This window comes from Hoplias malabaricus, chromosome 8, assembly GCF_029633855.1.
Source record: "Hoplias malabaricus isolate fHopMal1 chromosome 8, fHopMal1.hap1, whole genome shotgun sequence".
Classification (NCBI taxonomy): domain Eukaryota; kingdom Metazoa; phylum Chordata; class Actinopteri; order Characiformes; family Erythrinidae; genus Hoplias; species Hoplias malabaricus.
Genome location: NC_089807.1, coordinates 35,789,101 through 35,850,048, shown reverse-complemented (window position 1 = coordinate 35,850,048; position 60,948 = coordinate 35,789,101). Strand labels below are relative to the sequence as shown.

The 60,948-nt window shown below is 38.6% G+C and overlaps 1 protein-coding gene across 1 annotated transcript; it reads left to right on the top strand.

Moving 5' to 3' along the window:
• The first annotated feature begins 204 nt into the window (after positions 1-204).
• tspan15 (tetraspanin 15) lies at positions 205-35,007 on the top strand. Its single transcript, XM_066679928.1, has 8 exons — positions 205-360; positions 9,795-9,980; positions 11,640-11,714; positions 12,825-12,920; positions 16,868-16,981; positions 23,136-23,186; positions 23,872-23,988; positions 31,565-35,007. Exons 1-8 carry the CDS (start codon positions 277-279, stop codon positions 31,724-31,726), a joined length of 885 nt encoding a protein of 294 aa, XP_066536025.1. The 5' UTR covers positions 205-276; the 3' UTR covers positions 31,727-35,007.
• The last annotated feature ends 25,941 nt before the right edge of the window (positions 35,008-60,948 follow it).

Genomic DNA, 60,948 nt, shown 5'->3' with positions numbered 1-60,948 from the left:
TTAGAAATAAAGCCCCAGATTTCGATTAAACCTGGGGCTTATATCCATCTTCACCGCTGATAAACCCAACGTAGACTGAACAATTGTTTGACACAATACGAAAGCGAAATAAAGATGTACGCTCTGATTGGGCCATTCAGCCGTCAGTCATCTGTCCTCCAGCCCATGAAAGGACTTGGAGAGAAAAGGGGCTTTCCCACTGGGTTCCAGGTGCTCGACGCCAAGAAGGAAGCGTCCAGGAAAATTATGAAAAGAGCAAGTTAAGGGGTTTCAGATATGGCAGACGATACCCGCTATTGTGAGAGGTGCTCCTACGTCTTCCTCAAATTGACTTTAATCGTGTACGCCACGATTTTCTGGGTGAGTTTCCCTCTCTGTGTAAACACAGGTTCTTTTCTGGTGCGGCAGTATGAATAACCGTGTTGCAAATCAGGAATACGATGTCTATATGTGTAGAATCGTTGGGAAAGCGCTGGTTTCGGAGTTGGTTTTGTTGTTTTGGAGGGAATTTGGCGATTTTGTTTACTACACTATTTATTCACCTGCAATGGCGTCGTTGACCACACCTTTCAGAGTGTGTTTTTAACGCGTCCACCTCCTCCATACTACACACCTATTACACTGGCTCGTCCATTCAGTTTCCATTAAAGGTGCACCAGGTGTGTTTATTTCATCCTAGCTTGTAACCTTAAATTTCGAGAATCGCGACTGAAAATAATGATACTGAGCAGTAATATAAGCTCAAGTGTATTTTGTGGATGAGAAAACCTGTTTGAAATGTATGGAAATCCCAACCAGAATGGTTGTATTTGTTGTTGTGGATCACTTGCATGGCCACTGGAGACTAGGTTAAATAATAATACATTATATAGAGCATTAATACATTAATTAATTCAGATTCATTAAGGTCCAGTTAGAGACATGTCGTGTACATTTATAATCATCAACATTTGAATGTCAAATCAAATTACAGTTACACTAACAAGTCCATATATTTAATAATATTTGTCAGTTTTCACACAGAATTGGATGAATTGTAAAAAAAAAAAAAAAAAACTCAAAATGAAGTATTGCTTATCATTTCAAGTCAAATAAAAACATTTGCATATTGAGTGGACAGTGGCTGGACAAACTTTTTAAAAACTCTGTCTGCACTGCTGTGTCTCATCCACTAAAAAAACATTGTACCTGTTTTGTCAGTGCCTCTAAAATTTAATTATCCAGTCACTCCTCTGCATATTGTATTGCCTCCATCTTCCTGTTATAGGCTAATTGATTCTTAATTAACACAACTGGAAATCAGAGTTAGTTCTATAATAACACAGTATTTATGTACATACTCTGATTTCCAATATAAATATTTTATGCTACATGTAATGCACTATTGTTTAATCGAGCATGTTTACATGCATCTGATAAATCCAGGAAATCAATTTTTAATTAAATCTGAACCTATGTCCGAGTCACTCAGTAATTAGGCTCTTTCAGAATATAGGGGGTGCATCTTTAACGTTGCTTAGCAATCACCAGTATACCTCCTCATATCAGAGCCGTTTTCTATTTAACAATATCTGTGTCGCAAAGCCTGGCCTTCAGCCTCAGAAGGATCCTCAAAGCATAACATTATTGCATAAGACTAACTGAAACTAATCTGGAGACAATTGTTTCCAGAGAGTATAGTGTGATTTCCCTCTGTGAGATATGTACACAATTAATTGTCATAAACGTATATCGAGAGCATCCTTAAAACCTCTCATATAGAAGGCTGCATTGCTTGGTGCTGTTTACAAAGGATCCTTCACCTTAGAGCAGCCTTGAGTGACGTAACAGACGAAAATTGCTGCCTTCTAAGGCTGCAGCCTAGACTTTGGAAGGCAGTGATAGGAGTCCCTTTACTCCTAAATATTTATTTAGGTGTTTATATTGCGCAAAACGGAGTCAGTAATCACTGTTTCCTAGTTGTAGGCTGAAATATGTATTTAGAGTATGTTTCTGAGAAGCTTGTGTTATAATCAGCAGTAAGGATGTACATGTGGTGAAAAGCCAGATTAATGAGTTAAAAGTTGAGGCTGATCTAAGAAATGAGTGTTCATTCTTTAGGACAATTTAAAAAAATCAGATAACTGACAAAATTCAAAATCCGTTCAAAAACATAACAGCAATCGGCAATCTACATTAATAATAATAATAAAAAAAGATGCTGATCCTAGATGTTGTCAGCTGTTTAAAGGTTATTTTGAGAAATTTTAATGTCAAGTTAATTCAGTTTGTTTTTTTACAGGAATTTTGCCCTAACATGTTCCTGGTTGAAAGGTTTCTGTTCCTCCATCTAGCTGTGTAATATTTGTTTCTGCCCCATGTAACCTGAAAATATAATAGAATATTTACTTCATTGATCACTTGTTTCTCTGCCTCATTCTTATCTAGATTATGTTTTGATTACTTCTGACTTTCATAATGGCTTCATGTTTATGTTTGCAACTTTGCACAATAGAGAGTGTGATGGGGATGGTTTCTTTAACTTTCTGGGAAGCAGAATACTTTTTTGTAAGTATATTTGTGACTGTGCATACAGTTAGCCATTATCAAGGGCTTAGGATCCAAAATTCGACTGCCAGGTGGTTTGGGGCTTTCTCCGGCCCAAACATCCACGGCTGGGGTGACCTTACATAAGGCATTTAACCTGCGACTGCTCTCTGGGCACAGAGTTGGCTGCCTGCTGTTCTGTGTGTGTGCTCACTGCCAGAGTGTGTGTATTCACTGGTTAAATGCAGAGTCACAGTTTTATTGTACATAAACGCAGGTTCACATTGAATTGGTTTCATTTTCAGATCCTCACTGCAAAAGTGCATAAGATTTGTGGTTGTTGAGTGTTCGTTTGAAAATTGGCTATGAGCTGACAGTTCCTAATGACAAATCTGGACATGCCTAACCATTCCAGTCCTGGGAGTTAGTTAAGTCCTGGGACTTTTCAGCTGGAGAATGTCCAAACTTTTGTACTGACCACAGTTAATATCATCATCTTTGCCACTTAATCCATTTCAGGGTTACAGTATAAATATATGTATATTATTGTATAATTTGTTTTCTTTTATTGCTATATTCATAAACATAGCTTTCCAGGTAGGACTTCTCCAAGTATTTCTTGTTAGGGGTAAAGATGGTAGCGCCTCTTCCGCTAAATCTCATCATCTTCACTTACGTACAAATGCAAATAGCCCTCCTTGCACCAGCTGGTGAGGGACTGGAAAGTTCACACACTCCACGCTTGCTTAGGGACACTCTTACAACTGGCTTGTCACCAAGGCCACTTTGCTTGCAAAATGAATTAGTGAGAGGCTAGAAATATTATATTTCATTTTGGGGTTAAGTAGCCAAGGAAGTGAAAAGGCGACAAGGTCCAGCTTGGAGTCACAGTAATAAAATATAACCCCAGCATGTTTTTCTCTAGAAGATGTTTTGGCCTGATGTAGCAGAGGCATAGCAGAATGTGTGTGTAGTGCTAAATACTCAACCTCTGCCACTGGGCAAATTGTAATAAGCAAGATACTTTCACACTTCTCATGTAAACATTCAGTATATATCTTAAATATATACTGAATGCCATATAGTGAGACTACTAAAAGTAGTAGATAAATAAGTAATGGATTTAAAAGCATGGGTAGATGAAGTAACCAGCATTAATGATACAATGGGATATTGATTCATTAGCTACAGTTACAACATTTATCTTGTGACTTACATCCCCTGTCAAACTGGTAATAGCATGACTTGAGACCTGTTTGAGAAAGAGAACTTAGCGGAGTACTGGATGAAATCCTCAATTAGAAATCTGGAGAAAAAAAATGTGTGTAGGAAAATGAACTGTTTGATATAGACTTGAAAAAGAAAAACAAAGAAAAGCTGCTGGGCCACTCAGCCACACAATCAAACATGGCTTGAATAAGCTTGAAAAACCCAGAAACAGTCCAAAAAAAAAAAACCAGACTCATAAAGATGTAAACCTTTCATCAGTATGAACACTAGAAAGGCATTGCTTTCTCCAAAGTTGTGGGAGAAAGAGGTACATTAATGTCTTTGAAAGAAGTAATATTTAAGACCATTTTAAAGGTATTTTTAATTTATTGACATGACAGTGTACTGTGTTTTATACACCTATAAAATCTATCATGCATAAAATAAGGAGTCAACATTTTGGCTTTGACAAATGTCTCAAATTGGGGAATATAAACAGCCAGAGTTTATTACGTCATAAACCTATGAAAACAATCCCCTTAAGCTGCAGGGTGGGACTTTTTAAGTCCCTGGTGAGCAGCTGAGGGTTAAGTGCAGACAGAAGCTGGGACTATTAGCAGATTTATAGATGTATGCATACTGCACAAACTGAATAACTACAATGTATGCAATTCTGATCAACAGAGATGAGTTTGTAGCAGTTTAATGCCTATAATACAAGGCAACGACATCATCTCTGAAACCTGAACTGCATTGAGGTAATATGATGACATGTAGAATATCTCATGTGCCCATAAAAGGGAATGCTTTCAGACACCTTGGGTATGACTTCACCATGCAGCACAACAATGACCCAAAACATGAGTTCATCAGCTCAAAAAAGTAGAAGGTTAAGAACTAGTAGAGTTTCCTTCAACTTTTATTCTATCAATCAATACATACCACTTGAAGTCAAGAGTCATCAAGGGCAAATGAGTGTGAAGATAAGGTCTTCAAAAACATCTCTAGAACCAATAAATAAAAACTTAATTAAGGAGCCTTAGGGGGCCCTTCTAATGATCTTTTTAATGGATGGTTCTTAACGAAATCAGTCTATAAATAAGATGAGCTGGAAGAATCTTCAAAGTAAAAGAATTTCCACATAATTTAGAACTCAACAAATAACACTTTGAGTAAAAAAAAAAAAAGGTTGGCTTCAAACACTTTGTGGACACTTTTTAAAAAAAGATGCTAATATGATGTTCATATCTTTACGTTTCAGGTTATTTGTAAGATTTGAAAAATGTGAATGATTTTAAATCTGAATGTTGCATAAAATATAAACAATTGTTGCAAGAATAAACAATAAATGAAATTCAGTATATTTCATATTTGAGAAGCAGTGACTATATCTTAGTAATCAGAAAGCTTTCCATAGTAGTTTTATTTTAGGAAATGGCTATGAATAAGTATAATGGCAATTAATTATGTTTTCTTTTTAGCTTAAACACTGAAAATTAAATGTTAACCTATCAGACATTTGCTTTCTCGTCATTTTCTCTATAAATGCCCTCGTAAATTTTATAAGTTCTATGGTCTGTGGAAATCAAATGTAGGAGTTTGTGTTCAAGGTTTTTTTCTCTCTCCTTATCTTTAAATATTCTGATGCATTTTGGAGCTGTGGGTAATTAAAGGTCAGTGTCTGCGAAAGAGCAAATACAAATGAGTGTCACAGCCTTTAACCTGATCTGTTCTCTGGCACTGTTTTTCAGGTAAACATCTTTTGCTCTTGTACCTACTATCAGTCCAGCACTGTTAGCCTGTAGAGTTTAGCCCACTCGCTGTATGAAATACAATTTAGGTTACACCCCAGGACTCTGTGATGCTTGTTTATTTTACTGGCTCAAAGCTCTCCATTTAAAGATAAAAATAATTCCAAATACATTTTTTTTTTCTTTTTCTTTAAATGGACCTCCTATATAATCTGCATTACTGTTTACACTAGTACTATAACAATCTTATGCAGACCGTGAAACAGAAATTTAGTAGTTTGTTAAATTCATTTGAAAGGCAATGGTTTGTTTTGGTTCATTTATATAAATTCTGTGTACAAGTGTTGGTGGCATTCTTAGAATTTAAAATAGACTGTACCACCAATGAAGAAACTCTACAACAAAATGTGAGGTTTTTTTTAACAATGTTATTGACAGTGACAACTCCCATGTTCACTGGCCGTCAGTAACCTGTTTTTCCTCTTAGCACAGCATACATTACCAAACTGATCACTGTGTTTGTAATTCGAATGTTATTTTGAAAATATACTTGATGTTGGTGGGGAATATTGATCAATTGAAAAGAATTTAGAATTTACTTATGTAAATACTTCTTTTAGAGTTTAGCTCATTGTTGTGTTCTTTTCATGAGGGTGCAATTTATGCAAAACATTATTCAAAAGATGAGAACAGGTTATTTCCAAGTAAGTGTTCCTCTTCATTTGCAGGCTTCATTTGTAAAATGAATTTCTTTGTGCATACATAAAGCATACAGACAAGACTTTACATTAATTTGATGTCAACGTTTTCAGGTAGAGAGGGGGCCTTTGTTGAATCTTTGCTGAAGTGGTGTCGCAGGAGTTCAAAGCGTTTGTCAGAGGTACCCAGTAATTTGGAATAGTAGTGGAGTAGAATTAGAATTTTCCCCTGTCTGGTTTGTGGCAGATATGCTTTGGTGTTTGTAAATACAGAGTATCGTCTCTATGCAGGAGGTTATAGTTCTCTAAACTGGTACATAAATTTGCTATGTTTGTGTTATGTATATATTCCACTTCAATGTTACTGGATCCTTTGAATTATAAGAGATATAAATATTGCTAAACCAGCAAGCTAAATATTGCACTTTCAACTCAAAGCGAATCTAATACTAGCTTCTCAAGCTACATGCTATTGTTGCAAAAAACCAACCAGCCAAGCAGGGGTTAGGGTTTCACTGCCATTCACCATGTTTGTTTACATCTTGTTTGAGAGAAACTGCCGCCTGCTCTTGCAATGTAGAAGATTGAGCAACCTGAACGTGTGCAATGTTTCTTTCAGGGTGGATTGTGGGGATTTTAAGGACTAACAATGATCAAGCACAGGAAAATCAATGAAAAATGTCATTATGTGTGAGGTGTCTCATGTTCCCAACATCGGTTAGGATTGTAAAGTTCTGCAGTGTGGGCCAGGCATAGCATAACTACTTAAAAACCTAATTTAACTACAAGTGTTTGACAGATCTTAAAGTTTGTTATGAGGTATTTTGAGTTCAAAAGACCTACAGCATACAATCAAATTTATTTCAGGTATTAGGTTAATGTAACCCAAAGTAATTATAAACAGCTTTTCTTGAGTTTTCTTGCCTGTTTAATCTTTTAGCTAGTATTAAAGTTAAATATCACTGCAGTAGCAGTACCTGCTTAAGGCAGCCATTTTAGTAATCTCCCCTCTCCTGGCTGAAAGCTGGACGTAAACAGATTTCATGACCACCCAGAAAGATACTAACTTTAGCCTGCTAATGGCAGGAATGGCACTATTATGCAGTGCTTCTTGTTTATTTTCTAGAGGAGATCTGCACATGCTTCAACTTGTCATTTTGAGAATATAAACACTGGGCCCCACGTGTCCCACACTTCACTGAGCCACTTTTAAATCCCACTCATATGACACAGTTAGAGGATTCAGGACTTACCTCAAATGCCTGCCCTTTGCATAACACAAGCAAGCTGGCATTTCATATTCAAGATGACGTGCTTCCCTGTGCCTCTTCCATCATTTGCTAACACACGTGCCATGTGGAGATACAGCAGCCTTTGTGTTGTGCTGAATTATTGTGCCTGGGTGGCTTTGTATTGCCATTTCACCACTATAGGCAGAATTCTGGGAACTCATTGTTGATGAATGCACACTCTTTTGAATTGGTTAAAGGCCATCATTGGCACACAGTCATGCCAGTTCTCTGTGAGTTGAACAGTTTGGCTTGGGAGAAGTCAATTATCTGATTTGCCTGAAGGAACACAATGTTTTCTAGGCTAAATATTAATTTCTCCAAAATGGTAAGGTAAATGTTCCTGAACTTTAACATCTTTAAAAAGAAGATATGTTAGAGATGCTTATCAGGCTGTTATGAAAACAAAGGACTTTCAAGTAAGACTAATTTTTATATTCTGTTAGGCTTTCAAACATATTAATATAACTTAGAGTATGGCTTTGCAATTAATAGAAAATGAATCGAAATTGACATTTAGAACTTCAAATTGACATCTTGCCTATATCGAATTTATCAATTTTATACTGCCCAGCTCTGCCTCATTATCAACAATTATTGCCTCAAAGCAATTGTGTATTATGGTGTTCCGTGCCGTACCCCACACACCTATACAACACGTAAAGGCTCAACCATGAAAAACGTGAATTGGCATATTTAAAAATAAGAAATACAGTACACCAAATTACTATGTGAATAAAGTAATGCAGATATACGTTTTAAATCAAAATCTTCATTGGTTTCCTCAGGAGACTGCTAACCATGGCAAATATGTTTTGGGGTATCTCCCAAAACCCTTCACACAGCTCCATGGTCCTGGGGTTTTGGGTTCAAAACCCACCTCGGGTCACTGTCTGTGAGGAGTTTGGTGTTCTCCAAAAACACATGTTGGTGGGTGGATTTGCTATTAGAAACATCCAGATTTTTGAGTGGGTGAGTGAATGTGAGTGTGTGAAACTCTGCGATGGACTGGCTGCCCGTTCAAAGTGTTTCTGCTTTGCACCCAATGATTCCGGCTGGACTCTGTACCTATTGCAACTCAGGTGGTTACAGAATATGAATGAGTGAAATAAAAGACAAAAAACACTTTGAACATCTAGCTCACTCATGCTGTGAAAAAATTTGGACTCTACCAAGATGCGCTCATTACATGGATCAAGTGTTTGGGATTGGGGAAGCATATGTGTAGAGGGAACTAGACCTTCAGGGACAAAGTTGGGAAACAAATTGGACAAATTCATACTTAAAAAGCTTGATATGACTAATATTAAAAAAAAACAAATGCTAAGAATGCTTGCTAAGAATTGATTTGCTCTGCTTGTTAATTTTATTGTTAAACACACAGTTACACAGGCTGACTTAAGTTTACGGATACAGATGGGCTTTGTTGCAATTATCCACCCTCCATCATGTTGCTAATTATCTGATTACACCGTTAAGTAGTATTAGTAGCTCTATATGTTTATTAGGACTGTATAAAAGCACATTGGCCATTTGACATCAGCCAGGTGTAGCCTTTAAAGCAAGATGTAGCACAGATAAAGGCACCTAATCCACAGAGGCCAGTGGACTCCTACTATGATGTGCATGCTTAAATGTAATTATTATATCCAAAGGCAATGACTTTGGATTAAATAAAGTTAAGTTTATTTACAACCCTTATTCCAATGAACTTGGGACATTGGAATCCTTTTCAACCTATATTCAATTGAGTACACTACAAAGACAAGATGTTCAAATGTTCAAATGGATAAACTTTATTGTTTTTTTGCAAATATTCACTCATTTTGAATTTGAGGTCTGCAACACGTGGAATATTTGAAATGGAAAACACGCACACACTTCTACAAGTTATTACAACTGAAGGTCAGAGTACTTTTGCATAAGAGAACAGTATTAGAAATAGAAAGGCTTTTCATGATCTGTTCTCTCTAAAAGCATTGTTAGATAAAAATTATGTTGTTGTTGTTGTAATTTCCAATCATCATCTTCTGTCTCCTACTTCAGCTATTTATTGTTCTTGTGTTGTTGTTGAGTACTTCCATCATTTTACCCTTATTTTGTCTTCTGTTATCTGCTTATATAATCTTTTGTCTTATTTCTCTTCAGACTTCTTCAAATTTATTCTTTTAAGCTTTTTGTTTATCTTCTTATTCTGTTCTTTTTTAAAATGTATGTTAACAAACTGTTTGCTTAATGTGCTTTATGTTTGATGAAATTTCAAGGTGAAGAATCATTGTCTTTGAAGATGAATAACCTTGATTGTTTGTTTGTTTTCTCAGCTGATTGGTGGATTAATTTTGGCCATCGGAATTTATGCAGAGGTGGAGAGACAGCGTTACAAAACTCTGGAAGGGGTTTTCCTTGCCCCTGCCATTATCCTCATAGTACTGGGTTTGATCTTGTTCATAGTTTCATTCATTGGTGTGCTGGCATCGCTCAGAGACAATCTGACACTCCTCAAAGTGGTGAGTTTCCACCCGACCAGCATCTGTGTCCATCTCTTCACGGTTTTCTAAATTCAGAAATTCATTCACACCTCCACTGATATTTGAGCTGCCATTTCAGATTCCATTGATGTTTAATGATGTAGCTGAAGAGAGTTTTAGAAGAGTTTTCTCTCTCTCACTGCCTCTAGGACAGGATTAAACTGAAGTCCTGTTAGAGTACTCACACCACAACAACTGCTCTCAAGTTCTGTCAGGATATTATTGAATTGAAGTAATACAATGGCTAGAAATAACTACAGATTCAGACTGTGCAGTGGAATGTCTATTAAGCATGAAGTTTGAATTGTGAAGTTTTGCAGATAATTGTACAGTCAGTGTTATAGATTCGCCATTATATAATAAGCGCATGTTAAATAACTTCACATAATAATAGTAATTATGCTAAATCACAGCTAGATGAAGGAGGGCCCACAGGCCAAAATAGCCTCTGAGGGTGTTTGATTTGTCCTACTTGAAATTTGCATCAGCAATTGAGTACACTGCTGTAATCAATATTGCCACTAAAGTGTTTAACTGCAGGCTATGGTTCCCATGCAGCAAAAAATTACGTCTGTTAATTTGTTTTAATTTCATGGACAACGCTAATTTTTTATACCTTTAATAAATTTAAAGCAGTCAAATACAACTGCCCTTCAGCCAGCTCAGCTCATAATTGGAATTTGTGGATAATGCTTTTCTAGCAAATGCTACAAAGCTGGACACTTTTCGGCATGGTCACAAATCTTTAAGTTTAAGTGAAACCAACCTTGATAATATTACTCCACATTTGTATACTAATATAATATAAATATAATCTAAAATGAATAATTTGTTCTTAATTTTTATGTTGTGACTAAACAATTTTACATTAGGTGTCAACTGATTGGGATTTTTGTCAAAGAATATGTTGAAGGATTAAATGCTTTTTCTGCAAAAAGTTAGTTAGGATGTTTTGTAAAATGCTGTTACAATAACAATCTCTTTTTTTTGTGTGTGTGTTTTAATTCTCTTGGATATTGACTTAATGGACAAAAGTACAGAAAAGGAAAAGATCCTTTGACATGTGTATTTTGAATACTTCGCAATTGTTTTAAACATGGCCCAGCCAGTCAGAACTGGGACAGTACAGGATTCTGTTGGCATATCAATATTTGTAGAGAGACGTCTTTTAGGGTCCTCTTTGTTTAATATAGTTTTTTCTGTTCAGTGTTACATGAGACTTTTACTGCCTTGCTAGTCTCACTGTTCCAGTGTGGTGAAAGTTTACAGCGATGTTTATCCATTGTGTAAAGCAGTGTCCTACATGTTCTTAATGCAAGGAAAAAACAAAAATAGTTTAAGTATTTTAAGTCTTTTGAGGACAATAATTCTTTTTTGTTTTTTTGTTTTTTCTCCCTCACTCTATTTTGTGCACACACTCCAGTGGATCTTTTCTGTTCTGTAAACATCTGTTGCTATTGTCAGATCCTTGAACTTCCTTGTATTGTATTATGTACCTGTCATTATACACACACAGCTCCCGCAGAGGGGGATTATGACTTTAGCCTTGAGTTTCAGGAGTCCAGGAATCACCTCTTATTCTTAAGTAATGTGGATGATTTGATTTTTGTAATCACATTCTTCTGTTTGTCGTTACAGTTCCTCTACACACTGGCTTTTTGTCTCATTTTGGAGCTCCTGGGTGGAATTCTAGCTCTTGCATTCAGGCACCAGGTACATTTCTATTTGTTTATGTTTAGCTCAGTCCCCTGTGTGTATATTCCCTTCTATTACTGACCAGAACTATTGTCATTTATGTGTTTACATTAGAGTACACTCAATAAAAAAGGAAGTAACTGCATGTCTTTAAAGTTCAAATAGTGAATTCAAACAATGGTCTGTGATTTAAATGTGTATTAAAATATCTTACTTGTCTTTAAATCTGATAAATTATTATATAGACATTGAAAGATTTCAATGTTTTGCTACCAATATTTCCTTTTTGAAAAATGATGAGCTTTTTCAAAGGAATCAAACATACAGTTTAATTATTGGATTTTGATACCTAGCCTCATTTATGACTGTATTTCCGTTCTGTGTCTTAAACACTTAAACATGTGACCTGTATCATGTAAAATGCATCACAACAGACTGAAGCACTAAAATATTGATGAATCCTGAATGGCAAGTCCCATGTCATCTGTCTCCTCCAGCTTTGCGTACATGTAAATGACTACTGTGTGCACAGTCACTGACTAATGAGTTCTTGGTGAAATGTTTCCAGTGTGTGTGAATTACTCTTCACTGTCAACCTCCTACTGGAACACATGATGGGACAGTGATTGTAGTTGCTTATAGACAGTGAAAATGGAATATATTGAATACAGATTTTTATGCATATATAAACTGTACAGTAATGTTATTTAGAAGCATTATATATTGTGACAATGGTTAATCATGCTTTATAAACGGTACAATATTAAAAATCACTGTTGTTTATTCATAAATCTAGGACTCCTAATAAGCCTTTAATGAGAAAGGATATGAACCTACATAAACCTGTATAAAGGCTTATTCCAACAAGCATATGCTGTCATCACTTTCTACACATGAACAAACCTCATGAAGAAAGTTTTATAACCACTGACACTTGTTGGAATAAGCTTATAGATGTTTATATAGTATTGATGATATAGTATTAGGCTCCTATAGGGGTGTATATATATATATATATATATATATATATATATATATATATATATATATATATATATATATATATATATATATATATATATATATATATATATATATATATTTTTTTTTTTTTTTTTTCTTTTTCAGACAGTGGAGCTTCTAAACAAAAATGTCCGTAAAGGCATGACGAATTACTATGATGATCTTGATTTCAAAAATATCATGGACTTTGTTCAAAGAAAGGTGAGAAGAACTGTGCATCCACATTTGTACAGCATGTGCAGGCATTTTAAGATGTGCATGCTGGAGTAATTTTGGAAAAGCAAAATAAAAGTAAGATGCATTAGAATTATAGAGAAGTCCTCTGACATGCAGCAAAGGATTATTATTTCCTATTGTGAATCAGCTATTTTTATTCATTCCTTATAAGAGATAATTTTGTTGAAACAGTGATTGTACTTGAAAATATGACCTTTTGTGCCAGAGTAAATGGCAATATTTTTAATATATAAGGCAGAAATGGATATGCCGATCATGATTTATGGACAGTTATGATATAATTTTTGCCTATTTTAAATAGCCAAAGCTCTTAAAACATTTTTGGTATTTTCTGTCAATGGCACTGGTGCAGCATGAATTACATTTTTACAATGTTATGTGCAAACTGTTTACTCTACAAGTGGGAATTAACTTGTCATTTTGTACGATTACTCATTCATAAGTATGCTATGTAAATACGTTTCCCTGAATCACATTAGCCATATCATGAAATTATAACACAATTAAACACAAATTAAATATGAAAAAGACTATACACACACACACAGTGTCAGTCAAAAGCTTGGACACATCTCATTAGTCATTGGTGGAACAGGGCTAGTCACTGTATAGAACTGTGTACTAGCCCTAACTCTGCACAACCTAGGTTATGGTCTCAATGACATTAAGATGGTGAGCAGTCCTACAAATAAAAAATGCTTTTAATGAGGCTACAGAACGCCAAGAGTGTGCAAAGCTGTCATCAAAACAAAAGGTGGCTACTTTAAAGAATAAAGTATAAAAGATATTCTGCTTTGTTTAACACTTTTTTGTTTACTACATAATTCCATATGTGTTCCTTCATAGTTTTAATGTCTTCCATCTTCATTTACAATGTAGAAGATAATAAAAACAAAGAAAAACCACTGAATGAGAAGATGTATAACTTTTGACTGGTGCTGTTAATTGGCTATTAATGATAGTCTGCTTGGGGTAACAAATCTGCAAAATATGATTCAACACTAGTGGTAGTAAAAATGAATGTTCATTAAAAAGTGGGCTTAGACAAGTCCACCTGATTTTACCCTGCTCTTCCATGGTCAGGACCCACAGAGACTATTACAGCAGGTATAATTTTGGTGGTGGATCATTCTCAGCACTCACGTCGTGGTGACATGTTAGTAGGTGTGGGCAGAAATGTGTGTATGTGTGGGTATCCTGTGGGAAGCACCCTGTGTCCATTGATGGACTAGAGGATGACCAACACAAACTGTGCAGCAACAGATAAACTACTGTCTCTGACTTTTTACATCTGCAAGGTGGGTCAACGAGGTAGATGTGTCTCACAGAGTGGATAGTGAGTGGACATCGTGTTTAAAAACTCTAGCAGGCCTGCTTGACCTAATCTACTAGTACAAGGGCAACACACCCTAACACCACCCCTACATAATGCTCCTGTGTTGTCATTTGTGCTAATAAAACAGACAATGAGTGTAGATTCAAGGTAGGTGTTCCTAATCCAGTGATCGTTCAGTGTACACTTGGTTTAGCTCAGGTGCACATTCAGATTGGAGCAGAACTTGGAGCACTCTAATTATCTGTAACCAAACTGCTGAATTATCAAGCACCTAACAGAAATAGAAAACTGTTCTGTGAATAAGCAACTGATGTTATAGAGGGGTCTATAGCATAGACATCTGAGACTTCATTTTTTTATATTTGAGTTCAGAAATTAAATTGTCATTATTTTTGCTTAACATAATTATATTTTGCTTAATATTTGTACATATTTGCTTAAGCTGCAAGTCAGATTGGATTGCATTGCAGTCTCGTAACTAAGGAATTTAGGCAGTGTCAGTCAAATGCATATCTTAATTTTTGATGCTGATAGAGCTTATACACAGAATGTAGTATCCCACTAAGTGCACTCTGTTACATAGAAAAGGATACACACTTTTCTTACTGATTCATGAACAGTTTGGAAAGCTGCTTTTGGTGTTGTTTTGATTATTATTTCAAATTGAGCAAGTAGAGAAGAAACCTTATATGTGTTTATAAAATTCCCACCAATGTATATGTCAGACCCTGTAGGCAATTTTCTTTTTAAAACACCATACTCTGTTAGTGGTGCTAACAGATAATGTCTACTGCACCTTTCTGAAAGCAGTATGACCAATGAATATACCATTAAAGAGAGACAGCCCTATACTGTCTCATTGACTAAGCCCTGACAGTTCAGCTGGTCATAGTCTGAGCTCCTGCATTGGTATGGTATGGAATTGGTATTGCTGTACTATATTAGCTGTTCACAGTTTATGCGAAGACTGCTGGCCCTTTCAAAATAGATGGAGGGTCAGTATGTTCAAGGTGTTTTTTAAAGACATTATGCACTGGCCAGTGGTTGGTCTGTGTGTGTGTGATTCCCAGAAAGATGTCTGATTTATATTTAATAGGCTCAGATTAAATGCAGTCTCATTTGTCTTTGTGTTTAATATGACTACCAATAAAGCATAAAATATTGGCCTTTTGGATGCCTGGCTGAGCTCCCAGCACCATAAAATATCCTCACACATATTATTGCCATTTTTTTTCCTTAGTGTTTTGGTACATCTACCTCTTGGCATGCCAAACTGTGACCTAACTGCAATCACCTGTTTTGAAAAGATAGCCAAGTGTATAAATGGCACTCATTCTTCTCCCTGGGTATTGCACATCTTCTCCCTCCGACATGAATTTTCAAGCGTGCAGCTGTGAGTAGCAATGGATGGCAATTTGCATTCTGCTTGAGAGCTTTTAGTGTTCACTGTAGTAAGCTTCCAAAGTGTTTTGTTTAAAACGTTGGACAGAGGTTACTTTATTCAAAATCTCATCCAGCTCAGTGTCTATTTATTGTGCTGTATGATGTAGTAATTTTTTTTTTTTTTTTGCAAAATTGCCTTGACTTACAATAATGCATACAATGATTTTGCTGTTATTAATAGCAATAATATTAATTGCGTTGATTATTATTGTTATTATTGGGTGGCACGGTGGTGCAGCAGGTAGTGTCACAGACCCCAGGTTGTGGGTTCGATTCCTGCTCCGGGTGACCCTCTGTGAGGAGTTTGGTGTGTTCTCCTAGTGTCTGCGTGGGTTTCCTCTGGGTGATTCGACTTCCTCACACGGACCAAAAACACACGTTGCTAGGTGGATTGGCGACTCAAAGTGTCCGTAGGTGTTTGTAAGTGTGTTTGTGTTGCCCTGTGAAGGACTGGCGCCCCCTCCAGGGTGTATTCCCGCCTTGTGACCAATGATTCCAGGTAGGCTCTGGACCCACTGCGACCCTGAACTGGATAAGTGCTTACAGAGAATGAATGAATATTATTAATATTTTCATAGGTTTTATTTTTATCTCTACCTTTTTGATACAAGTGTGCCAGCCACAAAATTTAGTGGGACAAATCTGATTGCTACAATAATTGCTTGAAATATTTTGAGCCATTGACGTGAGCTGAGGGACTGGCATATGAATTGGGATGCTTTGTGAAAGAAAATGGGGAATTAATATTTATTCACGCATTCTGCCAGAAAGCTGTTGGTTCAATAAATGAATGCAAAGTAGCACAGATTAATCATTTCACCTTTTGTCAGCCTGGTTGATTTCAGTGTAAGATCCGTCTATAAATGTGCCACATTGAAGCAGTTACTCACTAAATTAAAATGATTGAAGTGCTTTGTATGAACAAGAGACAATGAGCCATGTGAGTGTGCCAAAGTGCTCCCTGTCCCAGAGCGAATTTTAAAGATGCCACAAAAACTGATCTCCTCTTGACTGTTTAAAACATGTTGCAACCTTCTGTATGGCATAAAATATGTTTAGCTATGAAATGCTGTCAGCTACCATCAAACTGGAAATTAAAATATATATATATATTTTAAATTGTGTTTTTTAGTTCAAATGCTGTGGTGGAACGGAATACAAAGACTGGCAGGTGAACATGTACCACAACTGCACCGCAAAAGGACCCCTTGCTTGTGGAGTACCCTACACCTGTTGTGAAACCAAGGTTTGTCTCTTCTTCCATCCACCACTATAGCAGCCTATTACAGGTTTAAAAACTATTAGTATCCACCTTAAATTTACTTCAATATAAGTTCATTAAGATTGACGTGAAAAAATATATTAATCTATGTAGAACAACAACAATACTGAGGAAAACATATGCTTCATGGCCAAATGTTACTCATTCAACATTTCTTCTGAATGTATTGATGGGAGTATTGATAGGTGCTTTACCCCCTCTTTGCTGCAGCAACAGAATCTACTTTACTTGGAAGGCTTTACTCTTGAGGCTGGAATATTTCTGCAAGCATTTGATTAAATTTGACCATAAAAGCATTATTGAAGCCAAATGCTGCTGTTGGGTAATTTCTTTGATAACAAAACCACTATAGCTCATCCCAAATTATTGCTTAATGGTTCATACCTCCTGAGAACACTGTTTCATAGCCCAAAGTTGGGGAACTTTTAAAACTGTCAAGCTCCTGGTTACATTTTGTACTTGATGAGTTTGGAGAAACTTGTGGCTCCGGTATCCCATTCTATTTATTAGTGTGCAATGTGCTTTTCTATTTTAGGTTCTACAGACTGTGTGGCTTTACAAATAGTGGTTATGGCTTAATTTAGTTGAATTCACTCATTATATTGGGTGCCTACAAACTTTTGCACACAGTGTAGCTAAACCCAGAACTATAATGTCTAGGATTAAATATAGTATTAATCCATGATAAAATACAAATGTACATAAGTTTTTTTTTTTTTTTCATGTAAATTACTTAAAGGATTCTATTGTTTACACAGTTAGATGAACTATATATTTTGCTATATATGTTTCCATATCCTTTCTTTCCTGACTTTCATTTCCTCTCACCATTAATTCTGGGGATGGTATTTAAATTTTTAAGTCTCTCTTGGTATCGTCATTGCAAGGTTTATGGTAACTTTTATGGCAACATTTGGCAATAGCAATTTCATTATTTGTTTATTTAACATTTCTGCCCATTTACAAGAAAACATTGCTAAGGTTAGTGGAGCAGTGTAAGACTGAAACATATTTACTTCAAAATGTGTTGCTTTCCCAAGGATTAACTTGGAATTTACCAACATTGAAATATTTTCTCAAGTAAAGATACACAGTCTACTGTACTTAATCTTCACTTGTCCAGTTACAGCTTTGTTCACCTAAAAATGCCTTCCTTATTTGGTGCTGCTTTAGAAGGTCAAGCATTTAGTGTTTCTTTTGGCAGCTTTCAGCTTACACAGTTAATGGGCAAAGTAAAAAATGTCCCACTTAAGATATAGATCTTCACTTAGATTTGATGCATTCATCCACTTCCTCGTGTTACTTGTTAATGGGTGTACAAAAAGTTCTCCCAGTTAATGGCAGGTTTTCAGCATTACTTACTGTGAGCTAATGCATAAATTGAGTAATTGCACTAAATTTAGAAGCTATTTCTATGTGTTGTCAAAGTCAGGAGGCTAACAAACATTTGCCATTGTTTTAAAGAGATTCTCTTTGGTATTTCACTCAGATTTGCTTGCGTAGATACTCGTTAACAACATAAAAAATGCCTTTTTGGACAGATTCCTTTTCATTCAACATTTGGGCTTAAGCAAATATAATAAAATAATATTTTTGTCATTTCTTGACAGTTTATTATCTTTTGAAATCTGTTATTTTCTGTTCAAACCAAACTTCAAAACTGAAGCCCTGTATTAAAGCGACTTGTTTACACCAGAAAGCTCATGATCATGACAGAAACTGACGAGTTTACTTTTTAACTGTTACTAGAAGTAAGCACCACATTTTAACAACCAGAAACAATATAGACATGATAAAGGATCCAGACATTTATATAAAATACTTATTTCATATTTTATATGGTTTAGCTGTTAAAATTTGCTTTATGTGATAGCTAGTAATTCAGTCTCTCCCCTGTTCCGGCTTTAATGAGTTGGCCTGTTTTCTTCTAAAGTTAATGTTAAACAGAGAAACAGTAGCATAACTTGATTAACTCGTCAGAAAGTCAGTAACGGTCAGGTGTGTCCGTGTATTTGTGTCGTTATAGGGACAGAAGTGACGACTATGTTTTATAAAATATAGAGCAGAAAGTGAAAGGCTCGTGTGACACAGAAACGCTTCCAAATACGAAGAAGAGACTTTGATAAATTGCCTTAACAACTTTCAACACATGTTTGTTCGAGGCTTCAGTAAAACACTGTGATGTGGAGCGGAGTTCGGCTGAAAGTAGTGTAAACACAAGAAGGCGCGCGCGGCGTGTCCCATTTCTGCTCTGAGCCCCGACCCCTTGAACACTTGATCCCTGCGCGCCCCTTGTGCTCATCTACAACAATGTCGTCATACATCATCGAAGTGCACAGTTCAAGGAAGGGATTAGGGATTTTTTTGTAAGATTTGGGACAGGGGGAAGACTGGGGACGGCAAAATCCCGGACAGTTTTGGAGTCCCGGACGCATTTTTTAGGTCCTGAAAAGGGGACATGTCCGGTGAAAAGAGGACGTCTGGTCACCCTACATTTGTACATTATTTTGTGTAGCTCAAGTCTAATCTAATATAGGGTAGTGTTCAACTTTCAGCATCAGTGTTTATAACAGGTACATCTTATGATAAGAATGAGTTTAGGCTTAACAAACAAACAAAAAATAAATTATATCCCTCTTAGCTGCTTTAACTGTGCTAGCAAAATGGCCCAGTATATTTTGACACGTGTCCTTAGGCCACAGTGTTTGTTTTTAGGGCAGTTTTAATGGTCACATACTAACACTAAATTGCTCCTTGTCAGAAGATGGCATTTTTGAATGTGAGTCAACAAGCTCATAAACAGGGCTCTGTTACACACACGGGAGCTGATTAAATCGGCCAGCTAAAACAAAAAAGTAGTTTGAACCAATGTGCTCAATTTGCCTCATTCTGCTCATCAGTGTGTCACTGAAAGGCTGGCAGAATGATGATTCTTTGGTATGCTCAAGAAAATCTGTAACACCAAAAAAATCTCAAACATTTTTTAAAAAGAAAAAAAAATCAGTGACTATTGAGCTCTGACTGATCAAACCCGGAAAGAAATCTGATTATACACTATGTCCAAATGTTTTTGGGCAATTCCTCATTGCAAATCCTCATCCTGATACTAAGCGCTACCCCTGCTCTTTTTCTGCAGTAACAGCCTCCTCTCCTTAACACTGGATATTACATTTCTCTGTGCATTTGATGAAATGCCACAAGAACATTACTAGGGTCAGGTACCGATTGATTTTGGATAATTAGTTCTCCATGACAAATGCAATTCATCCCAAAGGTATTGGATGGAGCTCAATTGCATCAGAAAATGCAGTCTACATTGCTCCACAATTCAAACCATTGTAGTCAACACTAAGCACTGGGGGTGGTGGGCCACTGCTCCAGATCGTTCAATTTAATTTAGTGCTTTTATATGAAGATAATTTAAGCTGTGCATGCATAATTAAATGTCAGAGTTCACACTGGGTGCACTTTAATATTTTTAAATGTATTAATCTTACTCAATGTCAGACATATAGTGTATTCCTCATTATGGCTTTTCTTCATGTCATATGACATGAAGTCATATGAACTCATGTATCATATTTGGACCCAAGTTTGGGGTAGGTATTTTTTTTCCTTTTTAAAAGATCACATATAAGGTCATTCTCCCATGATACACACACTGTGGTAAAACACCTGTAAATAGAAACCAGTAAAATTCACACAGTGGATAATAAATATACACGAATTAGCGTTAACTTTGTTACTTCCTGTTTTTCTCTGTCTGTTCTGTCCCCACTGACCACACAAGAGCACTTTGTTGTTCTACAGTTACAGACTGTAATCCATGTGTTGCCCTGCTTACGTTTTGTCAACTTTCACACTCTAATTCAGTGGTTAGGACCCCCAGAAGAACAAAAGGAGAATATAACATTTACATGGTGGATCATACTCGGCCCTGCATTGACAGTAATATGGTCAGTGCCGCTCACCTGCTGCTTGAAAGCCCTACCCTGCAAGTTAATAGGATTGGTTCCTTAGGTTTATGATGTCAGAAACACTGGCTGTCTGTGTTTACCCGTTTGAGACTATTTGGAGCACTGCTGTTCAGAATGGAAATGCTGTTTATTTTGAATGGTACCTCTTGTAGCATATAAAACACCACACAGGCATGTTTAGAAGATTACAAACTTTGACAAACTTTTTTTTCTCAGTAATAACTTTAAACTTACAATTGCAGGCCGTTTAACATAATGTAAATATTTTACAAACCTTTCAAATGTTATGTCAATGTTAACCAGTATGTTAAATGCAAAAAAAAGGTTTTTTTTTTTTATATTTATAAATTCATTCTAAAATTGGGGCTACTAGAACTTTCCAGAAAAGTTGAGTGTATATAAGGGACATTCAGCAACCTGTTAGTCTATGGAAATAATTGATGTGTTCTTCGAGATAAAACAGAAAAGACATTCCAATTGTTACCAGTATAAAGTACACTGCCATACAACTACGCTCTAGCTTTTAATACGCCTGGTGTGGGTGAAATACACATCTGTTAATGCACCATTGACAGTGAATGGGTTTTATTTCCGCATGCAACACAATTGGCATAGAAAACATCTTCTTTTTTTTTTTCTTTTTTTTTTTCTTTTTTTTTTGGGGGGGGGGGGGGTAAATGGATGTCCAATAATAAATCAACATGACAAGCCAGATTGTGCATCTTTTTAAAAACACCATGGTTACCATGGTTACAAAATCATGAAATGATGGTGCAAGATTACACTTCCTGCAGTAAAGATCTGTCTCCAGTTGAAAAATATACAGAACATGACAATGGCGCAATATGATTGCACAGCTTAAGACTTGCATAAAGAAATAATGACCAAAAAGAAAAAAGTCATTCGGATGATTTTAAAAATTGAAAAGTTGTTAAAAACAGAACACAACTGTAACAATGTTCTTTACCAAGTTTTTTTTTTAAATGTGTTGCAGTATAAATGTGGATATTCATATTTACAAAAAAAAATCATCAGATATGTTCAGGATTTGTAAAATAAATATAAATATATTAAACCCCTACGCTAAATTCTTTACCAGTGGGTTATTGTTGTGATCTTTGGAGTCTCTCCATGAGTGCAGTTGTGCATATTGAGTAACAGTAGGTGTCCTTCTTCAGCTGCTTTCTTGAAATGTACTCTTCTCATTGAACTGTGAGTATTCAGTCTTCTAAAACTGAGTAGGAGCTGTGGGTGAACACTGCTTCAAATTGAACAATGGTTTTTTTTTTAAGGAAAAGGACATTTACTCATGTTTTCATTTACTTGTTTTTCTGAATGCATGAAAAAAGTCAAAATCACTTCTCATTTCATTGTTGTAGCATTCTTCCAATATGATTACAGGGAAAATATTGAATTTTTAATGCAGTAAAGATGTAATGTAATTAATTAATGTATATTGCTTTGTCTTGAAAGATTAATAAATTGCAAAGGCATGAATTGATTGAGTGCTGTTTTACTGACAGCCTATAATGCATTTAGTAGTTTTACTAATACTGTGCAAAAATCAGACACATTTCCAGTTAAAACAGCCTTCTATTGTAACGTTTGCAATAAAACACAGATCCTGGATCCCTGAGGTTTGAAGTACGGATTGAAGAATATGAATTTATAATTTTGATCATGACATGCAGGAAATGCAACCAAGACTGGTCTTTGGAGGTGGAGAAAAATATGTCTGCAAATGTTTTTGAAAAACTAAAATAAGTCTCTTGAAAAAAAATTTAAAATATTTTTCACACTAAAAACTGCACAGTTGTGTTAGCTTATATTATCTGTGTAAATTTTAATATAATAATACTGTGTTAATACATTTCTACTTTTTTCCTGATGCTTAATAACCGTTGTGACTGGAAATGTAAAAGTAAAAGAGAAGGCTACAAATGAACAGAGGATTGTATGTGGTGTAGCAGTTGCACAATAATGACAGAGATTCCACTAGAAGTCCCACCATCAGTACAGTACAAGACCACTGAAACATCCCTCAGTTTTATGTTGCATTGCTGCATAGTGTTACCACCAATCTCTTGCTTGTTTGCAGTTGCTGTATCGATACTAATGATTCATCCATCTCTGTCTTTCAGCTAAATGAGGTTGTGAATACAATGTGTGGATACAGAGTGCTGGAAAAGGAGGTGAGTTTGACCTTAGGATAATATGAGCCTCTAAATTAGATTCATATGGAGACTAGCTCTTGCTGTATTCACAGGCTCTGGTCATGTGATCCATGTTTGTTTGAACTTTATGAGAAACCGCTCCTTTAGGAATATCTGTAAACAGCACAAAACCATTCAGGATTAGCTCTGATCTATCATTTGTGACAGGCTTGGCATTAAAGCTGTAGACAGCAAATCCAAAAGTCAATTTTAAAAGTATATATAAGTAAATTAAGTGGTTCAGAAAAGCTTCTTTCCTGCTGAGGCTGATAGGAGATCAAGGTAGGAGTTTGCTATTATAATGAAATACAACGTTTTATCTGTACTGAGGGAAACGGTCTGTAGAATGGACCACCACCAGAGAAATACAACACATGCAGAAATATATCAGGCCAACCAGGAATACAAGCACTTTTTTTGGTATATTTTTAAATTAAACTCCAATCTCTCTCAGACAAACTTATACACTTTTATAGGCTTTTTTATAGACTTCATCACCGCAGATTGTATTGTATTTTTTTTTTTTTCAAATGCTGGAGCACATTTTCATGTACTTACTTTCACTTACAAAATCAACAAAGCACATAAACAGAGGACCAAGGTTTGTACACTCTTTATGACAATAAGGTTCATAGCATACGTATCTTTTATTTGTTGTCTTTAGAGGCTTGACCTTGTAGACACCATCTATGTGCGAGGTTGCACTGATGCCATCTTCATCTGGTTGATGGATAACTACAAAATAATGGCTGCGCTGCTTCTGGGCATCTTACTTCCTCAGGTAAGACAGAAACTGTTTGTATGAATTTGAGGTGCAGCATACACCAAAATACACAAGACAACACTCAGGAGAAGAACTTCACACAACACACAGTACTACACTACACAGACAGCGTTCATATGCATATACAAGTGTTATACCAGAAACAATGCAAATAATGTCAACTGTAACTGTACATCCATCCATCCATCCATTATCTGTAACCGCTTATCCAATTTAGGGTCGCGGGGGGTCCAGAGCCTACCTGGAATCATCGGGCGCAAGGCGGGAATACACCCTGGAGGGGACGCCAGTCCTTCACAGGGCAACACAGACACACACACATTCACTCACACACTCACGGACACTTTTTGAGTCGCCAATCCACCTGCAACGTGTGTTTTTGGACTGTGGGAGGAAACCGGAGCACCCGGAGGAAACCCACAGATTAGGTAAAATAAAAATTGTCTCCAGTCCTGGGTTAGTGTCAAATTTAAGAATTAACAGTAAAGCCTAAATAATTGGTACCAATACCATATTTTGGTTTCATTTTAGTGGTTTTATTTGACGAATAAGTGCCTTCTGGCTGGATAAGTATGTGCTATATGATAATTATATAATTAGAATTATTATATAATAATATTGTTTGATTGATTGTGTAAATTCTTCTATACTATTCTAAAAGGTCCTGGTAATTTCTGCTGTATTCTAGAGCATTCAGCTCTATATTAAAAACAACTAGTGCAGTAAATCTCTCATCAGATACTAGTCAGTTGCAAGATATGCTAAAGAGCTGCAGTTATACGTTGTGCATAAAAACTACTCAGTCTTCATCGAAAAGCTTCAGGAACCCATGTTCAGAGGCAAGTATGAGGTAGAGGCCTTACTATTTGGCTTTGGAGTGGTGGAACTATTATCTCAGGGGTTCTGGGACACCATTCAGTAACTTTGGATGAAATAAAGTGATAGTTCAGAACACTAATACCTAACTATTGTTATCATGGTTGTGTGACATAAAAACTCATCATGTAAAATCTAGTGCAAAGAATTTGCAGATAATTAGGACATACTGCACGGGGACAAACACCCCCATGTACCATCCTAAATTTCAGAAGATTTGAATATACAAGTGTCCACAAATTTTAGCAGTATAGCATATTTCAGACAGATACATGCTCTAAGTTTTGACATGGTTATTCTGACTTGCTGAATTGTGAAAGTGAATGGACTGTTTTTGCTTGTCATAATTATTCTCATAATTATTAGTTTTAGCTCGTCCTTGGTGTACAATAACTTGTGCAATGTGTTTTTGTGGGTAGAAGTCTGACTCTTGTATATCTGCTTAAGTTTATTTGTTTTTCTATATTTAATCATTATTAGAGCCAGAGATATTTACACTTTTCTTACAAAACTTTTCCTTAGTATATTACCAAGAAGTTAATTGGATATAGACAGTGCTGTATAAGCTGTGGTTTATTGTTATTTGTTAGGCTGTAGATGGGGCAGTTGTGTAGCAGACTGACACCAAGTTGTTAAGAATGCTAATCTTGTTTTCGCTCACTTTATTCAAAACATTTTAAAAGCATTATCTGAGCTGGATCACCTTGAGCAGAATCTTCAAGACAAAAACGTTTACATTGGTGCCTGAAAAGAAACTTGCTCCTACATTTGATGAATTGTAAAATTTTGTATTATGTTAGAAACTTTTGCTATTATGCATAGAGCATGAGGAATGTTTACTTATTTCTTATTGATTTTATTCTTTTCAGAGACATCAGTAACATAGTGCAAATACAAGGATGCTGGTTGTCATACAATCTCTGTAAATGAGGAATGTTTTAATGTCATACACTGGCGTTTATATAACATTTTAGTACTACACAACAGACATAGACCTTTTATTCTAGCAACCATTAAATAGATTTTATTCAGCCTTATTTTTTCAGCATTATGTAAAAACAAACAAAAAAAATACTTTTACCTGTAATTTACACAAAACCCTCAACATTTATGTTAATCAAAGTCCTGTGATTTATTGTGGTTTACAGTATGTGAAAATATTGTGTTGAATGTAACAGTTAAAATTTCCCAAGTAATTTCGCCACCAAGAATCTAAAGTGAAAAGAAAAGAGGACCGAGCACTGAGTCCTGAGGGAAACCAGTGCAGTGTCAACATAGAGCAAAGGTGGATCTTCACTGTGCTGCTAGATTAGAGCACCCAGCCTGATCGAACTGGAGTCAGAGGTTAGTGAGAAAGGGCAGAAAGATCATGTGGTTGGCCATGACTGCAGAGAGATAGAGAAGTGTCCGGAACGATATCAGTTTGGTTGCAAGCCTCTTTGGGATTTTGGAGATGCTTCTGAGTGGGAAGCAGAGACTGAAATATAGAATACACATTTGAGAACTACTGGAATGAGAAAAGGTAATATAACCAGTCTCTAACTGCTGATCTTGGAGCTGTGTACTATGGTCCTCTTCAGTACGTGTACTACCTTTTACCTTTTTACTAGTACATGTACTACCAACCTGAGGACAAGTAGACGTTTATGATGGAAGCAGGTCTTGGGAGACTGACTGGAACTAGGCAGGTAGCTGGGTTCCTGGATTTTAGTATCTTTAGGATGTTGTCAGTGACAGTGGAGAAAAATAAAATTATAGAACTAAGAATGGAGGGAATGAGGACGGTTTCTGATTAGGCATTTGGAAAATAATTTCTCTTTGAGACCAGCTTTCTGTTGTTTGCCTTTTAATGACATAATATGATGCAGAATATATGTATTATCATATGATCACAGAGACTTGGTCTGATATCTTAGTGGCTTTCTGGACTTTTAAATGGCTTCAACTCAGCAATCTCAAAATATGTTTTTGTGGCAGGGTTAAAAGAGAGTGCATTTGAATAGCCACTAGGATTTTACATTTTTAGAAATAGGACAGAGAGGGTAGGAATCATAGATAAGCATGAGGCAAGGAAAGGCTGAAGAATTTAAAGTGGTGATGGTGTTTGTGTCCTGTAGTTGCAAGCAAGCATACTCTAACATAAAGCCAGGTAAACTTAATCAGTAATTTGCCGTAAACATTTGTCAGCTTAATGCTATTTCCAGCCGGTCAGACGTGATGTTTATAACACAGCAGTCCTGTTAACCTTGTAACGTTTTATATACAGGCCTGGAAAATTTAATAATCCTGACAAACCATACAAATAATCCATCCATGAAATCAAATCAAATCAAATCAAATTTATTTATATAGCGCTTTTCACAACTGATGTTGTCACAAAGCAGCTTCACAGAATTCCAGTAAGACAAGATTTGACATGAAATGTAAAGACAAATGTAAAACCCTCAAGTGAGCAAGCCAGGGGCGACAGTGGCAAGGAAAAACTCCCCCAGCTGAGGAAGAAACCTTGGGAGGAACCAAGGCTCACAAGGGGTGACCCATCCTCCTCTGGTCAATCTACTGGTGATGATAGTTAGTAGTCCATGAGAACTTCAGTGTAGGGACAGCTTCAAGGCACTTGGTGGTTGCTGGAGCGTGGGCAGCTGGTCTGAAGCGTGGAGGAGGATCTCGACAGTCATCCATCAGTGTCCAGACAGACAGGTGGGCAGTCGTTTACTCGGAAAGATGTAAAGGGATGGAATTAGTTTTGAACTGTTTTGTGTTTGTAAAGTAGAAAATATAAAAATTTCCAGAGTGTGGCTAATGACTCCGGCAGATCTGACTATGACAGCATTAACTAAAAGGAGAGAACCAGGAGGACACACAGACACGGGAGCATCCTGAAACACTGGCATCCCTCCGCTCCACCGTCAACAAACCTGAGTGATCGCGAGAAGCGGCGGGACGACAGCACCAGCGTCTCAGTTTACTATAATTCCCTGTGTCCATGGACCCCCCGGATCTGCCGCCTTTATCTATGGGGGAGCATTAGCTACCATATGATAAACTAAACAAATGAGTTTTTAGCCTACATTTGAAGATTGCGACTGTGTCTGAGTCCCGAACATTTTTTGGAAGATCATTCCAGAGTTGGGGGGCTTTATAAGAAAAGGCTCTTCCCCCAGCTGAGGCCTTCTGAATTCTGGGAACATTTAAAAATCCAGTATTCTGTGATCTGAGGGAACGTGGAGGCTCATAATAGGAAATTGTATCTTGAAGATATTCAGGAGCAAGCCCATGTAGAACTTTATATGTTAATAACAAAATTTTGTAGTCAATGCGGAATTTAACAGGCAGCCAATGAAGTGATGATAAAACTGGGCTGATATGTTCAAATTTTCTAGTTTTAGTGAGGACCCTAGCTGCAGCATTTTGAACTAGTTGAAGTTTTCTTAAATTGCTGCTGGTGCATCCTGACAGTAGTGCGTTACAGTAGTCAAGCCTTGAAGTAATAAAGGCATGTACTAATGTTTCTGCGTCCTGGAGGGATAAGGCATTTCTAATCTTAGCAATATTGCGAAGATGTAAAAAAGCTGTCCTAGTGATACTACCTATGTGTTGATCAAATGATAAATCCGGGTCAATTATGACACCAAGATTTTTTGCTGCTGAACCAGGTTTAACTGGAAAGTTAGCTAGATTTAAAATTAAATCTGATAATTTATTTCTTGTCACTTTTGGACCCAAAAGCAGGACCTCTGTTTTGTTGCTGTTTAGAAGGAGGAAGTTACGCAACATCCAGCCTTTCACGTCTTTTACACAGTCCTCTATTTTCTTTAATCTGTGTTTGTCATCGGGCTTGGCTGAAATATACAATTGTGTGTCGTCTGCGTAACAGTGAAAGTTAATGTCATGGTTTCTTATAACTGTGCCTAGCGGTAACATGTATAATGTAAATAATAATGGTCCTAAAATAGAGCCTTGTGGAATTCCAAATCTTACTTTAGAATAATTTGAAGTTAGATTGTTTACTTTTACGAATTGATAACGTTCCGTTAAGTAAGATTTGAACCATAATAGGGCTGTCCCTGTGATTCCAACCATGTTTTCTAACCTTTCTATGAGAATATTGTGGTCTATTGTATCGAAGGCTGCGCTTAGGTCAAGAAGCACCAACAGGGATACGTGGCCTTGATCAGAGGCAAGAAGAAGATCATTTGTTATCTTGACTAGAGCTGTCTCTGTACTATGATGTTGCCTGAATCCAGATTGGAATTTTTCATATATATGATTCTTATGTAGATATGAACTAAGTTGTTGGGCCACAGCTCTTTCTAAGATCTTAGACAGAAATGGCAAATTAGAAATAGGCCTGTAATTAGACAGTGTACTAGCATCAAGATTTGGTTTCTTGATCATAGGTTTAATAACTGCTAGTTTAAAAGCTTTGGGTACATGGCCCAGACTAAGCGATGAGTTTACTATAGTTAAAAGAGGATCAATAATAGCTGGTAGTACTTCTTTGAGCAACTTTGTGGGAATTGCGTCAAGTGTGCAAGTTGTACAGTTTGCGGAGGTGATAATCTTCTCTTGAAAGATGATTTTTCTTAGCATTTTGATTTTAGGTGTGTTCAAATGAAAAGACAAACATGTCTGATAACATTTCATTTTATGTGAAATCTGTTAAAAGAAAATCCGTTTAGCATTGAATAAAAGCAGGGTGAGGAATGAATACAAGGCTGTGGTAGAATGTATGTTCTCCCAGTGTTTGATATTATACTGGCAGACTTGTTTATCAGCCACAAAGCCACATTCTGCATTCTTCAAAAAGACTCATTACTGTCAGTAGCAGGTGCCTGTTTCTGGAATCCACAGTAGCATCTGTTGAATTACAGTGGGTTGATTTCATGCAGTGACCATCTCACAGAACTACAACCCAAACGACAATTATTCTTTGGAGTCTAAATGTCTGCTTCTACTAGTGACATGGTTTTATAAATGTTAGTGACAATATAAATTTTGAGGGGGAGGGTAATTCTTCAGGTTTTAATGTGTTTTTAGATTAACATAAAAAAAAGTTATAAATTATTTCCACACATTTTGAATATTATTTTAACAATATATTTGACACCCCCGAAAAATGTAATAGCTAAACATTCTGGCCTTGTGAAATATACTTCAGTCAATTAAGTCATTTGAATCAGAATGACTTAAACAAGAAGAGGAAAAATAGATAAAGAATCACTACATCTTGAAAAAATAGAATCACTACGTCTTGAGTAAAATTAAGGAAAAATCAACACAAAAAAATCAGTTGGTGCTTTGTTGCTCCTCCTCAGGCTTGAATTCTTTAAGGCATAGATTCACAAATGGGGAAAAAAAATCAATATTCCAACCAATTGGTTCCAATTTTATTGAATAGCAGTTCATCTGCTTTACAGGATGGTGCTTTTTCAGGGACAACATTTTTTAAATTCTATCCTAAATTGTCAATCTTATTAAGATCTGGACTGTTTGTTTGTCATGATTTAGTTGATGTGTCTTTGTATGCTCGGAGGAATGATGCATTATTTTCATGTGTGCTGCACTCTGTGTCTTTCCTTCCCAATATTATAAATTTTTCGAGTGTTTCAGCTAACAACTCTTAGAGCTATGTATTTGTTTTCTGTTTGTGTAGTATAGAAAAAAACAACTTACAAATTTACAAAAACGTATCTCCCAAAATAGCAACTTTATTATCTAAGTCATTTTGGAGCATTTCTATTGGTCCATTTATAATAACATTTTCACACAGCATGAAGGACAGTTGTTGTCTTAAAATTATTTAAGAAACTAAAAAGCCACAAAAATGGAGATGTGTGTTTTTAGTTGTAAAGCTATGAAATTGTGTTTTGCTTTACATTTTTTAAACTGCACCCTTAACACATCCATGCTTAAGCAAGGTAACATTTACCTAGCATTTTCAGGTTGGTTGAAGGTGAATACTGTTAAATTACCATAATATTATTGAAACCCTTCAGATTGAATCTGTTTACAAGTTTTCAGAAATGTATTCAAATTTTTTCACTCTTAAACTCAAAGAGAAGTCAGATCAACTTAAAAATCTAAGGCTTAAACTCAATACATTTTACTTCAACTTGAGTGCAATTGTGACTGCTCGTTTACAAGCTGAACTAACTTTAAATGCTCTGTTCTCTTGTAATCTTAAGTTGATGTGTAAATTTTGCAGTAGGTTTTTAAGCTCGAATTTTAATCATGTACAGCAGTATCCAGCCCTGGTAAAAGTTTCAGTTTTCTTCATTTTTGTATATGCTAATTCCACCCATTTGTTGGACTTCCCTACAAAGTTTCCATGCTACCAAGCACATGATATCAAATATCACTTCTTTCACTGCTAAAACAATGCCATTGGACAGCTCAGTGTGCTGGGAAAAGAATGGGCACTGTCCAGATCTGTTATGCCAAATAAAATTTCTTGTGCTGGCTAGCATTGTGTTTATAATTAAGGGAGAAGGGCAGCCATCCTACCCACCCAGGAAGTGCAAGGCCATTTATGTTCCAATTGTGTTGGATTCCAGGCCTCAGACTGCTGACGTATCACCAGGGATCAACCAGTCGTCTTCCAAAGATGGACCACTACATTGTGGCTTTCCAAAAAAAACTGCATTCTGCAAACCATTTAGAGTAACTCTTTCTGTCTGTATCTTTTCTTTTGCAGTTTTTCGGAGTGTTTGTGACTTGGCTGTATATCACTCGTGTGGAGGATGCCATTACGGAGTACGGGCATTACCAGGAAAGCCTGATAAACAGTGAACCGCGCCCAATCAAGAAACATGGCAAGGTGGTGAAGTGGTGCAGGTGTATGCCTTTGATCGACTGATCTCAAACAGACCATGACCTAAGAGACCCTGAAACTTCACTGGACCAAAGAACACTTTTACATAGTTCATGATGTCACCCACCATGTAGACTGCAAGAAGAAAAAATCTTATTAGCGGTCACACATTAAGTCTAGTCAGTATGTGTATCGGTTCTGTTTATGAGATTGAGTGCAAATATTACTAAATTATTTGACTTATTTCTAGACAGTTTTACTAATTTTGAATTATTTTATTTAGAGGGTGTCATTCAATTTGCTGATAATTTGTCTTGTTTCACACATTAATTTTTGAAAAAGAATAATAAGCAGACAATAGAATAAGACAATATCTGCAAGACAAAATAACTCAAAACATTTCTATAAGTAAGTTTAATATTTTTAGAATATTCTGATAATAAACAATGTAAGACATACTGACTAGATTTAAGATGTTTTTCAAGGTAGAAATATGTGTAGCATTACATTTGCATGCCACTCTTTCATTCACAATTACATTCATAAGCATACACACTGCATATACGTTTTTGATAATCCTCAGGGTTCCTCAGGCCTCAGTAACATAATGAATTTAGTTGGACTAGGGTGCTTCTTTCTTTTATATTTTGGTCAGGTTTTATGTATGAGCAGAGTAAGTGTGAGGTCCAAAGCTCATTATTTTTTATTTATGTGCTGGAAAGATCTACCGATATAATATTCTATGTTATGTATTTGGCAGACAATATTATCCTAAGCAACTTACCAAATAGGAAAAACTGCTGACCTCCATGTGGCAATCAGTCGTTTGATTTCCCACCAGCACAAACACCACAAACTATACCAACAAGTGATCGTCATTTTTTAACACTCCTAAACCAGCGTATACCTGGCAAAAGTATAATACTCACATTTTATCAGGATACATTGGAATCCTCTGACATTTTTATTACATAGTTTCTGGCCAAAATTTAGAAATATAGTTATATTTAGTGCAAGGTTGTTTGTGTTTACCACCGCATCTCATAAGCAAAGTGTTCACTGGTGAAGAGCATGTTTAGGTTAAAACTTTTGCCTTTAAACTATAGCTACCTGAAGTGGATTTTATGACAATTTACATAAAATATTACAGTATATGTGTTTATAATGCTAAATACATTCATCACAATCATGCTGAGCAAATGAAAGATTGACAATAATACAATTTTAGATTTATCCAGTACAAACACAATGACCCCATTTTTCATTAGATACTAGACATTTTTAAGCTGTTTGGGGATTAAAATGTGAATCATCACATATTTTCTCATCACGTCAACATTTTATAATTTTTCAGCCCAGATATCATCAATAATGCCTTCTAAAATGAAGCATGTGTACTTTTATGGCAAGAAAATTTTTGAAGTGTTTTAAATGGACTTTTATGGGTTTTAGAATTTCATATTTAAAAATACTAATATTTCTCTGTCTTACATAATAAGTCCAGCCACTTAGGCTTCAAAATGTCTGAAAATGAGAACTACCTCCTTGTTCACTGAATTTAAGATGCTGTGTCCAACTTTAAAGGCCCGCATTGAGTGTTAAGGCTTTAGCTTTCTAAATGAAACATGGATTATGAATTTAGTTTGGCAAAGTTTGTTGATAATAGTCATCCTAACTGTACTATGTTTCACATTATTATTTATCTGGTTAAGAGTGCCTTCTACTGTAGGTCACATTGTAAGACTACAACACACCATGGCCTGGTGATAAGGGACCTGGGCTTGTAACTGGAAGGTTGCCGGTTCAATCCCCAGAACTGGCAGGTCATGACTGAATTGCCATTGAGCAAGGCTCCTAACCCCCAACTACTCCCTGGGTGCCATGGCTAGGGCTTCCCATAGCTCCGAGCATGTGTGCTCACTGCTCCTAATGTTCACTAGAGTGTGTGAAATTGTGTCTTTCACTGCACGGATTGGGTTAAATGCTAAGAATGATTTCCTCTGTGTGCAAGCACAGTGTCCAATAAAGTAATTCTAATTCTGAAATAGTCTTTATGACAATTGATGCTTGAGTGAGCTTTTATAGTTGTTTATATTATATGTCTGGCAACATATTAACGTTTCTTTGGACCGCCTTTAGCTTTGATTACAGCACCCATTCTCTATGGAATGGTTTGCTTCGTATGTTTTCCTTCTTACTCTGACATGCCCAATGCTCTGCAAGACAACAGACAACAAGGCCTTTTTCAATACACCAGAGTCCAATCTGATTAGCCTGTGATCAGCCTCCATAATATGGTTTTCTTACAGCCATCCTGTGGTTTATTGACACATTGAGTAAATGAAAATGCTCTTTATATTCTCAGTTAAATGTGTGTTACACCGTCCATTTTCTAAAATTTGACTTTACCAAGCGTTCAGTGATCTCAATCACTGTCATTCACAATTTTTGTCCCGACCACATTCATAGAAGAAAATAGAGGATTCTTTGGAGGATTCTTATCCAAATTCCAGTCATCTCAGGGATCTGTTTTTAATGCAGGACAATAAACTGACCTGTCCCATACACATCTTTTGCATGACCACAGGATACCTTTTCTAATATGGATGTTTAATAGACAAGGAGCTACACATGGTGTCGGTTTGGGTTTAAAGATTTGTTAGATATATATATATATATATAAATATAAAAATATAAATATCTGTCATAAATATAAAATTACTTCCTCTTAATGATTTGCATATTTTAGTCTAAACAGCAAATTGTTTGCCCAAGCAGTGTATAACTAATATATATATATTTAAGAAAGCCTTAAGGGTGAAAGTGCCTATATCCAAACCTAGTCATATTCTTCTGGTAGATAGATTTGCATACGTTAATATTAAATGGGAAATGCACTGTGTTGCATGTGGTTTATACATTTTAATAGGAACAGAACAAATACAGAATTCAGCATTTGCAGTTTCCCTTAAGTAAACTCAGGGTTAAGTGTGTGTTTTTTGTTTCGAGTATCTGTGGCAGTTTGTTTGATACACATTTCAAAGATGTAACGGCAGGTGAGCAGTTTTAATTATGTAATAGTCAGGCTCTGTTTGCTTTGAGTAATTTTGAGTGAATGTTGAGTCCATGTTTTTTCCAGGCTTTGTGAAAGGGAATGTGCACACGACTCCAAACTGAGGACGTGTTTATCAGCCAGAGTGTATTTAATTCTCCATATACAGTATGTTGAACACAAATATAAGTCTGATCACACTCTTCAACAGACACCGGGTCTTTTTTAGATGCTAAATGCATTTTTGTACCCCCAGCATGAAATTCAGCATGCAGAATGAATTAATGAATAAATTATGTTTTTAGAGCTGTGTCTATTTTGTGGATTTTCTGTCCTCCATCCTGATGTGTTCTCCTGGTATGGGGCCTGCTTGCAAGTACATTTTTCAGTTGTTACCTGGTCATGCCCCAAATGAGGAATATACTGCTTCTGCTGATTTATGTCATTTTTCTCCACCTGCCTCTGTTCATTAACTATTCTGACTTCAACCATAAAAATAACAGGCTGTGGTTCATAGGACCCGATTTTTAACTGTTGAATTAAACAAGAAAATAAACATCATATCCACTAGTGATGATGATGTATAATACTGAATATTAAAAACATATTTAGATACTGAAAAATACCAGATATTGTCTTTGGCTCATAATATCCCTATCAATGCCCTTCTAAAGCCAATCATCCATTTTGTTGACTGTGAACCAACCTCTGTCTTGTATAAGTATTTTGTTATTTAAGACTATCATAAATTTTAGAACATCAGCTAAGGCTGAACAAAAATATGTTAAAATATATATGAACAAGTTTTAAACAACAGAATACTCAACAGCACCTATTCACTTAAAATACCATCCATTCCTTACTATTAAAATCCTTCAAAAAGAATTCATGATGCATCAGTATTGGGTGTACCACTTAAAATCAATTACCACATATTTATTTTCATAATTTAAATAAGTGTGCTTGTTTGGAAAAATGGAGAATAGAGAACTTTGTGTATCAGTGAAAATTTATTCATACAACAAATGGGTTTACAAAATAATTTTTTGGTAGGTTGGTGCATTGGTTGACGCTGATATCGATGAAAATGTTGTTCCTGTGGCTTCTGTTGTCTTCATCAAGGTGAGGTGAGCGGCTCGGAGGAAAGAAAGAAATACAGAATCAGAAAAACTGAAAGTGCCATTCATACGGATCAAGTGAAAACAATATGAAAAGCACAGAAATGCACTCTGTAATGAACACTGCATTATGTACTTACATTGCAGTCAGTCCAGCAGTGTCAACAAACTACTGGACTGACCGGTGTCCCAATGGAGAGATGCATTATTGGAAATAAGATGGGCCGCATACAGGTACCAGCTCCATACCCTCAAAATGACAAGCAGGAATCCCTACAAACATAGACAGGACCAGATATGTGAAGCAGATTTAGTATGAAATTATATAGTCTTCATTACACACTATGTCTCACCTTGTGTCTCATCACGCAGACAGACAGCAACATGAAAGAAAGAAAGAAAGAAAGCTGTATTAATAACAATTGCAATGAATGATAATAATACTAATAATTATGATAATAATAGTATTTCAGTGTTTCAGCTGAACTAACAGATCACACAGTAAGGATCAAACAGTACGTGTAAAACAATCCTAAAAGGTTTTCATTATCCAAAATCATAACACTGTACCCCATCATTAACATCTTATTTTCTTCAAGTCATTTCTTAATAACATTAACTTATTCTATGTTTATCATATGTATTATCTTATTCTAGGGTCCTACATTAACTTATACTACCTTATCTTATAAAATCCTATTGTATCTGCTACTACCTTATCTTAATGTATCTTATAATATTTGTACATTTAAAGGAACTGGAAAGAGTCAAAGGGGACAAGATGAGGGAGAACTAAAAGATGGAAGAGGGTAAGAAGGGGGTGTAACTTATCCTAAACTTATACTAAATTATCATATACTATCTTAGCTTATATTATCCTAACTTATATCTTATACTACTTGAACTTAAACTATCATATTTACAGTATGTACAATAAAAGGAAAATGAAAAGGGTTCAATGAGAGGGAGGGGCAGATGGGGAGGGGGACAGAAATGGGGGAATGAGGAGATATGAGGGGTAGGTAGATGAAGCTGCTGAGAGGTTGGTGGGGCCCATGGAGGACATGTGGGAGAAGAATCTGAGGAGGCCCAGGGTGGCCAAGTAGGTGGGTAGAAGGGTAGAAAATATGGTGGGGCACATGGAGGAGATGCAGGGAAAGTCCAGGGTGGAAGAGTTGGTAGGGCATGTGTTGGAGATTAAAGAGGATCCAAGGGTAGAAAATATGGTGGGGCACGTGGAGGAGATGCAGGGGAAGTCCAGGGTGGAGAAGTTGGTGTGGCACTTGGAGGAGATGCAAGAAGGTCCAAGGGTACAAAACATGGTGGGGCACTTGGAGGAGATGCAGGGGAAGTCCAGGGTGGAGGAGTTGGCGGGGCATGTGTTGGGGATGCAAGAGGATCCAAAGGTAGAAAATATGGTGGGGCACGTGGAGGAGAAGCAGAGGAAGTCCAGAGGGGAGAAGTTGGTGGGGCACTTGGAGGAGATTCAAGAGAATCCAAGTGTAGAAAATATGGTGGGGCAGGTGGAGGAGATGCACATGAAGTCCAGGGTGGAGAAGTTGGTGTGGCACTTGAAGGAGAAGCAAGAGGATCCAAGGGTACAAAATATGGTGGGGCAGGTGGAGGAGATGCAGATGAAGTCCAGGGTGGAAGAGTTGGTAGGGCATGTGTTGTAGATTCAAGAGGGTCCAAGGGTAGAAAATATGGTGGGGCACATGGAGGAGATGCAGGGGAAGTCCAGGGTGGAGGAGTTGGAGGAGATGCAAGAGGATCCATAGGTAGAAAAAATGGTGGGGCACATGGAGGAGATGCAGGGGAAGTCCAGGGTGGAGGAGTTGGAGGGGCACTTGGAAGAGATGCAAGAGGATCCAAGGATAAAAAATCTGGTGGGGCATGTGGAGGAGATGGTGTGGCACTTGGAGGAGAAGCAAGAGGATCCAAGGGTAGGAAATCTAGTGTGGCACGTGGAGGAGATGCAGGTGAAGTCCAGGGTGGAGAAGTTGGCGGGGCATGTGTTGGGGATGCAAGAGGATCCCAGGGTAGAAAATATGGTGGGGCACAAAGAGGAGAAGCAGGGGAAGTCCAGAGTGGAGAAGCTGGTGTGGCATTTGGAGGAGATGCAAGAGAATCCAAAGGTAGAAAATATGGTGGGGCACGTGGAGGAGATGCAGGGGAAGTCCAGGGTGGAGGAGTTGGAGGAGATGCAAGAGGATCCATAGGTAGAAAATATGGTGGGGCACATGGAGGAGATGCAGGGGAAGTCCAGGGTGGAGGAGTTGGAGGGGCACTTGGAGGAGATGCAAGAGGATCCAAGGGTAGAAAATCTGGTGAGGCACGTGGAGGAGATGCAGGGGAAGTCCAGGGTGGAGGAGTTGGTGTGGCACTTGGAGGAGAAGCAAGAGGATCCAAGGGTAGAAAATCTGGTGTGGCACGTGGAGGAGATGCAGGGATAGTCCAAGGTGGAGGAGTTGGTGTGGCACTTGGAGGAGAAGCAAGAGGATCCAAGGGTAGAAAATCTGGTGGGGCACGTGGAGGAGATGCAGTTGAAGTCCAGGTTGGAGGAGTTGGTGTGGCACTTGGAGGAGATGCAAGAGGATCCAAGGGTAGAAAATCTGGTGGGGCATGTGGAGGAGATGCAGGAGGAATGAAGGGTGAAGAAGCTGGTGGGACACATGGAGGAGATACAGAAGGAGTCAAGGGTGGAGAAGTTGGCTGGGCAAATGGAGGAGAAGCAGGAGTCAAGGCTGGAGAAGCTGGTGGGACACATGGAGGAGATACAGGAGGAGTATAGGGTGGAGAAGTAGGTGGAGCCCAAGGTGGAGATATGGGAGAAACCCATAGTGAAGATGTGGGTGGAGCCCATGAAGGAGATGTGGGAGGAGCCCAGGGTGTAGAAGTAGATGGGGTGCATGGTGTAGAAGTGGATGGGGTGCATGGTGAAGATGTGGGAAGAACCCAGGGTGGAGAGGTGGGCAGGGCCCATGGAGGAGATGTGGGAGGAGTCCGTGGTGAAAAAGTGGGCTGGGTCCATGGTGGAGAACTGCAGGGTGACCAGGAATCACAACTTGGTCCAGACTGCGGTTCTGAGGCGGCTGGGATATGTTCTGACCACGAACTCATTGATGCTGTCCAATGACCCACATCATCGATGAGGGTCTGAAGGGTCCAGGACACCTCTGAGATCTGTAACACAACACAAATCAACAATTAGCACTCTCTGCTGAGAGGTAGAACAATGTAAAGTTTATCACAGTACAAATATGTTTACATTTACAGAGACATGCTTACCGGAGATGCATAAGATGCTGATATGTGTTTAGTCAGCATACAAGATACAACTCTTGTCAGAACACCATCAGTACACTAAAGAAAAACAAGAAAAACACTCTAGTAAATATCTCTTCCTACCAGATTGATAATATTTGACAAGGTCCAAAGCAAGGTCCAGGTTTGAGTGAACATTTCATGAACACCTTACCTCAGCAAGGGTGATCCTACAGGTTGATGCGTTGAGCTCTAAACCCTGCAAGGGAAGATAGAGCCCTCTTAGATATGAACCCACAAAATAAAAGGATATAGAGATGATTGCAATAGGAATTTCTTTTTTTAAATTTACCTCAATATCGAAGACATGAAAGTCTTTCGACAGAATCCAGAAGCCTTGCTTATGCCACGGTTTATAAGCTAAACACATAGCCAAATATTCATACATTCATTGTCTGTAACCGCTTATCCAGTTCAGGGTCGCAGTGGGTCCGGAGCCTACCCATAATCACTGGAGCAAGGTGGGATCACACTTGCTTCATAGAGCAACACATTCACTCACACACTCACACCTATGGACATTTTTGAGTCGTCAATCCACCTACCAATGTGTGTTTTTGGACTGTGAGAGGAAATCTGACTGTGACACTACCTGCTGCGCCACCATGCCACCTATAGCCAAACAGGAGGTCTGCATGTCCCTGAAGCAGTTGTTGAAAATCTGCTGCTCCAAGAACAGCCTAGGACACTGAAAAAGAGACACAATATGATTTACACACACACACACACACTTTTAAAAGTTAAAGCCACCAAAATGCTAGCAGCATATCATCTCACTTACAGTGTACACTATCAGTGATCCACAGACTACTGGACCTAGAAGCTGTTCACTGTCCTCAGTGATCTCCTATAATAAAGTCAGAATTATTAGTCACCCCTTGAACACTTGAACCCTTGACCCTTTTGCTAAAATATAAAACGTCATCAACGTGCGCACTTTTAGAAAGGGTTTAGGGTTTAAGGCGGGAACTGTGAGATTGGAAAATCTGCATACAATAAAATCCCTGACATTTCTGGCCATTTAATAACCGGACGCATTTTCTACGTCCCATGTCCCAGGACGAGGACTTTTCCAACCAGACGTCCTCTTTTACCCAGACATGTCCTCTTTTTTAGATTAAAAAAATGTCCGGGCGGAATTTCACAAACGTCCGGGATTTTGTTTTTCTAGAGCTTACATAGAATACAAAGAAACTAGTCCCGCCCTCCCCCACTCCGTTTGGTTCGCTTGAGTGAAAAGGGGGAGTGGTGACGTAGCCTAAAATCTTCTGATTGGACGGTCTGACTATAGAGCTACCGTTATTGGTCGATAACCTTTTCTGTAAACATTTAATTGGTCAGCCTGCACGTCAGTAGTCCCCCCCACACACACTCCGCCTTACAGCCTATATTCATGTCAGCCTAGCAGTATCCCTTGTTTACATTTAAAAATCTAGTGAACAAAGTAGCTCACGACGGTTCAGCAAAAGGCCATTCTCGATAACATTACACCTAGTTAACAAAAAACAATTAAAAAACATCCTGCAACATGTGCGCGCGGGTTTTACATCTATTTTCTGGTTCAGTTAGTGTACCTTCAGGCTCGGGCTGCAGCGCAGTGTTGACCGCGAGGCGTCGCTTTCGCCACTCCCTGAAGTGGGAGAAAGCAAACATGGCTCCAACGGAGACCGCGGCCGCTCCCGTCACCAGCAGCACAGTCCGAGACACAGGAAACATATCCAGACAGGACAGATAATCAGATCTGTAAAAGAAATCTGAAAACAATGTCAAATAAAGCTCTGAAAAATTTCTGTGAAAAACGATGTGATCAAGGAGCAAAGAAAGCACAGTCGATCAGATCAAAGACAAACATTTTGGAATTTGGAATCTTCAGCCGTCTTCAAAAACAAACAGTTTCACTCCTCTACACATCAGCATTATAATAATACAAAAATAATTGTTTACAGTGTCACAAATGTATTATTCATTCATTCATTTTCTGAAATCGCTTATCCAGTTCAGGGTCGCGGGGGTCCGGAGACTACTGGGAATCACTGGGCGCAAAGGGAACATAGAAGAATAATTTCAACAATGCCCCATTTTTTTCATTATGTATTTTTATATCGTTCTCCTGGGGTTTGAATGTGCTTTTGAAAAGCACTAGCATTTTCAGGTTGGTTGAAGGTGAATACTGTTAAATTACCAACATATTATTGAAACCATTCAAATTGAATCCATTTACAAGTTTTCAGAAATATAAATGTATTTAAATTTTTCCACTCTTAAACTCAAAGAGAAGTCAGATCAACTTAAAAATCTAAGGCTTAAACTCAATACATTTTACTTCAACTTGAGTGCAATTGTGACTGCTCGTTTACAAGCTGAACTAACGTTAAATGCTCTGTTCTCTTGTAATCTTAAGTTGATGTGTAAATTTTGCAGTAGGTTTTTAAGCTCGGCTTTTAATCATGTACAGCAGTATCCAGCCCTGGTAAAAGTTTCAGTTTTCTTCATTTTTGTATATGCTAATTCCACCCATTTGTTGGACTTCCCTACAATGTTTCCATGCTACCAAGCACATGATGCCAAATAAAAATGTGAAACCATATATCACTTCTTTCACTGCTAAAACAATGCCATTGGACAGCTCAGTATGCTGGGAAAAGAATGGGCACTGTCCAGATCTGTTATGCCAAATAAAATTTCTTGTGCTGGCTAGCATTGTGTTTATAATGAAGGGAGAAGGGCAGCCATCCTACCCACCCAGGAAGTGCAAGGCCAGTTATGTTCCAATTGTGTTGGATTCCAGGCCTCAGACTGCTGACGCATCACCAGGGATCAACCAGTCGTCTCCCAAAGATGGACCACTACATTGTGGCTTTACAAAAAAATTGCATTCTGCAAACCATTTAGAGTAACTCTTTCTGTCTGTATCTTTTCTTGCAGTTCAATTTGCTGATATTTTGTCTTGATTCACACATTATTTAAAAAATAATAATAATAAGCAGACAATAGACTAATACAATATCTGCAAGACAAAATAACTCAAAACATTTCTATAAGTAAGTTTAATATTTTTAGAATATTCTGACAATAAAAAAATGTAAGACATACGGACTAGATTTAAGATGTTTTTCAAGGTAGAAATATGTGTAGCATTACATTTGCATGCCACTCTTTCATTCACAAATACATTCCTAACTTTTTACTTCTTATTCGTTTTTGATAATCCTCAGGGTTCCTCAGGCCTCAGTAACATAATGAATTTAGTTGGACTAGAGTGCTTCTTTCTTTTATATTTTAGGTCAGGTTTTAGGTATGAGCAGAGTAAGTGTGAGGTCCAAAGATCATAGCACTGGCTCATTATTTTTTATTTATGTGCTGGAAAGATCTACCAATATAATATTCTATGTTATGTATTTGGCAGACAATATTATCCTGAGCAACTTACCAAATAGGAAACACTGCTGACCTCCATGTGGCAATCAGTCGTTTGATTTCCCACCAGCACAAACACCACAAACTATACCAACAAGTGATCGTCATTTTATGCTCCTAAACCAGCATACTCCTGGCAAATGTATAATACTCACATTTTATCAGGATACATTGGAATCCTCTGACATTTTTATTACATAGTTTCTGGCCAAAATTTAGAAATATAGTTATATTTAGTGCAAGATTGTTTGTATTTACCACCGCATCTCATAAGCAAAATGTTCACTGGTGAAGAGCATGTTTAGGTGAAATCAATCAATCAAACTGTATTTATATAGCGCTTGTCACAACAAAAAGTCGTTACAAAGCAGCTTTACATAGATCTGGGTCCAAGCCTCCTATGAGCAAGCCAGGGGCGACAGAGGCAAGGAAAAATGCCCTCAGCACACGAAGAAGAAACCTTGGAAGGAACCAAGACTCATACGGGGAACCCATCCTCCTCGGGTCGACACCGAAGGCACAACAGAGATCAGAACAAGAGTAAAAGTGAACTGATGACAGATGAATGGGTTATAGTAATGTGAATGTAGATTATTAGTGACGTGTGAGTCTGAGGAAGGAGGAGGTGATCAGTGATTCTGTGTGAGTTAAAAGTAGGTGCAGGGTTAATTTGAGATAAAACAGCAAGGCCAAGCATGATAGTGTAGACGAGTCAAGGACAGGATCTTGTACAGGACACACAGGGACTGGATCAGGGCAACACCTAGAGAGCAGCAGGACATCTCAAAGCATGAGAGAGACAGGAGAAAGAAAACCAGACAAAGGGAACAAATAAAAATACAGAGGTTAGTAGGTTCATGGTGAAGAACGAGCAAAATAGTCCGGCGAAAAAATCTTCCACGGGTTAGGCAAGAGAACCCAGCGTGTTGGCAGTTACCAGAAAGCTAACTAAAAAAGCTGTAGCTATGGTAGTATGACAGGGTTAACACAGAACAGTGATAACATGAAAGCCAGTTAGAACACTAATAGAGAAGGAGTAACCTGAAAGTGAGTGATTAACCAAAAGCTTGTTTGAAAAGGTAGGTTTTTAATCTAGATTTAAAGATTGAGAGTGAGCGTGAGCCCCAAACAGTAACCGGAAGGCTATTCCAGAGTTGAGGAGCTTTGTGAAAAAAGGCTCTTCCTCCTGCAGTGTTTTTCTTAATTCGAGGAACTAAGAGTAGACGGACGTCCTGTGAACGAAGTGTACGTGACAGGCAAAAAGGTATGAGAAGTTCAGTAAAATACTGCGGGCCTAAACCATTTAGAGATTTATAAGCTAAGAGGAGTATTTTATAGTCTATGCAAAATTTTACAGGTAGCCAGTGTAGGGACGAGAGAACTGGGGTGATATGGTCGAATTTTCTAGCTGTAGTGAGCACCCTGGCTGCTGCATTTTGAACTAACTCAAGGTTCAAGGGGGGTTCAAGAAGTTTATTGTCATTTCAGCAGTATTCAGTGTTTACAGTACACAGTGAAACGAAATAGCGTTCCTCTAGGACCAAGGTGCTACATAAAACAATACACAACATTAAAGTGCAACTAGTGCAAATATAAAACAGTGCACACGCATTAAAGTGCAAAAGACATAAAACATAAAACAATACACACCTTTAAAGTGCAACTAGTGCAAGCTAGTGCAAACATAAAACAGTGCATACACATTAAAGTGCAAAAGACATGGTTAAGAAAATACAAAACAATATCCATGCAATACAATACAATACAAGACAGTGCAAAACCATAAGTAAGGGGCTGAGGGGGAGAGACACTGCAATTTAAAGTGTATTTGTGCTGTAAACGGTAACTGGATGTAACCATGAGGTAAACAGGATATGTGTAAACAGTACACTCATTTTCCGTATATCATTTTCAGTCCAACAAACCAGTGTTTTGTGAAGGTGTGTGGGTGCGCTTCTTCAGTCTAGTCTCAGTCTCTAGGTGTTTAGGAGTCTGATAGCATGTGGGAAGAAGCTGCTACGGAGTCTGGATGTGAGGGCTCAAATGCTTCGATACCTTTTTCCAGATGGCAGTAGGTTGAAGAGTGTGTGTGTGTGATCTCCCACAATGCTGAGTGCTTTGTGGGTGCAGCGAGTGGTGTAAATGTCTGTGATGGAGGGAAGAGACACACCGATAATCTTCTCAGCTGTCCTCACGATCCGCTGGAGGGACTTGCGATCTGCCACAGTGCAGTTCCCAAACCAGATAGTGATTCAGCTGGTCATGATGCTCTCGATGACTCCTCTGTAAAAAGTGGTGTGGATAGGAGGTGGGAGATGAACCTTCTTCAGCCTTCGCAGGAAGTAGAGGCGTTGCTGGGCTTTCTTTCTGATGTTACTGGTGTTAGTGGACCAGGTGAGATCATTCGCTAGGTAAACACCAAGGAATTTGGCAGAGTTGTCGATGTTCAGCGGCGAGTGCTCACCCCTTGTTTTTCGGAAGTCTACAACCATCTCTTTGGTTTTGTCCACGTTCAGAGACAGGTTGTTGACTTCACACCAGTCAGTTAGCCGCTCCTCTCTGTATGCTGACTCGTCGTTCTTACTGATGAGACCCATCACAGTTGTGTCATCAGTGAACTTGATGATATGGTTTGAGCTGTGCATCGCTGCACAGTCATGGGTCAGCAGTGTGAACAGCAGTGGACTGAGCACGCTGGGGGGCTCCAGTGTTCAGTGTGATGGTGCTGGAGGTGTTCCTACCAATCTGGACTGACTGAGGTCTCCCAGTCAGAAAGCCCATGATCCAGTTGCAGAGAGAAGTGTTAAGGCCCAATATATTCAGCTTCCCGATCAGGTGCTGAGGAATGATGGTGTTGAATGCTGAGCTGAAGTCTATGAACAGCATTCGAGCGTATGTGTCCTTCAAGTCCAGGTGGGAAAGTGTCAGGTGGAGCGTGGTGGATATGGCATCGGCCGTTGTACGGTTAGGACGATACGCGAACTGTAGAGGGTCCAGTGTGGGGGGAAGTAGGGTTTTGATATGCCTCATGACAAGCCTCTCGAAGCACTTTGTGATGACAGGTGTGAGTGCAACGGGACGATAGTCATTGAGGCAGGACACAGAAGAATTCTTAGGCACAGGGATGATGGTGGTGTTCTTAAAGCATGTTGGAACAACGGCGCTGTTCAGAGAGATGTTGAAGATATCAGTGAAGACATCAGCAAGCTGGTCTGCACATTCTCTGAGCACTCTGCCAGGAATGTTGTCTGGTCCAGCAGCTTTCCGCGGGTCGACTCTGCATAGAGTTTTCCTCATGTCGGCTGCAGTAAAAGACAGCACCTAGTCTTGTAGCTGGTGATGCTCTGGATGCCCTGCCAAGTGCGCCAAGTGTCTCTAATGCTCTGGAAGTGGCTGTGGATCATCTGACCGTGTGCACGCTTTGCCTCTCTGATAGCTCTGGAGAGTTTGGCCCTCGCTGTTCTCAGGGCCGCCTTACCGCCTGATTTGAAAGCGACATCTCTAGCCTTCAGTAGAGCACGCACCTCTGCATTCATCCACGGCTTCTGGTTGAAGCAGATGGTGATGGTCTTGGAGATGGTCACATCATCGATGCACTTCTCTATGTAGCTGGTCACTGATGATGCATACACCTCCATGTTGATTGTGTTGTTGTAAGTTGCAGCCTCTCTGAACATGTCCCAGTCCGTGCACTCGAAACAGTCCTGAAGAGTAGAGATTGCTTCTGATGGCCAGATTTTCACCTCTTTCAGAACAGGTTTCGATCGCCTGACGATGGGTCTGTATGCAGGAATTAGCATAACAGACATGTGATCTGAGTATCCGAGGTGGGGGCGGGGCTCTGCCCTGTACGCGTCTGGAACATTTGTGTAAACAAGATCCAGCGTGTTCGCTCCTCTCTTAGCAAAGTTACCATACTGGTGGAATTTAAGGAACACTTTCTTGAGATTCGCATGATTAAAATCCCCAGCAACAATAAACAGTCCATCCGGGTGTGTGTTTTGGAATTCGCTTATGGCTTTGTATAATTCCCACAGCGCTTGATTTGTGCTTGCATCGGGAGGAATATAGATTGCGATTATGTAAGCAACGATGAATTCTCGCGGTAAATAAAAAGGTCTACATCTCACAGCCACAAACTCCACTAACGTTGAACAATAAGCAGATACCAGCACAGAGTTCTTACACCATTCAGTGTTGATATAGACACACAAACCACCGCCGCGAGTCTTACCGCATAGCGCTGGGTCTCTGTCGGCTCGAAATGCGGCTAGCCCACCTAGCTGAATGGCAGCATCGGGAACACTGTTGCTGAGCCATGTCTCCGTAAAAACAAAAACACAGCAATCTCTGTATTCTCGCCGTGCAGTTCGCTGAAGTTTGATATAGTCCAGTTTATTTTCCAGCGAGCAGACGTTGGAGAGAAAGAGAGAAGGGATAGCCTGCCGGCTCGGGTTAGCTCTTAGCCTAGCATGAATCCCCCCTCGCTTGTCGCGCTTCTGTCTCCTCTCACACCGGTTGCGTCATCTCCTTCCACGGCCACCGGCATCAGGAAACGTCGAGGCTTCAGGGCCTGGCCTCCGTAGCAAGCGGAGGTTCCGCAGCGTCTCCTGGAGGTCATCGCTGATATTGTATATTACCTGTTTGCGATATTGTAGCAGTGTCTGGCGGTGATATATACGTACTGCAGGTGTTCCTGCGTCCGTATATTATAAATAAAAATGAAAAAAAAAACTTTTTTAAACGTGTTTAACCAAACAAATCCCGCTTGGTTCCGGAGCGGCCATTGCACGCGTGTTCACACGCGTGCCGCCATCTCTTCTAACTGAGCTCCCTGCCAGGAGCGCATTGCAGTAGTCTAGATGTAAAGTTATAAAAGCATGCACTAGTTTCTCTGCATCTTTTAAGGATAAGATATGCCGAATTTTGGAAATATTGAGTAGGTGGAAGAAGGCGGTTTTGACTCTATTGGACATGTGGGTATCAAATGTGAGAGCTGAATCAAAGGCTATCCCTAAGTTTTTAATGATGGTATTGTGTCTTACTGTTGAATTATCAAGATTAATAGCAGCGTTTCTGAGTGAATGTTTCTGAGTATCTGTACCTAGTAACAAGACCTCAGTTTTATCAGAATTTAACATGAGAAGATTTTGCATCATCCAGTCTTTAATTTCAGTTAGACATTCGATTATTTTATGTAGACAAGCAACATCATTAGGTTTGGCAGATATATACATTTGTGTGTCATCAGCGTAACAGTGGAATTGAATACCATGCTTACGGATTAGTCTACCCAGTGGCAGTATGTAGAGTGTGAACAATACAGGGCCAAGCACTGATCCTTGTGGAACACCATTTTTAACTAAAGTATGATTAGAGGACTTACTATTCAGATAAAAAAATTGATAACGGTCAGATAAATAGGATCTGAACCAAGAGAGGGCAGATCCTTTTATTCCTACCAGATTTTCCAGCCTTTCAAGAAGCATCACATGACCTATGGTATCAAACGCTGCACTAAGGTAAAGCAGCACCAGAATAGCGATATAGCCCTTATCATGTGAAAGGAGTAAGTCATTAGTTACTCTTGTTAGGGCTATTTCTCTGCTGTGATTTGGTCTAAATCCAGGCTGAAAAATGTCATGAATGTCATTGTTTTGTAGGTAAGAGCACAACGCCAGTGACACGACTTTTTCTAGAATCTTAGCAATAAAAGGGAGGTTTGATATTGGCCTGTAGTTTGCGAGCACAAGAGGGTCAAGATTGGGTTTTTTAATAATTGGTTTGATTACTGCTAGTTTCAGAGGTTTTGGTACATATCCAATGTTGAGGGACGAGTTTATTATTGGGAGCAATGGTCTAATGACTTTAGGTAAGATTTGTTTAAATAATTGTGTTGGTACAGGATCCAGTACGCATGAAGATGATTTAGATGAGCTAATTAAGCAAGTCATTTTCATTGACAGAATTGAAGTAGTCTAAGTGCACCTCAGAGTTGGCGGGGGGTTCAGCTTCAAGAGCCGATGTGACTTTGGACTGATTTTGGATTTTGAGGCGAATGCAATCAATTTTATCATTAAAAAACCTCATAAAGTCATTACTACAGAAATCAGAGGGGACAATGGAGTTGATTTCCTTTTTGTTCCCCATTAGATTTGATACAGTGCTAAAAAGGAATCTAGGGTTGTCTTTGCTGTTTTCTAAAAGAGAAGAGATGTACTGTGATTTGGCTTTAGATAAGGCATGTTTGTAGTCGGTGAGGCTGTGCTGCCATGCAATTCGGAAACATTCTAGTTTTGTGTGTCTCCATTTACGTTCATGGTTACGGGCAGCCAGTTTTAAGGCACGCGTGCTGTCACTCTACCATGGAGAAAGCCTTTTCTCTCAAAATTGTTTGGTCTTGACTGTTGCAACACTATCTAGGTTTGTACACAGTAAAGTTTGTAGGTTGTTTGTAATGAGTGTGGTGGAAAATTATGACAGAAATAAGAAAGCTGAGTCTCTGAGTCGGCTCCAAATAAAAGAACAATTTATTAACTGAGAGAGGACGCTGCGAGCAACACTGTTCCTCTCTGTCTCACCGTTTCTCAACTAGTGTCTCTTATACCTGAAACTTCTGTTTGAAGTTACCATCTGTTTACTCTTTTACATTTCAATCACCTTTTAATGTATCCTGCTCCCATGACTCCAAGTCTTTTACCATTTGTTTTTTACGCTTTTTTGTATTTCTAACACCTTTCCAGACGTGCTCTGTGCATTCCCCTCTACACATTTGGTCTCAGTTATCTCCTCTCTGTGGTCTGGAGACAAAAGGAGTTGATTGAATGGAAGGTGTCGATATGCTGTTATTTGAAACACACACACATATAAGTCTGCTGTTACACACAGAGAATTAGGAATAAAACAATTTCAGTTTACACAAGCATTCGTGGTCATTGATGATTAAAAATATCTCTATTGATTATGAATCATTTCTATAAACAATTTTCCATCACATGAGCTCAAGGTCAGAAATTCATTCATTCATTCATTATCTGAAACCGCTTATCCAGTTCAGGGTCGCGGTGGGTCCAGAGCCTACATGGAATCATTGGGCACAAGGCGAGAATACACCCTTGAGGGGGCGCCAGTCCTTCACAGGGCAACACACACACACACACGGACACTTTTGAGTCACCAATCCACCTACCATTGTGTGTTTTTGGGCTGTGGGAGGAAACCGGAGCACCCAGAGGAAACCCACGCGGACACGGGGAGAACACACCAACTCATCACAGACAGTCACCCGGAGCGGGAATCGAACCCACAACCTCCAGGCCCCTGGAGCTGTGTGACTGCGACACTACCTGCTGCCCTAAGGTCAGAAATATTTAAAAAATATATATATAAATATAAAAAAATATCAACTATTTTAAAACTTATTTATAATATGAGGCAGTCAGTAAAGTCTAAGCCGGATGTCAAGAAGTCAGTCATAAAGCAATGTATTTGGGAGCATGAAATGTTTTTGCTGTTGGGGATGAATATTGACTAGAAGGGGGACGTTTCCCACAGGCTAGGGGTAAAGTGGGGGAGAGAAAAGGTTAGGATAGGGAAAGGTTGGTCCTTTCTCTTCCCCGTCATCCTCCCTCCAACCCTCCTCTTACTCCTACTGTCCTTGGCTCTTCCAGTTACTGACTACGTATTTACATCACTGATCTCTGAGCAAAATCAGTGGGGGGTTCCTGGTTCTGTATTTTTTCATATGTATTTTGTTAATTGTATTTTTTTTTCCTGGCAGGTCAAAGGCTTCATTAGGAAAAGAGCAGTCTCACCAGAAATCTCTCCATATTAAAGAAGCAAAAAACTTTGCCCTCAGTGTTGGATCAACCCATAAACATGTGAGAACAAGACTACTACTGTAAAGGATAATTCAGACTTTTAATTGTTGTTGTCACAATGATAGAAAAGTGCACAATTTGAGAGTAGGCTGTGTACAATCTCAGGTTAACAAGAACACAAAATGCATCCTTATGACATTTTCTTTCGTTCCACGCTTTTAGGAGGTGGGCAAAGGTCATTGTTACCTTGAACTCGCATCCATCTCATTCTCAAGAACGCATATATGCAGTGCTTTTAAAAAAATATCTTTAAATTAATACTCAGTTGGCCTAAGAGTGAGCTGCTTAGATTTTAGTGGTCAAGATTTGGGTGTCACAGCTCATCATTCTGTTCTCTTTATATTCCAGGACATTGAATCCAAAGAGGCTGAGGCAGACATTACAGAGAAGACCATGGGCATCTATACTGTCTGAGCAGAGGGTCATGGTCCTGATGATGGACGCTTTGCTGAAGTTGTTGTGCTGTTTCTATGAGTTCTACACCACCTGCAGTGTGTCAGCCATGTATGCGTGAGGCTTTATGGGCTGATTTATGCACTCAACCTGAGCTATCCAAAAAGCCTGAAGCGTACATTCAAGGTGTACCAGAAAATCCTGATGGACCTGGACTCAACCAAGCTTTCACCAAAAGTACAGACACTGAAAATTAATTGCTCCAGTGATTCGGTTGGTAGTAATGCACTTACACAGACCCTACTTGATTGTTTGGTATTATTTTTTTTCCAGACAGGATTTTATGTTTTAAATCATCTCAAGGAAATACCTGTTGGATAATTAATGTTTTTTTTTTTTTTTGTATGAAGCATTTAACAGGGAAGTGATCTGTGAGTCTGGCTGTGTAGGTGGGTTCATAGATAGGTAGTTCCTAAAATGTGTTAGCTGGCGTTGTTGTTGTGGCTCAGCTCAACCCTGGTTTTTCTTCAATTTTTCCAGATTCAATGGAAATCTAAATGTTTAAAAGATATTTGTTCTAAAAAGTGCTTCAGTTCCTACCAAAGCCTTTTGCAACTCAAGTATTTTTACATTTTTTCCCCTCATGTTGAAGGAAAAAATGCCAAACTGGAACCTAGGGTCTTGGAGTGAATGTACACAATCCAAAATTTAATTTAAATAAATAATTATGACTGAAACATCATTAAGATGTAAGTGCAATGTCATGTCTTTATTTTTAATGTGAGGCTTTAATGTTAATAAAGCTGTAGGATCAACAAGGTGGTCTGATTTTTGTTATGCATTATTAAGATTGTACTGAATGGAAAGGAATTGCATAAATGTAATGCATTTTAATTAATTAGGTTTATTACATAAAAAATGAAATGTAGTTCAAATAAATATATGCTATTTATTTTGTATAGGTAACCTGATTATTCTGCAATTCAAGCAATATACTTTATGTATTTGAAATAAATACACTATTTTTTATTTATTTAGAGTAATTATACTTTATAAGAAAGGTCTCGAGACGCAATACGTTGTGAGTGAGTGGGTCAAGCAACTGATTATCAAGTGGAGGTGGACCTAATCTCGTGTTGGTAGGCCTGCCAAACACTCACAAGCATTAAGACCAGTTCTTTTCTGTGGTTCTGCTTTGCCAGAGGACCAGAGGGAGGCACTTAACCCATTTACTGAACATGCATACACAGACCAGGAGAAACCAAGAGGATCCAAGGGTACAAAATATGGTGGGGCACGTGGAGGAGATGCAAGGTGCATTTAGAAAAATATTTGACTCCCCCTGCTAATGAGGAGATGAGAGGCTAAATTTTCAATGCTGTAGGCGTGGGAGTCAGGAGTCAGCTTGCGAGTTTGGAAATAAAATAAGGAGGTTAACGCAGAAGACTTACCCTGAAGTAGAAGTAAAGGTTGTAGATATGTTGGCTAAGGACCACTTTATTAATCAGGTGGCCCAGGGTGATATAAGGGTGCAGTTGAGAGCAGCCAAACTGAAGAGCTTAGAAGAAGCTATCACTTTGGCCACCGAGTTGGCGGTGTTACGGGATTTGGAAAAGGAGGGTTCCGCATCTAGAGATCTTAAGGTACGAGGCATACAAGCTGCTTGTGAGAAGGAAGACGCAGCTGTTCTTAACAAGGTTTTGCAAGCTATTGATCACTTGACTCAGGAAGTTCAAAAGTTAAAGGAAGATAGGACCCATTCTTCAGGCTTTCAAGGAGAGAATAGAGGATTTAGGCCTAGGGGTGACCTGGATCCTTCTAGTCGGCAGTGTTGCCGTTGTGGTGAGCTTGGCCATATAAGCAGAGATTGTATTACAGCAAGGGTGTCGGAAAACTAGAACGGGTGGGTGTTGTGGGCTGCTCCTCCACCTGACTGGGCTTATCCAGCCAGCCCGTTATGTTTAGAAAGTGCTGGTATGGGATTTTATATCCATTAGAACAGCTGGCTAGATGCCTTATAGACACAGGAGCACAAGTATATCTTTTAAGTAGTGCTTTTTTGTTCAACTTACGGGTTGATGCCGCCATTGAATTGCAAGTTTATCAGGGAAATGTCTGGGCCGCAAACGGGGCATTGCTGGACATTTTTGGGACTTGGAAAGGTTCCTGTGGGTTTGATGATTTGCGGGTTAAACATGTTTTTCTGGTTTGGAGAGAAATTAGTCAGACTGTTTTGTTGGGCACTGACGTCTTGTCTAAATTTGGGGCTGTTATTGATTTGAAAAATGAAACTTGTTCACTTTTAGACAAGTGTTTACCTATGACCGGGGTATTTGAAAAAGGGGATGAAAATATGGTGGGGCACGTGGAGGAGATGCAGGGGAAGTCCAGGGTGGAGAAATTGGTGTGGCACTTGGAGGAGATGCAAGACGATCCAAGGGTACAAAATATAGTGGGGCACATGGAGGAGATGCAGGTGAACTCCAGGGTGGAAGAGTTGGTAGGGCATGTGTTGGAGATGCAAGAGGATCCAAGGGTACAAAATATGGTGGGGCATGTGGAGGAGATGCAGGTGAACTCCAGGGTGGAAGAGTTGGTAGGGCATGTGTTGGAGATGCAAGAGGATCCAATGGGTACAAAATATAGTGGGTCACATGGAGGAGATGAAGGTGAACTCCAGGGTGGAAGAGTTGGTAGGTCATGTGTTGGAGATGCAAGAGGATCCAAAGGGTACAAAATATAGTGGGGCACATGGAGGAGATGCAGGTGAAGTCCAGGGTGGAAGAGTTGGTAGAGCATGTGTTGAAGATTCAAGAAGACCCAAGAGTACAAAATATAGTGGGGCACATGGAGGAGGTGCAGGTGAAATCCAGGGTGGAGGAGTTGATGTGGCACTTGGAGGAGAAGCAAGAGGATCCAAGGGTACAAAATATGGTGGGGCATGTGGAGGAGATGCAGGTGAAGTCCAGGGTGGAAGAGTTGGTAGGGCATGTGTTGGAGATGCAAGAGAATCCAAGGGTACAAAATATGGTGGGGCACGTGGAGGAGATGCAGGTGAAGTCCAGGGTGGAGTTGATGTGGCACTTGGTGGAGATGCAAGAGGATCCAAGGGTACAAAATATAGTGGGGCACATGGAGGAGATGCAGGTGAACTCCAGGGTGGAAGAGTTGGTAGGTCATGTGTTAGAGATGCAAGAGGATCCAAGGGTACAAAATATGGTGGGGCACATGGAGGAGATGCAGGTGAACTCCAGGGTGGAAGAGTTGGTAGGGCATGTGTTGGAGATGCAAGTGGATCCAAGGGTAGAAAATATGGTGGGGCACGTGGAGGAGATGCAGGTGAAGTCCAGGGTGGAGAAGTTGGTGTGGTATGTGGTGGTGATGCAAGAGGATCCAAAGGGTACAAAATATAGTGGGGCACACGGAGGAGATGCAGGTGAAGTCCAGGGTGGAAGAGTTGGTAGGGCTTGTGTTGGAGATGCAAGAGAATCCAAGGGTACAAAATATGGTGGGGCACGTGGAGGAGATGCAGGTGAAGTCCAGGGTGGAGAAGTTGGTATGGTATGTGGTGGTGATACAAGAGGATCCAAGGATACAAAACATGCTGGGGCACGTGGAGGAGATGCAGGAGGAATCAAGGGTGAAGAAGCTGGTGGGACACATGGAGGAGATACAGGAGGAGTCCAGGGTGGAGAAGTAGGTGAAGTCCAAGGTGGAGATATGGGAGAAACCCATAGTGAAGGCATGGGTGGAGCCCATGAAGGAGATGTGGGAGGAGCCCAGGGTGTAGAAGTAGATGGGGTGCATGGTGTAGAAGTGGATGGGGTGCATGGTGGAGATGTGGGAAGTACCCAGGGTGGAGAGGTGGGCAGGGCCCATGGAGGAGATGTGGGAGGAGTCCATGGTAAAGAAGTGGGTGGGGTCCATGGTGCAGAACTGCAGGGTGACCAGGAATCACAACTTGGTCCAGACTGTGGTTCTGAGGCGGCTGGGATATGTTCTGACCACGAACTCATTGATGCTGTCCAATGACCCACATCATCGATGAGGGTCTGAAGGGTCCAGGACACCTCTGAGATCTGTAACACAACACAAATCAACAATTAGCACTCTCTGCTGAGAGGTAGAACAATGTAAAGTTTATCACAGTACAAATATGTTTACATTTACAGAGACATGCTTACCGGAGATGCATATGATGCTGATATGTGTTTAGTCAGCATACAAGATACAACTCTTGTCAGAACACCATCAGTACACTAAAGAAAAACAAGAAAAACACTCTAGTAAATATCTCTTCCTACCAGATTGATAATATTTGACAAGGTCCAAAGCAAGGTCCAGGTTTGAGTGAACATTTCATGAACACCTTACCTCAGCAAGGGTGATCCTACAGGTTGATGCGTTGAGCTCTAAACCCTGCAAGGGAAGATAGAGCCCTCAGAGATGAACCCACAAAATAAAAGGATATAGAAATTATTGCAATAGGAAAGTCAGACATGAAATACATTCGACAGAATCCAGGAAGTATTAAGGTCACCTGAAAGCCTTGCTTATGCCACAGTTTATAAGCAAAACCCATAGCCAAACGTTCATTGTCTGTAACCGCTTATCCAGTTCAGGGTCGCAGTGGGTCCGGAGCCTACCCAGAATCACTGGAGCAAGGTGGGATCACACTTGCTTCACCGAGCAACGCATTCACTCACACACTCACACCTATGGACATTTTTGAGCCAATGTGTGTTTTTGGACTGTGGGAGGAAATCTGACTGTGACACTACCTGCGGCGCCACCATGCCACCTATAGCCAAACAGGAGGTCTGCATGTCCCTGAAGCAGTTGTTGAAAATCTGCTGCTCCAAGAACAGCCAAGGACACTGAAAACAAGACACAATGTGATTTACACACACACACACACACACCTTTAAAAGTTAAAGCCACCAAAATACTAGCATCATATCATCTCACTTACAGTGTACACTATCAGTGATCCACAGACTACTGGACCTAGAAGCTGTTCACTGTCCTCAGTGATCTCCTATATTAAAATCAGAATTATCAGTCATATTTTTATTAGATAGAACATTGTTGGTTAGTATATCAAAATTCATTCATTCATTATCTGTAACCTAGGGTGAACAGACGTCCTCTTTTACCCGGACATGTCCTCTTTTTTAGACTTTTTTAGATAAAATGTCCGGGCGGAATTTCACAAACATCCGGGATTTTGTTTTTTCTAGAGCTTACATAGAATTTCGAGAAGCATTTCATTCACAAACTAGTCCCATCCTCCCCTACTCCGTTTGGTTCGCTTAAGTGAGAAGAGGGAGTGGTGAAGTAGCCTAAAATCTTCTGATTGGACGGTCTGACTGTAGAGCTACTGTAATTGATCAATAACCTTCTCTGTAAACATTTAATTGGTCAGTCTGCACGTCAGTAGTCCTTGTTTATGTCAGGCAAAGCTCATGTACCCATCCTCATCTCAAGCAGCTATGCCGAAACGTAAATGTAAGTTCTCGGATGAATTAAAAAAAGAAATTCCCATGTTTGTGTAGCAAATAAAGGTGTAAAGGACCTAAAAGCACACATAGGTTCAGCTAAGCATACAACGTCAGCGCGGGGCGAGATCTCATCAACACCCACCCCCCTCCAGAGATGTGTCCTCTTTTTCACCATCTCAGATCTGGTCACCCTATGTAACTGCTTATCCAGTTCAGGGTCACGGTGGGTCCAGAGCCTACCTGGAATCATTGGGCGCAAAGCGGGAATACACCCTGGAGGGGGCGCCAGTCCTTCACAGGGCAACACACACACTCCCACATTCACTCACACACTCACACCTACGGACACTTTTGAGTTGCCAATCCACCTACCAACGTGTGTGTTTGGACTGCGGGAGGAAATCTGACTGTGACACTACCTGCGGTGCCACCATGCCACCTATAGCCAAACAGGAGGTCTGCATGTCCCTGAAGCAGCTGTTGAAAATCTGCTGCTCCAAGAACAACCTAGGACACTGAAAAAGAGACACAACGTGATTTACACACACACACACACACACACACACCTTTAAAAGTTAAAGCCACCAAAATGCTAGCAGCATATCATCTCACTTACAGTGTACACTATCAGTGGTCCACAGACTACTGGACCTAGAAGCTGTTCACTGTCCTCAGTGATCTCCTATAATAAAGTCAGAATTATTAGTCACATTTTTATTAGATAATTATTATTAGATAGAACATTGTTGGTTAGTATACCACAATTGAAGATGTTAATAAATAAATAAAGTGCTATTGTAAATAGATATAAATTGATAAGTTACCTCAGCTTGGGCTCTGTCAAATGGTCTCACAGTCTCCTCATGAGCATCCACCGACACACTCGGCCCAAAAGACCCAAACAACAACTGGTTCTGCTGCACTGGGACTGAAAATTTAAAATAATAATAATAAAAAAGATTGTAATTCTTCCCTCACAGTTCCATCAATAAATTAACATTTTCTGTCACCACCTTGAAGGTTTCAAGAACACAGCAGGCCTCTGAAAAAAAGCATCATCTGCTACACAACTGTATTTAGATTGACTGAAACTAATAACCGAATAAATGAAATAAATAAAGTATATGATATAATATAATACGCCAGAATTGCAAGCTTCCATTGCATTACATGTCATCATGTTGATCAGACAGCTAAAAAATGTGGTTTGTTTGTTCGTTTGTTTTTGTCTTCACTGTATCGCAGAGTCTGCATATTTGCTATCGTTATCATGTTGTTATAAAGACAGACGAGTTTTGTAAAACAGAGCACAATATGAAAGGCTCATGGGTCACAGAAACACTTTCAACATTAAGAAGAGACAGTGATAAATTACCTTAACAACTTTCAACATATTTCTGTTCTAGTAAATCAGTGTAATGCTGAGTCCAGCTCTAAAACCAGTGAATGGTGTAGTGATGAAGTGTGTCCCAATTCTCCTCTCAGCTATGACCCCTTGAACCCTTGCCGCTTTTGCTAACATATAACGTCATCAACGTGCACCCTTTTAGAAAGGGTTTAGGGCTTAAGGCAAGAACTGTGAGTTTGGAAAATCTGCATACAATAAAATCCAGGACATTTCTGGCCATTTAATAACCGGACGCATTTTCTACGTCCCAGGTCACCCTATTAGGTTGACCAGACGTCCTCTTTAACCTGGACATGTCCTCTTTTTTAGACTTAAAAAAAAATCACAAAAGTCCGGGATTATGTTTTTCTAGAGCTTACATAGAATTTCGAGAAGCTTTTGGTTCACAAACTAGTCCCGCCCTCCCCTACTCCGATTGGTTTGGTTGAGTGAAAAGGGGGAGTGGTGAAGTAGCCTAAAATCGTCTGATTGGACGGTCTGACTGTAGAGCTACCGTTATTGGTCGATAATAATAACATAAGAATAATTACTACAATGCCCATTTTTTTCATTATGCATTTTTATATCAGTCTCCTGGGGTTTTTAATGTGCTTTTGAAAAAGAAAAATAGCAACCACATATTAACAGTACCCAGACAGCACAGGTACGTCCGTGAGACATCGTATTTATATCAGTATATCGCCAAAACATCGCGTTCCAATTTCAAACGTTGTGTGTGTATCACCTGTACATCGGTCGTGCGATCTAAAACCGGAGCGTCATATTCATCACCGTTGCATCGCGGCGACACCAGAAAAGCAACAGTGAGCTCTGAATATGACCCCAAACCCGAAGTGTTCAAACAAAGGATTTTCACCTTGACAAGTTTCGACTCTACATACAGTAGTTTTTAAAGCGGAGTGGTGGACATTCCAGTGTTTCAAGAGGGACAAATTACTTTCTATATATTTGGAAAACCTGCATTACAGAGATTAATAAGATGAAACTGGACAGATGAATAACATCAAGCAACTTTTTTTAAAGGTATATTTATGTTAATATTATTTGCTCAATCCACAGCTTGTCAGTTTATAAACTCAGAAAAACTGTCACTTGGGGTACCCTCAAGAATTTCTTCAGGGAACAGAATTGTGCTTTATTCTATTATAAAGGTAGATTTTAAAATTGTGTTGAATATTCATATTATATAATTTATTATTATATAATTCCTACACCCCATTTCATCTCCAGGACATTTTCTTTACACAAGTTTATATTTAAATATTGTAATGAAAGAATTTAATGTACCTTTAGTGAACAATACTGGACTTTAAATCCATTGTTGTAACGTTTAAAGGCACACTTACACTGTATCTTTAGTGACAATAATGTACCTCTACCATTTTTATTTTTTTTACTGTGTGTAATTTGTGAGCAGGATGGAACTATTCTATTAAACATACCAAATTGCTGCTACCAAATATCTATGAATCAGCTCTTGGCTAAGAGCAGAAATAGTTATAGGCTTTTATTTCTGATGAGTCACCAGCACAATTTCTCATTTGTTTTGGTACTTAACCACATATCATTTACAATTTTTGACCAGGTCTCATGAACATATTCTTCTTCTACAAGGTGTATACACGTGTTTGAAGGTCTATACTGTGTTGGCCACTTTTCATCCTATTCTTAAATGATTAGGACATACCTACAGAGCAGATATAATTTTATACTCCAGCAGCACTGCTGCATCTTATCAACTTATACCACACTAACACACCAACATATCAGTGTCACAACAATGCTGAGAACGATGCACACCCAAATCATACCTGCTCTGTGGGGGTCCTGTGGAGGTATGAAGGTATACAAACAATATAGTCATTAAATACAGTACTTGTGTACAATGAGTTTGAGGTGTGTAGAATCAAGGATGCAAGGCAAGATTAGTCATTAATCACAACCAAAATAGTCAAAGCCAAAATACTTCTTTGAAATATGTCTTCATTTGTTTGATTTGTCTGTATATTTCCTGTTATGAGGCAATGGTACATATGAACACATGAACAAATTCCATAAGAATGAATTATTTTTTTTTTTAATCATGGAGATACTAGTCGTGAAAAATAACTATTCCCAATTATTAAAATAAAGTTTATTGTTCCTCATTTTTAGCTTCCTGCACACAGAAAATACTGCTGGTATGAGGCAACCGACTATTGTCTTGTTAGAAAGCAAATCTTATATTGTTCGATGTGAAGTTTCATATCTGTTTGGAGGTTCACTTCACTCAAAATGTCCAAAGCATAAAAGGAGTCGGCAAATGGTCCTTCAAAGAAGAAATAATTTTTTTTAACTTTAACTTTTCTGAATAACATTTGAATACTTGACTAAACTGACCTTAAGAATAGACAAAGTTGTGGCACTATATTTGTAAAAGCCAGCGATAAAAAGCTTGATAAATATGAAAAAGGAGCTGACTGCCATAAGTGAAGAATTAATGTAAATTTAAATGTCTTCAATCTATCTGATGCCCAGTTTGTCTCACTATTATCATCATCATCATTAAGTTACACTGTTAAAAAATAAATACAATGTGTGTGTGTGTATATATATATATATATATATATATAATAAAAATAAAACATATGTACTGTACATGTACTAGGGATGTGCAAAATAATTTTCTGGGATTTTGTTGATAAGGTATAAATTGACTATATTTTTGCATTATTGAAATATGTGAAAAGTCTTATATTTTACTAGCTAAGATATGAATGGGCTAGAAGTCATTAATCCAAAATGTCATATTAATAATGCATGCTCTTTATCGTAAATAAATAAGTGAATCAAGGTTGTGTCTGGAATGAAGAGTTTATGGGAAGATTCATCTCTACTTATGGCTAAAACAGAGCATTACATCTTCAATATCATATTAAGCAATTAACATGAATGACAAAATAGTTAAATTAACACTCCTCCCCACCCCACACACACACACACACGATGAGTGAATATAATGCTAATGTCACAGATGAAGAAAAAAAAACAATGAGGAAAAAGACAGAAAGTACAAGTAGTACAAGTAGAATCACACCTTCACCAGGACAAAGTAAGGATGAGTGTGAACAACAGCAAGAGAAAGCATAGATGGAGACATGGAGAAATAAGAGGAAAACAAATAAATGAACATTA

Excerpts from the sequence above, each read along its gene's own strand:
- tspan15 (XM_066679928.1), top strand. The coding sequence starts at position 277 with ATGGCAGACGATACCCGCTATTGTGAGAGGTGCTCCTACGTCTTCCTC. Across the intron at positions 9,981-11,639 it reads ATCTGACACTCCTCAAAGTG|TTCCTCTACACACTGGCTTT; the intron begins GTGAGTTTCCAC and ends TTGTCGTTACAG. Across the intron at positions 11,715-12,824 it reads CTCTTGCATTCAGGCACCAG|ACAGTGGAGCTTCTAAACAA; the intron begins GTACATTTCTAT and ends TTTCTTTTTCAG.